This window comes from Pan paniscus, chromosome Y (genome assembly GCF_029289425.2).
Source record: "Pan paniscus chromosome Y, NHGRI_mPanPan1-v2.0_pri, whole genome shotgun sequence".
In the NCBI taxonomy this organism is placed as follows: Eukaryota; Metazoa; Chordata; class Mammalia; order Primates; family Hominidae; genus Pan; species Pan paniscus.
In genome coordinates, this window is record NC_073273.2 from 34464026 (window position 1) to 34536114 (window position 72089).

Sequence of the window (72089 nt, forward strand, 5' to 3'; positions counted from 1 at the left end):
TCCCAGAATTCTCTCGTGTTGCGGGTGGGACCCAGCGGGAGGTAATTGAATCACGGGGGTTGGTCTTTCTCATGCTATTCTTGTGACAGTGAAGAAGACTCACGAGATCTGATGGGTTTTTCAGGGGTTTCCGCTTTACGTTCTTCCTCATTCTCTCTTGGCAATGCCATGTAAGAAGTGCCTTTATTCGTATACCATGATTCTGAGGCCTCCACAGCCATGTGGAACTGTAAGTCCAATTAAACCTCCTTTTATTCCCAGTTTTAGGTACGTCTTCTTCAGCAGTGTGAAAATGAACTAAGACAGGAGGTTTGGTCCAAATAACCTTGGCTTCCATGATAGAAGATAGAAGTTGGTGAAATGTTTAATCTTTTCTGTGGCAAACTTTTGCAGTGGGTATTATTTTTCTAATTTTTTTCTTGTCCTCTTCACCTTTGTTTGTCACAGGGTACTCTCGCTCTGTAGACCAGGAGGGAGTGCAGTGGCAGGATCTCAGCTCAACACATCCTCTGCCTCCCAGGTTCAGCCTCTGCAGTAGCTGGGATGACAAGCATGCATCACCACGCTCAGCTAATGTTTTGTATTTTTAGTAGAAGCCAGGCTTCACCATGTTGGCCAGGCTGCTCTCCTACTACAGATCTCAGGTGACCCGCCCGACTCAGCTTCCCAAAATCCAAAGTGCTGGGAATACAGGTGTGAGCCACCGAGCCCAGCCAACTCCAGTATTTTTTACCTAAGCCAGTGGATGAGTGGAGTTGCCTTTATTTTTTTTCTTTTTTCAGTCATGATCTCGCTGTGACATCCAGGATGGAGTGCAGTAGTCTGATCTTGGCTTACTATACAATCTCTGCCACCCATGTTCAGGCGGTTCTCCTTCCTCAGCCTCCCAAGTAGCTGGGACCACAGGAAAGTGCCACTAAGTCTGGCTAATTTTTGTATTTTTGGTAGAGACAGGTTTTTGCCATGTTGCCCATGCTGGTCTCGAACTCCTGACCTCAAGTGACCCACCAACCTCAGCCTCCCAAAATGTAGAAATTACAACAAGAGCCACGAAGCCTGGCCTGGAGTTGTGGCTTTTTGACATAAGAAATCTGCGGAGGGAAAAGCTTGGTTTGTGGGAGCACCTGAGCTCAGTTTGGCTCAAAGGTCTGGGATACCTATTATTGAGTGGCAGTGATGGTATGTTGTTAATGTACAATATGTTCCTGTATATAGCATATGTCTATGCTCATCAGATATTTTCAGGTAAAAAAAGATAGTCATTCCAGTAGTTTGAGCCATTATAGCAATTTCCACCAGGGGATTTCACAGTCCAATTCCAGTTGTGGGCAACAGTGATTAACATAATGGTAATTAATGAGAAGAGATTTTGAGACATCCAGCCACGTTTTCATGTCATTGCCTTCTTTGCAGTATTATGAAGAAAGAGTGCATTGGACTAGATACTAAGAAAAACATTGAATTATTTTTCTTGCCTCTATAACATCAAAGGACAATTAGAGATATAGAAACTATGGAACATTTCACAGCATGGCTTGACATTTCACTGAACTTTTAGCCTTTTAACCATGTGCAAAGTTTGTTATCTATGCAAAGGTAGGACTGCAAAAGGAAGACAGAGGTGGAGTCAGAGCTCAGAATCCACAGCAAGGTGACACTCTTGTTGATCACACCTTGAAAGCCAAATTAGAGCGAGAATTAACTTTCCGGTTGCCGTAAGAGAACAAGGAGAATGACGCTACCAGCAGTTAATCGTATTGGATTAATTGAAATGAAGGTGGACAGATTTTTTTGGCTTTCCATCAAATTGAGTATAGGAAAGGTAACCACTTATCTAATTTCACACACATACAATTATGGATTAATTAAAAGATTACACAACCCATATATTTTGGGTTTCTCATATAAGTGTATATATACATGGGCAAACTCACAGTGTGCCAATATGTGTCTGTATCCAAATACATACAAATCCATGTCCAACAGTTAGCAAGTGAGAAATTCTCTTCCATTTCACCATTCCCTTTCCTAGAGTTTTTTCATAAATATAATTTCTCCATATATTTGAAGCCTACTCTCTGGAGGCATGTAATGCATGCATGCAGTAAACCTGTGCGATATCAAAATGTTAGTGTCGGAGAAAACTATAACACCGATGTTATAAAAGATTAATGGTGAGGAGAAAGTTATGCTTCCCATTACTACAAATACGCAAGTATGATTTCATCCAAAGCTGAAATCAGTCAATATAATTTGTTTTTAATGTTTTATTTAAAATCCTTAATTTCAACAGGATTACTCAAGAAAAATAACGTTATTCATATTAAATAATGTTGATGTATTCCCTTTAATTGTTGATTATTTAAAATGTAAGTAAAATAGTAAATGGCACTGTAAAATGTAGTTTCATGAAGCATTCTTTATAGTTTTCATAAAATTGATAGTCTCCATGGAATATTTTAAGACTGAGGAAGTTCCATATATCATTTTATTGTACTTTCACTTTATTACTTGCTTGCATGTCATAACTGATGGAAATAAAACTATGTATACTTACAAATATGAAAAACATGGATTTTTGTTTACGTTTTCTAGTGAGACAAAGTTACCAATACTTATATCTTTTAGGAAAATTTTTACAAACCCAAAGTTCTAATCTGTCTTTTCTTTGAAGTTTCATATTTCAGTCTAGGTATGTAGTGGAATTGGCTGGGATCATTCTTTGATTTCACTGTTATTTGTGAGTTTCTGATATGCTTTTAGGAATGTATAGAGTTTCAAGCTTGCTTTCTTCTTCTTCATCTACCTTTGGACCTGTATATGCGATGTCTGCAGTAATGTGCAGTGCTATCTGACATACAGTTGCTGAAAGATACAAGCATATATACAATTCTTTGTTTCAGTGAATCTTTAGGAACAGACAAGTAACCTGAGACATAATTATGGTATGAATGTAAGCAAGCAGTTTATCATAGAGGTACAATAAGGGTGAAAATAAATGTAAAAATACATGCCTCATCCAAAACATGAGGTAGTCAAAATGAAAAATTTAAGTTGGCGTAAAGAACACTTTAAAAGTTCTGATTCTTTCTGGTGAGAGCAAGGAGCTCAGAAACCATGAGAAAGTCCTTCAGAGCTGCATGTTGGATTTGCAGGTCAGGATGGAAAGCCTGGGTCTGGGGGAGGGTGCTAAGGTCCTGGTCAGGTTGAGGTCCTGGGGCTCAGGTGTGTCTCAGCGGGAAAGCTGGGAAGGGGAAACGCATGCTTCACCCTGGCTAGAATGCCACCTCAGCCCACCTAGATGAAATTGCCCCTTCACAGCCCTGTTTCTCCTTCTTGGACAGGCAGGTGGAGGACCTCAGCCACCCTGAATACAAGTGGTAGGAAGAAATTTGCCTTTCATCACAACATTTACTTCGGAAACAAAGTGATGACTAAGGAGTATTGCATTGGCATCCTCCATGAGGAGTAGAGGGGGTAGTACCTCGGAAGCTGGGCCTGGCGTGAGCCTTCCTGACTCGTCTCCCTCCAGGATACAGGGCGACTGGCTCCACTGCAGTCCAGTGGTTCCAGGGTCATGCAAGTGAAAGCCCGAGCTTCCCACAGGTCACTGCCTGAGCTTCTTCAGCTGGTTGTCTGACTGTGACGGCCCAGGTTACGGCACGATTGCTGAGGTGGGGCAGCTATGGGGCATCATTGCAAAGGACCTTCTTCAACATTCCTTCGCATCGGAGGAATTGGCTTTGAACCAGAACCTGACCTGTCACGGCCAATTTGCCCAGTCCACCAGATCATCAGCCAGGGCCTGTGGCTCTATATTCTGCAGCACTACCCAAGGGAGTTAGGCCTTCAGAGAGGGAACAGAGAAGAGGCTAGGGAAGCAGCGCAGGGCTGGGGGTTGAGAGGCCTGTGGGTCCTGGAGGTAGGACACACATAGAGAAGCCAAGGCTCAGGGAGGAGACTGCAGTAAGGAAACTCAGGCCATCATGGGCTGGTGGAGAAAGGCCCATCAGGGAACTGTGGTACCCACATTTCACGATGGGGGAACCGTAATCTGCTTAATAGGCATAAGTAGCTAAGGTCAATGGGTGGGAAGCCAGGATCAAGGGATAGCTGCCTCATCATCCCTTGCTAGCTACTTCCCTGTCCTGAGGCTTGCTTCTACCTGGGGTTCAGTTTGGGCTCAACCAGGGATCTCTCACCCTCCACACAGATGCCCACCTGAGGCCTGTCTAGGTCTGCGTCCTCCCAGAATGACTCTCCCAGGCCTGCTAAGTACCGTTTGGATGACACCATGCTCCACTGACGTGCTTGGTTCCTTCCGCCATCCTCATTCACCCACCAACTCCCCACCCCAAAAAAGGTAGGCCACCGCACAGGGAATCTGGAGGACCACACAGGGCTCACAGGAGAGGAAATGTGAAGAGACGGCAAAACAGAACAGGACATTCTGTGTGTTTCCAGAAGGCAATCTGCCTGGATATTAAGGCCCACCTCAGTATTGGTGAGGACACCCAGTGTCTCTTGGCCCTGAGCATGTGCACACAAACACGCACATTGTCTAAACAGCATTGACATCACTACTACCTGAGTCATCCTCAGATTCTATACAACCCCTGTAAAAATATCAATGACACAATCTTCTTAGAAAAACAATCTGGGAATCCCAAATTTGCTATGAAATGGCAGAAGATCCTGAAAACCCAGAGCAATCCAGTAAAAAGCACAAAGCTGGAGCCACCACACTACCTAACTTCATGATATACTACTACAAAACTTTTTGTACCAAAATACAATAGCACTGGCAGAAAAGCAGAGACTAGAGCTCAGGAAAAACAACAGGAGCCCAGAACTAAGTCACTGCATTTGCAGCTCACCGCCTTTTCCCAAAGAAGCAAGAACGCCCAATGCAAAATCAAGTATCTTCTATAAACTGGGTTGGGGAAATCTGAATAGCCACACAAAGGATTTTACAAGTGGATTATTTATCACCAAACTCCAGTGACAGATCTGAAAGGATAAAAATAGCAGAAGAGATCACAAGGAAGAAGCTCCATGGCATCCGTGTGTGCAATGATGGTCTCAAAGTGACTGCAAGAACACAGTAAACACCATCAAAAACAGAGAATGGAATCATATCAAACTAAAATGCTTCACCACACCATAGAAAACTCAACATACAGAAGGGGCATCCTAGAGGATGGGAGCAATGATTGGATCACCATACATCTGTTAATGGGTGAATAGTCACAGTACATAAGGAACTCCCAACAACTCAATAGCATGAAAACAAATGGGCGAAGGCTGCGAAGACTCATTTGTGAAACTGAGACATACAGTTGCCCAGAAGACACACTAAAAGGTCCTCAGTATCCCCAATCCGTCACGAAAATGCAAATCAAAAACACAATGAGATTTCTTCTCACTTCAGTCAGAATGCCTATTATCCAAAAGACAAACAAACAAACAAACAAAAGAAAACAGAAAACCCTAATTTCTGTGAAGGATAAAGAGAAGAGGAATTCCCTGCTCACTGTTGGTGAGAATGTAAACTAGTGCAGGCATTAAAGAAGCTTTATGGCTTTTATTAAAGTATAAACAGTCTTCAGAAATCTACAAGCAGAACCACCCACTATATGATCCAGCAAATCAGAATACCCGGGCATGCCCACAAGTACACAGATCAGTATGTTGAAGCAGTGCGTGCACCCACGCAATTATTGCTGCACTCATTACGTTTTTGCTGTAGCCAAAATACGGAAGCAACCTGAGTGTCCCTCCATTGATAAGTGGATTAAAAAAATGGGGCAAAAACACATATGCGGAAAGGAAATATGCACTGCAATAATAAATCAGGAAATCCTGCCAGTTGTGAGAATGTGTGGGAATCTGCTGAATGTGTGCATGCCATTCTGTTAAGTGACATAAGCCAGGTATCAGAAAGGAAATTAGCACATGACCTCATTCTTATATGAAATCAAAAAAGCGGACTTCACAGAAGTAATGACTCCAATGGCTGCGTGAAGAGGGTGCACTGAGGAGATGCTGGATCAAGAACCCATATTTCTAGTTAGCAAGGAGGAATAGGTTAAAAATATTTACTTCAGCATGCTGACTATAACTAGTGGTAACATATTCTTTCTCTAAAAAAATTCTAAAACAGTTCATGTCAAGTTTTTTCACAACAAAAATGACAACTATGTGAGGTCACACATATGTTGATTAGCTAGATCTATCCAATTCATAATGTATATGACCTGTTGAACATCACGCCTTAAGTTATAAATATGTAACATTTCATATGACATTTTTAAATTAAACATACAATTTTGAAAATGCCTTAACAAAATAAATGTCAATAAAGTATTCTATTATAAAGCAGTGTTTTTCTTTTCTAGCAAAGTCTTTTTCATGACACAGGAAAGAATGCAAGCTCGTATGGTAACTGGAGAAATAAATACATATGTGTACATGTATATATATACATATATACATGTATATATGTATATACATGTGTTTATATACATATATATACATATATGTATATTATGTGTGTGGGTATATCTATTTTTATATATGCATATATATATATATATAAATGAAAATCTCAATGAATGCTGATGATGATTTGATAGATAGAAATTCCAGGCGCAGAGACTATAGTCCATGAATTGAAACCTTCACTGCATGTTTCAAAAGAAGACGTGAGGAGGAGGAAGAAAAAAGCAAAAAACACAAAGCCATGGCAGGGCCATGGGTCACACCTGTCATCCCAGCACTTTGATAAGCTGAGGTGGGAGGATTGCCTGCACTCAGGAGTTCCAGATGAGCCTGGGGCAACATGGACCCACATTCAAAAAGTAAGTATTTAGTTAACTAATACATAGCTGGGAGGGGTGGCATGCACCTGTACTGCCAGGTGTGTGAGAGTCTGAGTTGAGAGGGTCACATGGGTGTGTGGTGTCTGGGCTGCAGTGGGCTGAGATCGTGGGGCTGCTGTCCAACCTAGAAGACAGAGTAAGACCCATTCTCAGAAAACAAACAAAAAAACAGTCACATTAGGTAAATTACAACTACCTAGTGTGAGGAGAATCAAAATGAACGAAACATCATTAGAGCCTACGCAATCCGATGAAGAAAACCAGCTTTCACATAATGACAGCCCTGGCTGGGGAGAACAATGAGAAAGGGCAGAGAGAACACTGTAAATAATAACACACCAAATTCCCCAAATGAGTTAAAAGACAAAAAGGTACAAAGAGTGCTTCTTTTCAATTCAATGCCCTTGAATTCAGAATTAGAAAGTAAACCCAGATAGGGAATAGAAAGATAGACGATACAGATGGAGAGAGTGTGGTGGGGAAGCAAGGGAAGGATGAAAGGAGGGGTGTAAAGGAAGGAAAGGAAAAAAGGAAGGGAGAGAGACTGATAGATGTTCAAAGACACAGATACAAAGTCTACAATGGTTGTAGAAATAGGCATGTGCAAACTGCCGCAGGGAGTGTGGAAAAATATCAGAACCACGGAGACATAGGTGGAGTCAGAGAAAACATACAAACCCGCACAGAAAAATAAACATACACAACCACAAACACACACGTGGTAGTTTAAACATGAAAAGACACCAAGACCCTGTCAGTACAAATCACAGACGTGCTTCCGAGTTACTGAGGCACAATGCAAATTTCTCAGTGCCCTTAGCATCTGTGGCCCAAGTGCACAGATATTCAGTGGAAGAAGCGTTACACAGCCTGTAAAATTCAGCACGATCTGTGATAATACCAGAGGAAGGGATCTCATGTGAAATCACTAGACTGAATTGCACGTAGGATTCAAGGAAGAAGCCCAGTCTGCTGCATTCACTCGGGGGTTGGTAATATGGCTGAGCTACCAACCCATGGCACACCCATCCATTGTAGACAGTTCCTGGTTTGCTGCGTGCCTTGGAAAAAGCTCCTCCCCTAAAACCACATTAAAAAAGGCTGGCTCCAAAACTAGCCCTGGCATCTATTTATGGTCTTTTTCTTATCAATTTACCTCCTGGAAAAATCATTGCGAGACCCTTTCCTCAACTTTTTCCTATGCATTAAATTTGGGGCAAGACCTTTTAAGACGACCTCATTATAGGCAAGCCCCAGGCATTTCCCAATCTGAGTTGCTCAGAATGCACACACCAATCTGTTGCCCCATTCCCACTATAAGGATACTGTACTGGACACAGTGTCTTTGACACGCACACAGTAAGATAGAGGGCAGCTTGACGGGGTCAAAAAGTTCCGACTGTTTTCAGAATAATTTGCGGAGAAAACCTGTTTCTCCTGTGTTTGTGGGTCACGGGGACGGTAGTCAGAGGAGGACAAGATTCCCGCTCCACAGCTTCAGCTGTCTGCATAGGAGCAGGGACAAAACTGGGCGATAGATTTTCAAAGCTCAACTGCTTTGATAGCGAGCAGGAGGGGTAGAATGCATATTGAAGGCACCACAACAGATTCAGGAACTTTGACTGTCAAACCCTCTTCCCTGAAACAACATAGCTCTTCTCACAGAAGTTGTGCTGACCAGAGTCTATACGGGACAGGAATGTTAGCACTCTATTAGCCTGTGGTCAACATGGATGCTCATGTTGGAACTGTTTCATCTGGGAACAGGAAAGAAAGTTCTGCCTCCGGCACTGAAATCCTCCTGTCCCATCCTTGACAGAGGCAACCCCTTGTCTTGTGCATAGACACAGGGGTTCCTGGGAAGCAGCCTCCCACTCGCGAATGAAAGCTGTATGTTCTGTCCTCCTGTGTGAGGCTTGCAACACATACTCCGCAACTATATTCGCTTTACATTCTAAACCTTAGGCAAAGTATGCTGAAGAGGCCACAGAAAATTAAAGTGCCCTGGGCTGCAGATACAATCTGCAGTGCCAATCACGACGGAGAATAGAGCCTCACTAGACTTTGCAAGAGCACAAAATGCACTTGTAGTGTTGTTAGCTACATACGTTATTGGCTCCTCACCTAACATAGAAACTTGGAGAAAAGCTTAACCCAACTAAAGATGTAAACATCCACAAGAGTGTCCATATCCTGGGTCATCAAGTGACAAGAGAGTCCATGGATGGATTCTCCAACAATCTTATATTCCACTAATCCACCCCCTTTCCCCACACTTCTGTAAGTTTGTGTTTTCCCTTAGTCATCTATGCCAAAAGCGTATCCTGAATGCCTTCCCACATGCCTCTGTTACCTTTCCCACAGTCCCTCCATACACCTTACATGCCCATTTCTTCTCACGTTGATGTTTCAGAAGTCCTGAGAGGCTGATTGTCCTAGAAAAGGATTATGCATGCACCTTTAAAAGAACATGTGAATTCAACATGAAAGCGAACTTTAAGATTTCCATCATCCTGTGCTTATCTACTGTGTATGATGATACCCAAAATGAAGGATTTTGGAGGTCCCAGCAAACTGGGACCTGGAAACCCAGTAACCCCATTCCTTGAACTATCTCTCTTCCACAGTACGAAGTAAGCCTCCACCTAAGCTGTCTTTTGCTTTTACCTCCCCCACTCTGTCCTGTAGGAAGAATCCCAACACATCCCACACCCATTCACTCTACAACTTTAGAGGCCCAGCTCCAACGCAGACTGGTTATTTCCATGAAGAAAATAAACCACATGGATTGATCAATTCATTATGACACTCGAATAAAGTGGATAAACAACACACACACACAGACACAAACACAGAGGAAGACACACTCACACACACACAGACACAGAGTCACACATCCTTGAGAATGTTTATTTTTCATTCCATACAATCCAAATTTACACGCTCTTCCTGATTTTTTTGTGACTTGATCTCTTTTTCCTTTAGTTCCTGTGCATAAGACCATGCTGAGTACTGCCGTCCTGCATACTGTTGTACATTTTAGGAGTTCTGCTGTATTAGGTAAAATCTGATGCTCCATCATATTCAACTCAACAACTGGGAGTCCCCTAGAGAAACACAAACTCACGTTAAAACGTATTTTCTCTGAGCCATACTTTGAAATGTTTCAATTGTGGGGCCCGCTGAGAAAAGGATATCCCTTCCCCATTTGTGATCCCTTAAACTTCCTCCTACCACGTGTTACAAACTGTTCTGTGCAATCCCTGCCCCATTCCCAGTATTGTCTGTGAGGGGAGTCAGCTAACAAGATGCACTGTACCCTAAAAGCACACAGAAATCTGACAGGGCAATAGCTTAAGGAAATCCATCAATCTAAACAGTGCTTTGTGATTTGGGGCAAGGATGACCAGGACGCACATTCAGGGAGCCCAATCTTATGGGGTTGGTAGGATGACTGCCGGTGGGGTTGACAGTCATGGAATCAAGTGCCACAGACTGAACTGAATGATTTTCAGATTTACTTCTCATTGATTCTGGAAATGGACGATTCTTCACTGGGCTTAAGACTCCACAGCTATAACCCGCTTTGCAGTGCAGTCTCTAATGTGCCTTTTCAGCCCAATGCCATGAACGTCCTGGATTCTGTCACTCTCTGTCTTCCTCTCAAGGAATTTCTACATGTACCAAAGGAGCCTCAATTTCTACATTTCTGAAATGAGCACCCAGGCTCCCTGAATAGGCAGGTGCGTCAACCCCCTTATACTGGGCATCAAACAGCTCCAGTTCCAACTAGTGGCTCACCTGACGTCTCTGTTCCCTCTTCACGTGGCTTCATCCTCTTGTAGTATCGCAGGGGATTGCGCCACAGGTCCTTACATAGGATCTGTCAGGGGACTCAATCGGGAAAGGCCTCATCAGGGCTCAGAAAGGTGACCCAAGCAGCTGGGAACACACGGGGTCATTTCTCATGTTTCCCAGTGAGGACTCACCTCAGCAATCTTGCTAGATCCTGCGAAGTTGTGGTCAGAGATCCAGTTGAAGAAGTAAAGGCTGCTGTTGTGGTGTCTGCGGCGATAGGCCTCCACTTCATAATCGGATACCACTCAACTGGAGTGGAATGAGAGGCCCTGTATTCTACAGAGACAGGAGTTTATGTGGAAAGGGGGCTGGATCACGTTGGCAATGATCCACCCACCGTCTTCCTTCCACTACCCATCCTGGGAGCCACCTGTCACCTGTGATGTTCACCAGCTATTCCTGGGTAATCACTTTATTCCGGAAGTAGGGGTTACTCCAAAAGAACAACATGATCTTGCAGAGATGAACAGGATGCTTCTCTTCTTCCACCTGTCAGGACAAGGTGGAGAAAGCTTAAATACGTTTTCGGGTGAGGTGCTCACTCTTGCTTACAGGAATGAATTATTTCCCTTACCCTCCCCTGTTAAACCCTCTAGCCTCAGTCTTCCTGGCCTCACCTCCAGGCTGACCACATAGATCAGCATGTCTTCATTTTCGTCAGTGATCAGGGCTGACATCTTGGGGTGGTTTGCAATCTGATTTAGGTCCAAGAGACTTTATACACGATGGAAGGGAAAGCGACGAGCAACATGGAAAAAGGCCTAAGAGCACCCAGAGGCTGGGGTAGGGGATTTCTCAGATCTGCTTCCATGTATGATCTCCTTTCGCCTCCCCCTCCCCGTAAACTAAGGCCTCCTGTGTTCACAGAGGGTGTATGATTCTGAGGCTGACTGCACTGACATGAGGAGGCGCGATTTGCAGAGACTTGCTGGTGTCTGAGGAGTGGCAGAATCTGCTTATAGCCGAAGACGCCCAGTCCCAGATCGGACTAGCAAGGGGCAGCAATCACACTCCCTTAAAAATAGCTTGATTCACCGAAAAACCTCTTCTGGTCTGAACTCGCTTCTGCTCTTCAAAAAGATGCCCCAAAGGTCTGCTGCTCGGCATCACCAAGGGTTTCTCTGCCGCTTGCAGGATAATAGTACCCACGCCTGCTCTGGCTTTCCACAGCCACATTTGTCCGTGGCAACTCCCCTTTGTTCCCCAAAGAGTCACATCGACGCCGAGCTGCCCAAAGGTCACTTACACTTCCCCGAGAGCACCTCTCCACTAGAAAGGCCGAAGAAACACTGAGAAGGATACAACACTGGCGCAGAAGACAGGCACGCTCTGGATGACGGCGCCTCTGCGGTCTAGGTTGGGCTTGCGCCTCCGATCCATCTTTTCCCGCTGCCGAGAAAAGGCCTTCCTGGCTTGGGCATTAACCGGCTCCAGCTCCACCTGAACGGCCAGCAGCTCCTCCAGTGCAGACTCTGGGGTCATGGGCCCAGGGCCAGGCTGTGCCCGCTGGGCCTCCTCCTGCCGCTCCACGAGGCCCTCCTCCTCCGCCACCACCTCCACCTCCGCCATTATGTCATCCAACAGCAGCACCGCCTCCTCCCCCAAAGCCGCCTGCTCACTCTCCACCCCGGCCGCCCCCTCCTGTACAGCCTCCATCCTGAAGGCGGTGCCCTCCTCGGCACTCGCACGCACCAAGGCCTGTGCTGCCCGACCCACGCCACAGGAACCCTGCCGCAGCCTCTATGGCACCCGGTAGCTCAGCGAGCCCTCAGGGCGCATGCGCCGGGCTTCCAGGCGCCCCCTAAGGGACTGAGCGCGAAGGGCCAAGGGGCCGCACCCAGGCCGACTTCCTCCAGTCGTGGCCAATCAATGGGAGGGCGATGGGAGTCTCCCTGGGCGGCACAGCCACTGGCGGGCCTGCATCTCCAGCCCCCCTACCCCCCGCATTCCCTGCCCAAGCCTCCTCCGAGAAGCCCTTGGAGCTTGGGCGGGGTATCTAGGCATCCAGGCACACGCGGGCTGCGTGGCCTTTGGAATTGTGGGCATGGCAGCCCTGTGCCCTGACATCCTCAGTGTGGCAAGCCATGAACATCTCTATGTGTCACGAACACAGGAAACATCTCTCTTCGTTAGGCAGGCCAGGTAGATGGTACGGAAGTAATACCGCAGATCCAGAGAACTCTCTCTGGTTGCTGGGGCTAGGGCGGCAGGGGTGTCCTGGGGGAAGTGATCGGGGCGGGCACGTGGGAGGAAAGTCGCCTGCCTGTGCTGAGGTGGAATTGATCTGCTGTAGAGGCCAGAGCCCCGGCACACACTCTCACAGGTCGAGGCAAATAGAGGCTCCGAGTACCATGCTTCCTCCCTGAGGATGCTGTACTCCAAGGAGCATTCCAAAGGGCATCTTGTCCTATGCCCTGGGCACACCAGAGGCCAGCCGCCAAGGTTGGCCATTGTCGGCCTGCGCGCACGCTGTTGTGCACTGCCTTGACGACCCAGAGGCTCCCGCACCCGCAGCAGCGGCTGCGGTGCCTGTTGGTGGGGCTCTGGAAGCCCAGGGCCGGGGCCTCTGGCTCCCGAGCTCCTGTGGGCAGTTGAGCCTGCTGGGGACCGGAGCCCTTTGGCCGGTGCGGGATCTGCGGGTCCAGCGGAGCTCCTCAGGAAACCTGGGTCCACATAGGTGTGGGACTAGGTTCTCAGCAGGGCGACGCCCGTGGGTCTTTCAGGGAGCGGGTCTGCTGGGGAGCGGGCCCCCAGCGCCTACGGGTGGGGGGCATGGGCTGGGCTGGGCTGCGCAGGCCCGGGGTCTGTGGGAGCACCCAGGAGAAAACCGTGTTCAGGCTGGAGGCAATGCTGGAGAGGACGGCCGGGGTACAGAGCAAGGAGGCGGCCTTGGAAGAGGAGGCGGTGCTGAAGGGGGAAGACATCATGGCTGAGGTGGAGGTGGTGGTTGAGGTGGAGCCCGACGTGGGGTGGCAGAAGGAGGGCCAGCGGGCACAGCCTGGCCCTGGACCGAGCACACCAGGGCCGTCAATGGACTCGCTGGAGGTCCTTCACTTGGAGCTGGGCTCCGTGAATGCCCCAGGCCACAGAGCATCTCCGCCTTGTGGGCCAGAGCCATATCCTTGCGGCTGCCGATTGGGGATGGCTGGCAGCAGGGGATAGTCATCGGGCTTCGGGGGGTATGGGGGCTCTTTGGGGGGAGGAGCCAGGTGTGAGGCACGTGAGGTCAGCCAGGAGGCAGAGGATGGGGGACAGCGTGGGAGCCGAGGCCACGTTCCTGCAGCTGTGAGGGCAGCTCGCTTGTAGCAGCCCTGGGAGCACGTGGTAGAGAAGGGGAGCCAAGGCCAGCACTGACAAGGGAGAATCGCGGCGCCAAGCTTCCTTTGCGCACAGCCCAAATTCGAAGGACACGTTTCCCTGGGAACGTCCCTGGAGGACCGGGAATCTGTATGCCATTACCAGCCATTGAACCTCCCCTGCTCTCGGTGCCTGTTTCCAGCAGGCTCACCTCAGAAACACAAGGTGCTTAAGACGGGTTCGCGGTGCATGGGGCTGCCGACCACCTCACGGCGGGCACCAGCTCCGCAGATACGCATTCTTCCAACTGCAGGCGCTGCACTCAAAGGGGTGTAGGCCCTGAGCCTATATAACTTCCTTTGGACCCACGCAATTCCCTTGGAGAGCGCCAGGCACGACCCTGCTGTCGCTTCTAACTACAAGGCTTCCCTCAAGTGGACAGGACCACCCCTCAGGGAGACTAGGATAAGAGGACACCGCACACCCGGACATCAGCGGAGCATGTCCAGCACCCAGCACACAAAGTCCTCCTGCATCTCAGAAACCCAGAGAAGCAGCTGCCTCACACCACCCTCTGACCCTTGCGTGCCTCAGCTGCAACCACCTGCCCACTTTTTCTGCCTCCCGTCTCTGGTCAGCCCAGGCTTTCTTGGCCGGGGTCCACCCACTCCTAAAACCACCACAGTTGTGGCGTTGCCTCCTCTCCAGACAGAGATAGAGGGCCAACAATGAAGGGTGACTGGCCAAATATTTGGGAGATGGCCCTTTTCCACATTTTCTGTGTTCTTGGGAAATTGCAAGGCGTCACGAGGCTTGCCCACCCAACCCTCTGGAGAGTTCTTGCGCAGAGGTAGATTGTTTGGCACACGAGATGTTGGTGTGGGTCAGAAAGCATGCGGAAGTCCTGCTTTGCTACATGATGGATTTGCAGGTCAGGCTGGGGAGCCTGGGTCTGTGGGAGGAGTCCAGTGTCTGAGTCAGTTTGAGGTCCCCCTGGGACCAGGGTTGTCTCAGTGGGAGAGGTGGGATGGGGAAACTCATCGTTCACTACAGCTAGTAGGCCACCTCAGCCCAGCTAGTTGACATGGTCCCATTGAATCCATCCTCTTTCTCCTTGGTCCGGCTGGTGGAGGAACTCAACCATCCCGGTTACTGGTGGCAGGATGATTTCCTTTCATCCCAACCTTTATTTCCACGGTGGAATCATCATGAAGGAGCACTTTGTTGGCATCCTCGGTAAGGAATGTCTCCCAGCATGGTAGGGGAGCTGGTGTGTGGGAGGGTGGGACTGGCATGAACCTTCCTGACTCCTCTCCCTGCAGGCTACAGGGTGTCTCATTCCACTGCAGTCCAGCGGTTCTGGGATCACAAAGGTCAAGCCTCCAGCTGCAGGCAGTACACCTCCTACCTGAGCTTATTCAGCTGTTTGGCTGAACATGACTGCCCGGGTTTTGGCAGGATTGCTGAGGTGGGGTTCGCCGTGGGGCATCATGGGAAAGGACCTAGCTGGTCATTCCTTGGTCTCTGGGGAATTGGCTTTAAACTGTCACCTGAACTGTCCTGGACCCACTTCTACAGTCCCCTAGATCATCAGCCAGGGCCTATGGCTCAGTCCATTGCAGTTCTATCCCATGGAGAGAGGGTCAGCCTTAGAGGTGGAATAGAGAGGAGGCCAGGCGAGCAGGCCAGGGCTGGGAAGGGCTGGGAACTAAGAGGCCTTTTGATCTGGATCTGGGCCCCACATCGAGAACCCAAGGATCCTGGCGGAGACTGCAGTGAGCAATCCCAGACAATCCATGGGTTGGGGGAGATAGACCCATCAGGGACATGTAACACCCACATTTCAGGGTTGGGGCCCCTTAAGTCACTATGATGCATATATGGCTAAAGTCAGTGGGTGACAAGCAGGGCTAAAGGGATAGCTGTCTCATCATCACTCGCCAGCTCCCTTCCCTGCGGTAAGACCTGCTACCACCTGGGGCTTATTTTGAGGTCAACCAGGGCCCCCTCCCTCTCCACGAGGATGTCCACCTGAGGCCCACTTCGGTCTATGTCCTTTCACAGTGTTTCTCCCTGGCCAGTCATGTTTTTTTTACATGACCCTGGCTGCCTTGACATGTGTTATCCTCTCTGCCTTCCTCACTCCCGGTGCCCTGCCTTCCCATATAAGTTAGTCCACCTCACACAGAATGTGGAGGACCACACTGGGCTCCAGTGTGAGGCAATGTTTTATTTTCTTCAGGTACATGTGTTTTAGGGCTACCTCCCGGGCTGGGAATGTGAAGAGATTGCCAAATGGCTGGGGACCTTCAGTGTGTGTCCAGGGAGGGAACCTGGCTGGTAATTAAGGCCCACCTGAGTAATGGTATGGACATCCAGTGTCAGTTATCTTGATAAAGACCTGCTTTCTTACATCACCTACTATTAGTATAAAAGTTAATTTCGTTATTGAAAAAACAAATCTGTGTATGAAGAAATATAATTTGTTCATAATTGTATGGAAAAAACTGCTGACTAATCCATTTTCCATTACAATTCTTATGGGAGACTTGAAGTATTTAGCAAGTTTTAAGATGCATTTTTATTCTTCTACTCCTGCAGTTTTTATGATCATTTTTGTAATATAAGGACATGGCCTCTAGAAAGTTTTGGAGGGACTTTCAGATTCTTTTATGCTAGATAGTTGTAAATTTTGAATTGTTTTCCCCTGTGGTTCTTTTCAGATTACTGTTTTTACTTTATATGGGGGGTGTTAAATTCATTTTCTTATTTGCCCCTTGTGGAAATTGTAGGTCTGGGGAAAAGGAAGGAAATAATAGGCTAAATATATGTAAATTATGTGCTGTAAACAGAAGCTTAGCTCACAGACAGTAGTTGATTTGTCTGGCCGCAGTTGTTTTGTCATCTCTTATATACTTACAACTACCTATTTATGGGCTATCTGCTAATGACTATTTAAAAAAATCTGTTTCAGCAGCAATGGCCTAAAAATGCAAGTAGGCATTTAATTGAAAACTACTCAGTTTCCCATTCAATCAAATTATGGGTTAAAGAGTGCCAGTAAACACATGGGGTAATCATGAAACCTGGTAGTCCATGTTGGGACCACAGGCTAAAAGTGATATCCTGAAATCCAGAATACAGATGGCTGAGGGGGAAAAGCAGCTGCTATTTCATAACATAATACTTAGTTACATTAAGAAAAGTATGGCTGAAGATGACATTTTCACAGGTTTAGTGTGTCAATTCAGAAAAATTAAGCATATAATTCTGAGATGCCTGGCTTTTTATTTATACTATATTACTATTTTTAAAAATCGTGTACATTTTAATTCTAATTTTTCTGCACTTAAGAAATATGCATCAGTAATTGTTAGTATGTTAGCTCCATTAGCTACAGAAGAAATTCCAAAAGAATTGAATAATGCCATTTAGATGTTTCAAATAGAAAATTAAATTTAAAAACAGTTTGGATTTTTAATCAATCATTGCAAACAAAATAAAGCTGTTGAAATTCTCTTGTGCCAGAAATAAAACATTGAACAATGTGTGATAAATGATTTTTAATGTTCAGTTAAAAAGCTAAACATTGGTGATAACTTTTATTGGTGACAACAAGAAGCAACTTTGGAAAAGCTTGCAAGTAACTTTATTTAAAAATCAATATAAAATTAAAAGAAATGCATTTTCTAGAAAAGAACTATGTATAATTATTGTTAAGAAACACATTAATTCATATAAGTATGTTCCAGAATCGTTATTCTGCCTACTATTTCTAATATTTAAATAATAAATTTAAAGAAGTTGTTTTTCTCTGTTGCTTCAAGATATACAATTGTGGTTTTAAATTTTTCAAGGGATTTCATTTTCAAAAATATTTGGAAGGTAACTATTTTATAGATCCAACCATACAGTAAAAACAATTTGCCTGTAAGGAAATAATATATTAAATAATAAATGGTTTTGTATATGTTAGTACTCTTTTATCCTAAAAAAGTTTCCATTGGAACAATAAAGGTTTTAGTCACCCTAATTTTACTAAATATCATTAGATAGTCCTGTGGATTGATGGGAAAAAATTATCATTCCTTACATTCTTGAGTACACTCAGTAATTATTATTTTAATAGTTGACAAGCTAATGAACAAAAGTTGGATCCTAATGTGGTTTTGATTTATATCCCCGGATTACTAATGAGTTCAAGCATCTAGCCATTTTTCATTGGTCAGTTGACTTTCCTCTTTTCTAAAAAGGATCTAATTATGTACCTGTACTGCTTTCTTCTACTGGGCTAGATTGTATATATTTTTTCCTGTACATTTGTATGAGTTATTTTGATTATTTTGGATAGTGGTAATTTTATTTATATTTTTCTTAGTGATGATCTGGAGTTTTACAAACACCCAAGATAGTTTTTAGAATTTATCATCTGAAGATTTTCCAAAAGCTAACTCAGAAGTCATTTGAGGCCATAATGCTAACTTCAAATGAAAAAATTATTTTGCCATTTTAGCAAAACATACTTTAAAGACACTAATTAGAAAGCACTGAAGTGCTCACTTCTATCTTTTTAATAAAACTTGCATTTAAATAGTCATTTCAACAAAATCCTTTACCCTTACAGTAAGAACCAATTATTAAATGTTGATTACCTAGCTCCTGGATGATTGTCTAAATATTTCACAATTGTCATTTTGGTAATAATCACTTAGCATACTTGCGAGAATTACTGGTTCTCCAGGTCTCATTCCAGGTGATTGAAGCAGGATTTTGAAGGAAAATAGCTATAAGTTTCTGGGTATATGTTTTATTTATGACCCATGTAATTATTTGAGGATGTTTGTGAAACTCTGATCTGACACATAAGAGAAAGTAAAACAACAACAAAAAAACCAAAAACAGAACAACAACCATAAAAAAAATAAGCCCCACACAAAGAATATCAAGCCAGGAGTCAGGAATAAATATGATATCTTTTCATAACTGCAGCCTTCTCAATTCATATGGCCCTATCTTCTTTTTCATTCTTGGTAAATACTACTCCAACTGTCTAGCACTTCATGGTAGTAATTAACCTGTTAGTTTGCAATTTAGCAAAATATGTGAAACCTATTTCTGAACATTTTCTTTAGGATCATTTTTCTAGCTATACAACATGGGTCAGTTAATGCTATGTATGGCTATAAAATAGCAGTATTTAACAAAAATATTTGACCACTGTGGCCAAATTATCTTCTGTAATGATCCACTGCTACTAAGATTACATTGACATTTTGGAGACTGTACTGACATTTTGAATATTATATACTCAAGGAAGATTGGAAAGCGTCTTCAGATGTCATTGTCTATAATGATAAGAGTTAATACTCGTATTAACTTTCAAATTTTTCTATGTTAAAGCATGCGTGCAGGTATTGGATGAACAGGTAGGCCACAGAAGCATGGCTGTGGTTAAAGTTGTAAAAGTTTTGGCAAAATTGTGCACACCAACATCTCCACAGAAAATTTAGATTTTGGCTCAGCTAGGAGATGTTGAAGAAAATTATATTTTTTATTCTTAATGATTCCCCAGCTGGTTCTTAAAGGCAGATAGCACAATATTTTGGAAAGAGGTAGTTTTGCAATCTGAAATTAGACTTTAAGAGGAGTTAATGATTTTGAGAGTCAAATTTCAGATGTATGAAGTGGGGTCTGAAATATCTAGTACCTGTGTGTGTAGTTATAAAGATCATATAATAACAATTGATTCTATTTGCCTTGTACTTTTCTGTAAAACAAAGACATAATTTAATTGTGTTACTTAGTATAGATTTGTGTGGGCATTTTAAAGGATAATTTATCTCATCATAAATAAAATGGTAATACTGGCAGAGAATGGTACTTACTCCAACATTGACATTGCAGAGCTCCAGCTGTTCTGTAGAGAAACTGGCATGAATTGAAAAAAAAAAAAAACTGGACGACTGAAGGTTACTTAGGGGCCACTCTTCATTTACTAAGACTATGTAATTCTCAGAGAGGACACACAACCTGTGAAGAGTTGGATGTAAATGATGAAGAGTCATTGAGAAAAGGCTGCCTCAAGGATCATCCTCTACATTTCTAGCTTGAAATACATGGTATTTGGTGCTGTGAATCTGAAATAGTGGAATACTGTAGGAGGAAACATGTTTTGGGGATGATAAGGAAGGTCTGGTTTTGGTATGTGGAGATGTAAGGCATGCAGTTGGATATGCCAAGTCTGAAGGTAGAACAAAGATCTGGCCTGAAGTTGAGAATTTCCTAATGGTCAGCATAGAAAGGGTGTTGTAGCCTTGAGAAAACCCAAGAGGATCCATGACTGAGATCTGAACAACTCCAACACCTGTAGATTTAGTAAAGATGCCAACAAACTACACGCCAAGTTCATATTGAATGTAATAGGAATAGACAAACAACTTAGTGAGAGGCATTCAGGCAACTAGCATTTAGCTAGCTATTAGGTAGCAAATTTTGGAAAAACATAAAATGTATAAAGAATCTTTGATCAGGTTTCCAAATATACAAAATAAAAACCACTTACATGTTAGAAGACAATATACAAAATGATATTATGTTAATGGTACTATTTAATGCTAATAGACAAAAATGAAAATTATTCTGAATTAAATCAATAGACAATATATTTTCTATCACTGTCTTTTCTTCTCAATTTGTGTGTTGTTTTAATTCACTAAGCAATGACTCCTCTTAATTCCACTACTTTTTATTTAACACTGCATTTTTTTTTCATATGTGCAATATTACGCTGCCCAATAGAGAGGAAATGCAGAATTTGGTCTATTATATCAGAAACAGCTTAGTTTTTCAGCTTTGGGCTTGTGCGGTGTGGTTAATTTAAAGGTTCTCATCAGGCTTTGATTTTTGTAGTTTCTGTAATCACTTCTCCAAAATAAACAATGTCTGAAACTAATGACTACAATAAAATTAAAATTATGCTGGCTTTTAAGATAATTATGTTTATGTAAATTTGATGCTTTTTTTGGGGGGTGTGGGGTGGTGGAGACAAAGCTTTTGTCTTGTGACCCAGGCTGTAATGCAGTGACGTGATCTTGGCTCACTGCAACCTCCGCCTCTCGGGTTCAACCGATTCTCCTGCCTCAGCCCACCAAATAGCTAAGATTACAGGAACCTGCCACCACGCCCAGCTAATTTTTGAATATTTAGTAGAGATGGGGTTTCACCATGTTGACCAGGCTGGTCTTGAACTTCTGACATCTGGTAATCCACCAGCCTTGGCCCCCCAAAGTGTGGGGATTACAGGCGTGAGCCACCCCACCTGGCCTTCAAATTATGTTTTCATACCCACTTACTTCCACAATTGTTTGGAACTATCTGCATGTTCTCCTCGGGGGTGGGGGGATGGAAACAGTATCAGAGTTCTTGAAAAATTTATGAAAGAGAGAATGACAATACTATACAAGGTTTAACCTATTCACAATACTGTATTTACTGAATAAAAACATTACTTTTAAAATTCTACTATTGACTAAATAAATAAAATACATTCTTTCAATCACCCTAAAATGTGTGTACATGAATAGAATAGAAGAAGGGTTCTAATACATAAACAAATAAATGAGGCTGGGCATGGTGGCTCATGCTGTAAGCCCAGCAGTTTGGCAGGCAAAAGTGGGTGGATCACATGAGGTCAGGAGTTGGAGACCAGCCTGGCAAATATGGTGAAACCCAGTCTTGACTAAAGATACAAAAATTAGCTGCACATGGTGGCATGCACCTGTAATCCCAACTCCTCAGAAGGCTGAGGCAGGGGAATTGCTTGAAGCTGGGAGGCAGAGGTTGAGGTTGAGCCAAGATCCTGCCACTTCACTCCAGCCTGGGTGACAGAGCAATACTCCTCAAAACACACACAGACACCCCAAAAAAACTAAAAAATGAAAATAAAAATTTTGTACTCACAGTTCAACTCACATATCTAACAGAAAACAAAAAGTACTTTAAAACAAAGTTTCCACAAAAGGCAAATAAAACAAATTTAACACCTTGCATATAAAATTAAAATAATAAACTGAAGAGAACTATACGGAAAAAAAAAACAAAATTTCAAGTAAGTACTCTAAAAGAAGCTGAAAGTCACTCAAAACTTTTCTGGCTCCCATGTCTCTACAGTGCAAACATGATCATAAAATTTCCCAGGGGCAGAAAAATCAAAATGTATCTTAAAACTCAATAAACACTTCAAGTCTCACATAAGAATTGTAACGGAAAATGGACGGGTCTGCAGTATTTCTATACAAATCTGAACAAACACTATTTCTTTGTACTCATCGTTTCACTATTCCAAGAAAATAACTTCCATATTAATATGAGGGGATGTGACAAAGCAGGTCTTCATCATGATAAGTAACACTGGGTGTCCACACCACTACTCAGGTGGGCCTTAATTCCCAGCCAGGTTCCCTCCCTGGACACACAATGAAGGGCTCATCCATTTTGCAATCTCTTCACATTTCCTCCCCTGTGAGCCCAGTGTGGTTCTCCAGATTCCCTGTGTAGCGGCCTCTCTTGTCTGGTGGGGCAGGGTGGGGCAGAGAAGTGTGAGTGATGATGGCAGAGAGCAGAAAGCATCTCAGGGAAGCCTGGGATCATTGTAACAAAAAATGATGGGCGTGGGACAGCCCATCAAGGAAAACATAGGGGCCTTGGGAGGATATCTGCGTGGAGGGTGAGAGGGCCCTGGTTGAGCCCAAACTGAGCCCCAAGTGGTAGCCGGCCTCAGGCCTCAGCCGGTGAGGGATGATGAGACAGCTACCACTTGAGTCTTGCTTCTCACCCACTGATCTTAGACACTTACTCCTCTTAGGCGGCTTAAGGTGCCCCAATCCTAAAATGTGGGTGTTCCAGTTCTTTGATGGCCATTTCTCCGCCAGCCCATGGATGGCGTGGGATTGCTCACTGCAGTCACCTCCCTGAGGCTTGAATTCTCCATGTGGGGCACAACTCCAGGAATAAACAGCCTCTCAGTCCCCAGCCCTAGACTGCTCACCTGGCCTCCTCTCTGTTCACTCTCTAATGGCCTCCCTCCCTGGAGAAGTACTGCAGGGGATTGAGCTACAGGCTCTGCCTGATGATCTAGGGGACTGAAGAAGTGGGTACTGGTTAGTTCAGGTCATGGCTGAAAGCCAATTCCCCAGAGGCCAAGGAATGACCAGCAAGATCCTTTCCCATGATGCCCTACCTGGCGCTCACCTCAGCAATCCTGCCAGAACCTGGGCAGTCATGCTCAGCCAACCAGCTGAAGAAGGTCAGGTAGGAGCTGTACGGCCTGCAGCTGGAGGCTTGACCTTCCTGATCCCACAACCACTAGACTGCAGTGGAATGAGACATCCCGTATCCTGCAGAGAGAGGAGTCAGGAAGGTTCATGCCAGACCTACCCTCCCACACACCAGCTCCCCTACTATGCAGGGAGGTGCTCCTTACCGAGGATGCCAAAGCAATACTCTTGAATGATCACTTCACTGTGGAAGTAAAGATTGTGATAAAAGGAAAACTTCATCCTGCCACCGGTACCCGGGATAGTTGCTTTCCTCCCCTTCCCTGGCCAAGAAGGAGAAAGGGAATGTACTCAAAGGACCATTTCATGTAGCTGGGGTGAGGTGACCTGTTAGCTGGGGTGAAGCATGTGTTTCTCCTTCCCAACTCTCTCATTGAGACACCCCCGGGTCCCAGGGGTACCTCAACCTGACCCAGACACCAGACCCCTCCCGAAGACTCAGGCTCCTTAGCCTGACCTGCAAATCCATCACGTACGTAGCTTAGCAGGACTTCATCATCATTTGTGATCCCGGCCAACATCTGGGTGTGCCGCACAATCTGCCTCTGGTCAAGGAGCCGCCAGATGATTGGGTGGGCGTGCAAGGAAACACCCTGCAACTTTGCAAGAGCACGGAGAGTGTGGGGCAGGGCACCTTCCCTTCCAGGCCCTCTGTCTCTGTCTGGCGTGGAGGGCACCATCAGAGCTGTGGTGGTCTTGGTGGTGGGTGGAGGCAGGCCCAGACAACCTGCTCTGACCAGGGGCTGGCACTGAAGAAGTGGGCAGGGATTGGGGGCGGGGTGTTGTTGTGTGAGGCGACTACTTGCTCGGCGTTTCCGAGCTGCAGGAGTCCCTCCTGTGCTGGGTGCTGGACAGGCTCTGCTGCTGTCTGCGTGTGTGGTCTCTCCTTCTCCTGGTCTCCCTGAGGGGTGCACGTGTCCACCCCAGGCAACCGCTGTGGGTAGAAGTAGCTACGGGGCTGTGCCTGGCTCTCCCCATGGAGCTCGAGTGGTTTCAAGGGAGCTTATATATACTCAGGGCCTAAACATCTTTGGGTGCAGTGCTGGCACAGGGAAGAAATTGTGTCTGGGGAGATAGTGCCTGCCTTGCGTAGGACAGCAGCCCCGTGCACAGTGATACCGAGTCTTGAGCACCTTGTGTTTCTGGGGTGAGCTTGCTGGACACAGGCAAGGGGAGCAGGGAAGTTCCATGGCTGGCATGGGCATGCAGACTCCCCTTCCTCCAGGGACTTTCCCAGTGAATCGTATCCTTCAACTTTCTGCTGTTATGAAGGGTCCTTGGCGCTGCTATTCTCCCTTGTGAGTGCTGTGCTTGGCTTCCTGTCCCTACCCCATGCCCTCAGGGCACATGCAATTAAGCTGCGCTACTATCTGCATGAGTCTGTTCTCGGCTCCCCTTGTTGTCCCCCATGCCCTGAATCCTGGCTGACCGCCAGTGCCTACCACCTTGTTTCCCCCCACCTCCGCTCCCGGGAGCTCGGCACCCATCCCCTGCTGCCAACCATCCCGAATTGGAAGCTGCAAGGATATGGCTCTGGCCCAGAAGCCAGGGATGCCCTGCGGCCTGGGACATTCATGTAACAGAGCTCCAAGTGAAGGACGTCCAGCGAGTCTGTTGCTGGCAGGGGCGTATTGGGGCCAGGGCCAGGCTGTGCCTGCAGGTCCTCCTGCTGTGGCTCCACATTGGCCTCCTCCTTGGCCACCACCTCCATCTCTGCAATGATGTCATCCCCCACTAGCATGCCTCTTCCCCCAGGGTTGCCTTCCTGCTCTGTGCACAGGCCATCCTCTCCTGCACAGCCTGCAGCCTTAACATGGTGCCCTCCTTGAGGCTCCAACAGAGCAAAGCCTGTGCCTCCCATCCCACCCCCCCCCGGCACCCCTCGACTCTGGGGGCAACTCCAGGAGAGGCCTGCGGGCCTTGCCCTGCTGAGAACCACATCCTACACCTATGTGGAACAGGGTTCCTGGGGAGCCCCACAGAGCCCTTAGCCTGTCACACTCACAATGGGGCTCAGATACCCAGCAGGGTTAGCTGCGCACAGCAGCCGTGGAGTCGGATGCCAAGGCCCTGGCTTCCAGAGCCCCGCTAGCAGGCACCACGGCCACCCCTGCACTTGTGAGAGCCTCTGAACCAGCAAAGCAGTGCACATGGATCACTGCATTGGCGACCATGGCGGTAGGCCTCCCGTGTGCCCAGGGCACAGGATGAGAAGTCCTTTGGAATGCCCCTGTGAGTACAGCATCCTCAGGGAGGAACCATGGAACTCGGAGTATGTATTTGCCTAGACCTGACAGAATCCTTGCAGGGTTTCAGCTTCTGGTGCAGATGAATTCCACCTCAGCAACGTACCAGTCGACTTTAGTCCCACGCACCCGCCCTGCCCCAATCCCCCCGAGTCACCGCCGCTGCCCTCGCCCCAGCGGGCAGCTCTGGTCCCTCTCTCTCCCCTCTGGATCTGCAATATTCAGTACCATCAGCCTAGCCTGACTAATGAAGTGAGATGTTTCATGTGTTCCCTGTGGGTTAATTAATGTCTTGCCACACTCAGGATGCCAGTTAGGGTGCAGGTCTTCCATGCCCACAATTCCAAAGGGCTCACAGTTCGCCTGTGCCTTAATCCACCGCCGCCCGCCACATGGCACAAGCGGGGTCTCAGAAGAGTTACCACGAGATGATGGAGCTGCAGGCCAGCCGGGGCTGGGCGCCTCAGGACACGCCCACAGCCTTCGCAGTAACTGGCTGACGCCCACCGCCTTCGCAATGATTGGTCACTGGAGGTAGGCGGGATTTCCGGGCACGGCTTCTGGCATCCTTCCCTCTCAGGGTAGCTCCAGCTGTCCTTCCCGCAGTTGGCCTTGTGGTGTTCCGAAGCCGGTTCCGTACGGCCTGAGGGCCAGGCGAACCTCAGGCTCTTTGTCCTACTAAAAAGCGCAGGTATTTTGTGTTTCTCTGGACAGCTGGGTCTCTCGGCAAGAATAGAAAGCAAAGGTTTGGGATTTTGTCTATAAAAGGGGATGGGTTTTCTATGTATGGGTGTTGAATTACTGGAGGAGTCAGTGGGGGAAAGAACTCCTCAGTGCTATTAAGAGATTCACTTTAGTTAAACTCATTGATTTTTGCTGAGGATTCTACCTTTAAGTGCCTAATATGTCCGACTAGTTGTGGGAGATGGTGCTAAGCCGCCATTTGTTTTCATGTGCACTTTTTATTAAAGCGGGTTTTCTCTGTGAATGTGGTCATAATTCAGAATACAGGCAATACACTTAACCACTGCGATTAAAAAGTCACACTTTTAGTTAGCACATGTGGCGTGTCTGATTTGCTTGGATGAAATTTGACATAAATTGTGTTACTTTAGTGTATGTAGAAATATGGGGCCATAAATAATCTCAGTTTCAGTTTGCCTCTGTAAAGCCTGTAATTGTCTCCTTCGTTGTATGACAGTATTTGAAACATGTTTCATGTATCTTTGGCACCGTAAATAATTTAAACCGAATAATCGGTGGGTGTAATCGAGATAAATGGAGTTAGATAGCCTAAAACGGGAACAAAATACATGAGCTTAAGTTATTCTGTTAACCTGGCACACTGACTTACTCGTGTAATCCTAGCATTTTGGGAAGTGGAGGTCGGAGGATGGCTTGAGGTGAGGAGTTTGAGACCAGACTGGGTGACATAATGGACTCCTTTATTGGTATTTTCGCATCAGGGACTGGTTTAGTGGAAGACAATTTTTCCTCAGACAAGGGTTGCACAGGGGAAGAAGGCGGCGAGGTGGACACGTTTGGGAGTCGGGGCTGGCGGCAGGTACCCGAGGGGCACGTGGTAGGGCGGGTCTTCCAGTAGGAGCAATGTGACAGAGGACAGGTGGGGCAGTGGGGCTGCCACGGGGACAGGGAGGGCCAGCGAGGGAGTAGGGAGGATGGTTTCCGGATAGAACTATACCACCTCAGGTCATCCTCAGGCGTTACATTCTCCACAAACAGGTATTACATGTCATCCTGTGGCATAACATTCAGGCCACAGATAGGTACGGGTTGAAGGCTAGGGTTTTAGAATCTGTGACCTATTGTATATTTCAAATCACTAGAAGATTGTAAAATATTTAAAATATTCTCCCCCTAGAACATTTTAAGTAGCTTGATTTAATATTTTATCAAATATCATGCTGAGTGTGGTGATTCACCCTTGAAATCCCATCGCTTTGGTAGTCCCAAGCCGGCAGAACACTTGAGCCCAGGATTTGGAGACTACCTTGGGCAATATGGGGAAACCCTTGTTTATTTTTAAAAACACAAAAAATTGCCCGGCTGTGGTAGAAAGCCCCTGTAGTACTAGCAACTTCAGAAGCTGAGATGTGGGAAGATCAGCTGGGCTGGGTAGAGGAGGCTGCAGTGAACAGTGCACTTTGGCAACAGGAGACACACATCTCAAGAAAGAAAATATGCAAAACATCACACTGTACCTCATAAATAGACAGTTTTCAAATAAAATTATTTAAATGAAGGCATTCTTCATATTTCAACTTAGGAAAATTACAATAGCTTTTCTTATCTAATTTTTAGAAATGAGATTCTGTCAGTACATACTAAAATGCAGCATTTGTGTGTGAAGTTAGTGCCCCTTTGCTCTGAGTGTTACAAATTTTACATATTTAAAGTAAGAAGTACTAAAAAGATGTCAGCCTCAGGAAGGGAATTTTACTTGGGTTTTCAGCACAGTTTGTAATAAAATTTTATCTTTTTAGCTTATTTATATCTAAATATAGATAATTTTTACCATTTACAGCACAATGGTAGAGGCAGATCATCCTGGCAAGCTTTTCATTTGTGGCCTCAATAGAGAAACCAATGAGAAGATGCTTAAAGCAGTGTTTGGGAAATATGGTCCCATATCAGAAGGTAACTCTTAAAACCGTGTGTGTGTGTGTGTGTGTGTGTGTGTGTGTGTGTGTGTGTATGTGTATTTTCACATGTATATTTCAGTATGTATGTTTAAAATATGTATGTTATATATATATATGTTTTGAAAAAATATATTTTTTCAAAGTTCATTGTATACCTACATTAAAATGCCTTATGAGTTTTAAACTCTTATTTTGTAGTATCTGTTTGATATTTGGAAAATTCTCATAGTACTAGGTTAAGGTTCTATGGAAAGGATAACCTACTACTTAGAAAGGAAAATGAGGGAAAGTAAATGTGCTGTGGAGTTCAGAAAGAAACTGGAATAAACTAGACTGACTGTAGGGGTGACTGAGTATTAAGAACCATAATAATGATGTGAAATGCAATTATTTTTTGGTTTGATGTAACTTTTAGATGGTTAGTACCTTGATGAGTCCATTAGATGAATGTAAAATGTTTTCATATATTTTAGTTCTTTTGATAAAGGATCGAACCAGCAAATCCAGAGGCTTTGCCTTTATTACTTTTAAGAACCCTGCAGATGCTAAGAATGCTGCCAAAGATATGAATGGAAAGGTAAGAGTCCCTTGTTAATAATATTCTAACTGTGTTCTTCAATTAACAATATTTCTAGGTCTTTTTAATATTACTAAACTTTTGAAGATAGTAGAATGACATATGAAGCCATCCTCTTTTTTGTGCCTTATACGTGCAAGTGTAGTTGGAAGGGTATTGGAATTAACATTATATAAATTAATATTTGGTAACTTTTTCCTATGTTTGTATTTTGATATGAGTGCAAATAGATTTTAAAAGGTTTTGATGAGCTTTAAAACTTATAAGGAACCCTCATGTAAATGAAATTAATAAGTCAATATTTATTAAATGCTATTAATTGAAGTACTTCCAATTCATGGAAATTCTTTTAGAGCGTAGACAAACTGTGGATAGACATCTAGACAGACTCACAAGAAGGAAGGACTCCTTCCTTCTTGAAGAATATATTTTATGAAAATATATTCTTGCAAAAGTATATTTAAATAAGACCTTTACATTTACGGAAAGGTTAAGTAGTTGAAAATAGAAAATAATATGAGAACATTGAAGTCAGATAGCAGAAGAAGTAACTGGCATTTTTGCTCCATGCTTGCTTTTTCTCCTAAGGACATTTCTTTCCTGTCACCAGAGTGATTTATGTAACATGAATAGCTAATTACTCATTTCTCCAGTGTGTTTGAGGACTTGTTTTGATTCAACCAATGGTCTCCTGTCATGTTGAGTCTTAAATCTAGAGATTGTGTGTTTACTAAAGCTTTAAACTTTTATGTAATTATATTAATTATTGAATTCCTTTACATTGTAGTCAAGAGCATTCCATTCTGTGCTCTTTAGTGCTTTTTTGCTTTGTAACATTATCCCAATCATGCCGGGCATGGTGGCTCATGCATGTAATCCCAGCACTTTGGGTGGCCAAGGCAGGCAGATCACAAGGTCAGGAGAAAGAAACCATAATGGCCAACATGGTGAAACCCTGTCTCTACTAAAACACACACACACAAAAATTAGCTGTGTCTGGTTGTGTGTGCCTATAGTTCCAGCTACTCAGTAGGCTGAGGCAGGGGAATCAGTTAAACCCAAGGAGGCAGAGGTGGCAGTGAGCCGAGATCACGCTGATGCACTCCAGCCTGGCAACAGAGCAAGAATCCGTCTCAAAAAAATAAAAAATAAATAAAATAAATAAATAACATTATCCCAATCTGTTTTTAGCTCCTGTTAGTCTTCACGCTATCCCCAAAGTGCTGTTTTAGACTTGTTGAGAATTATTCTTCCCTGTGTATGTCTCATAAATAAAATTTATGCTTCAAAAACCACTTAGATTTCATATTTTCTTTCTCATTGGGTATTGTAGGTATTTTGTACTCACTGTACTGTGTATTAATCTATTGAATGTGAAATTGTATGTAGTGCATATTTAAGTCTTGCTAGTTGCTTTTCTTTCTGTTACATCTGGCACAGTTCCTGGCACATAGCAGAAAGTACATTTTTATTCACCCTCATAAATTAGTATTTCAAGCTGTGGTAGAAACTGAGAGTTGCTTTTGGTTCATGGCTTTGTGGTAGGTATGGAGATAATTTTGACTTCTGTATAGTAATCTATGATAATTTCTTTTTTCCCTCTAGTTTTCAAGCAAAAGAGCAGCTAATTTGTGTAAAGTTTTTGTTCGTTTGTTTGTTTTTTGAGATGGAGACTCGCTGTGTGCCCTAGGCTGGATTGCAGTGGGGCCATCTTGGCTTACTGCAACATCCGCCTCCCAGGTTCAAGTGATTCTCCTGCCTCAGCCTCCCAGTACCAGGGGCTACAGAGGTGCGCCACAATGCCCAGCTAATTTTGTACTTTGAGTAGGGATGGGGTTTCACCCTGTTGGCCAGGATGAGCTCTATCTCTTCACCTCATGATCCACCCGCCTCGGCCTCCCAAAGTGTTGGGATTACAGGTGTGAGCCACCGTGCCCAGCCAACATTATTTCTAAGTTACTTCATCTCACATATTTCAGTGTGTTAAAATAAATATGAATGTTGTATGCACATTAATGTTAAGATGGCCAATAAAGGAGGTTCTTCGAGTTTTCAGGGGGAATTAACAGTTAAGGAATTTTGGCTGACTTCAGAACACTGGGAAGGAAGCAGCCATGGGCAAATCTGGGGAAAATATTTTGATCCCAGAAATAACAAAAGAAGTTTCAAGGTAGGAACAACTGGCGATGTGGCTGCAAGGGGTCTTGTCAGGGATTTAAGTCCTTCCTCCAAATAACAAAAGCCATGTAATTTTTAAATCGCATTATTAGTTGAACTGTTTTCAAAAATTGCTGTGGCCTGTAGAAAAGATTACAGTGAAAAATGTTATTATGAAATTAATTAGGATATTTAAGCATTTCTGAGAAATTACCTGAAGTACTATATTAAGATTTGTTTTTTAGGGGCATGTGTAAGGCAATATAAGAAATGAGTAAAGCAAGAAAACTTAATGAGATCAAACAAGGATCACATTTACAGAAACATTTTTAGAGTCAATATAGAATTGTAAATCATATGGGGACATTTTATGTCAGTGTAAGCAAATCCAACAAGAAACAGCTCATAGTGACTAATGTGACTAATCACTCTGAAAAAGTAAGCTCACTTTTTAAAATGACACAAGTTTCGTTGGGACACTGCAACTTTCAAATCAGTGATGTGAATACAAAGATGAAGTGGATTATATATTGTAAAAAACAGATGTGCCACATTCGTCTATAGAATGTGTGATGGGTCAATCTTTTTTTTTTATGTTTGAGTTTTTTTTTTTAAATAATGGAGGAGTTTTCAAGGAATTTGAATAATAGAATTTGTGTTTGGTCCCTTAATGGAAGGCATGTGCTCAGTAACTATCTCAAATTTGGCATTGTGAAAGATGTGTTCATTTTAGGAGAAAAAAAGGTTTCCTTTTGGGAGAAAATACCTCGAATTGAACTACAGTTGATGTGAAAATGTTTGTAAAATGCGCTTACGTTAAATGTGCCATTGTTATTGATAGTACCCTTAATACTTCTAGTCTTTGGATGGAAAAGCAATAAAAGTAGAACAAGCCAAGAAACCATCTTTTCAAAGTGGTGGTAGGTGAAGACCACCAGCTTCTTCGAGAAACAGAAGCCCTTCAGGAAGTCTGAGATCTGCAAGAGGAAGCAGTGGAGGAACAGGAGGGTGGCTTCCCTCACATGAAGGACACCTGGGTAATGTTTTAAAATATAAAGATGGAACCATAGGACTGAAAGAAAATAAGTTTGAAGATATTGAAATTTCTCAATTTTTAAATTTCCTGTATGAAGAGAAAATTAGCTTATTGATAATAAGCAAAATTATTTCTAAGTACTAAAGGTGTATTATAAGAGTGATTGAATTAATACATAAATTTGTTTTAAAATTACAATAAGTTTGCATTGAAGTAACGCACATTTCAAACTGAGTTGTGTTTATGAATGCTGATTACCTGTACTCAACCAGTTTTCTGCAGAACTCATTTATATTCATTATACTTTAGAGTTTTCTACTTTAGGGCCCAGAATTTCATGTCAGTTGTATTATCAAAGTACAATGTCGTATTTAAAATTTTCCAACAGGAAAAAGTAACTCAATACTTAAGACTGATTTTGCAGTATTTGTTTTCTTGTGTATACATGTGCGAGCATCTATGCAAAGGTATTGCTTTGTAATTTTTACAGAGAGTTTGTACATTGGCCTGCCATAAAGCATTTTCAATTTAAGAAATGTAGAACTTTAATTTCTGAAAAGAGTCTGTGACTCTGGAAAGGTCTAAAAACCACTGCTTCACAGATATGTATGTATCTTTCTTTGCTGGAGGCTGAGTCACTGAAAATGATATTTATGAGTGATTTACTTAATAGAAATGAGGGGTCTATGTTTACATATAAAAGAAAAACAAACCATATATTTAAAAAAAAGAAAAAGAAAAGACTATTGGATGGGCTGTGTGAGGTGGCTCACGCCTGTCACCTCAGCACCTGGGGAGTACAGGGCAGGTGGACCACAAGGTCAGGAGTTCCAGACCAGCCTGGCCAACATGGTGAAACCCTGTCTCTCCTAAAGATACAAAAAAATTTGCCTGGGCGTGGTGGCGTGCACCTGTAATCCCAGCTACTCAGGAGGCTGAGGCAGGAGGATCACAGGAACCTGGGAGGCACAAGCTGCAGTGAGCCAAGGTTATGCCATGGCACTCCAGCCTGCGTGATAGGGCAAGAGTCCATCTGAATAAATAAATAAATAAACCTGTTGGTTAACTTGTATTATCTATTAACCAACCTTCAAAACTCTAACAATTAACTTGGAGTTTTAATAACCAGACGTGTAGTTAATTGGAGATTTTTTTCAAGTTGAAATTGCAGTGTTTGCTCCATTTTAAGATGCATAGCTTCGTGGCTATTTTGTCTCCACTGATCTCGAGGGTGAGGTTCAATTATACTCTTCCACAGACGAGAATGTATATATAAATTCTAACCTGTAACACCACCTGGCAGTTGGCATATATCTACATTTTTGTAGATGTATAAAAATATTTTTATATTACCGAATATGCAATTCCTAAAGACTGTTAAAATTCAGCATAGTCTAATCTGAAAATCAGTGTCTCATAAGGGAATTTTAAGAATTCTATATTGTGTTAACAAATTTTAGAGACAATGTATTTTCCTGATATGTCACTTTTTGGTGTTGGAAATATTTGAGTTTCTTTGAATGGAAATTAGTTTATGATGTGCTTTGAAAATTTTTCCTCATTACAGAAGGATATAAACAGTCATTTATCATTTTTCTTTTAATATTTTTATGCCTATTATATTTAGATATTTTAGCGATAGGTTTCTGCCCTGTTCACGCCCCATTTTCCCACATCTCTCCCTCATACCGATATATTATGATACTTGAGTTTCTTTCTAGATTTTCTAAATGAACTTTTATTGCTTGAAGTGTACTAATACCATGTAGGAATGCTAATTTTATTAGTTTAGACAAAATGTGAATTTGTTATAAAATGTAGAAAATATTTGTAAACAACTAAAACTTAGCCATTTAAGAAACAGTGATGTTAGTTAACTAAAAAGATTTTGTTTGAAATACAGATGATGGTGGATACACTCCTGATCTCAAGATGAGTTATTCTAGGGGACTCACTCCAGTTAAAAGAGGTCCATCTTCAAGAAGTGGAGGGCCTCCTCCGAAAAAATCTGCTCCTTCTGCTGTGGCAAGAAGCAGTAGTTGGATGGGAAGCCAAGGTAAATGCTACCTGACAGAAAGACCGTAGTTTTTGTATGACTGAAAATGAGCCGTTTTACCTGAATGCTTAGCTTTAAGTTCATTGAACAAAAGGGAAGTGACACATACGTGAGCATAATTGCTGATTGATAGCTTTTATTATAGTTTCTATCTCACTAGGTACATTTCAGATTTATGTTGAAGAAATACTTGAGCTTCTCATTGCAGATCAAAGAAGTGATTAGAGTGAGGCCAACATTCCTTTTAATCCTGTGTTGCCTAGAAAATTCCCCTTAATTTTTCTAAAAGTTCCTAGCAGTATTCTTTGATGGTAGGCTTCTTGATGTAATTAATTCTTCCATTTCCTAAGTCCCCTGGTGTCCCATTCTAAAAATTGCTTGTTCGGTGACTTTGCCGGGTTGGAGTCTTGCTCTTACTAGGTGAGAGAGCACTATGTGAGATGACGGCTTACCATAGCCTCAAATTTGTGAGATGACGGCTTACTATAGCCTCAAATTCCTGGGCTCAAGCAATTCTGCTGTTTCAGCCTCCCGAGTTTCTGCAACTACAGGCATGCAGCAGCACACCTAGCTACATTTTTTTCCTATGTTTTTGTAGAGAGAGGATCTGACTACATTGTCAAAACTGATGTTAAAGCCCGGGGCTCAAGCGGTCCAGCTGCCTCAGCCTTCCACACTCACTCACAGTGTGAGCCGCTAAGCCTGGCCATCCAGCTTCTGAGACCTCAGTAATGCGTATGTGCAAGGCATACTCACTGCTTGCATGAAGATTCAAAAGAACTACAAGAGCATTTAGCAGACAAGGAGTCATTGGGCTTAAATATGATTTAAAAATAAATTTAAGGCTCGAGAGGTAGACACGTAGGAGTCCAAAATTCTTAAATTAAGTGGATATCACAGAAATGCAGAGTTGTGAAATATAGGTGTATGTAAATCAGTAATTGAGATTGTACCGGGATGTTTAAACATTAACACAAGGTCCTTAGTGTAAGATTTGAAATTATTTGAGGAGAGAATTTAGAACTAAGCAACATGAGGTGAGCAGTAGGGTTGAATGCAAGTAATACTTTTGAGAATTGTAAGACTGCAGACTGAGCAGAAGAAAATAAGACAATAAATAAAAGTTCTTAGCAAGGAAGTTTAAGCAGAGCAAATTAAAATTCTTTCTTAGTCCTCCATCCACATATGGAGGAAGTTAAAAACTGCCATTTTCAATTTTACATTTCATACGTAGAGTATCGGTGAAAGGAGGTATTTATTGGCTTCAGGATACCCAAGCCAACACATTTCCATTGGAAAATTAGCCAGTGAAGGTATCATATGTGAAACACTGACCTCTAAGGAATAGCAAGTGAAGAATATATTAAAGGAGAAACTTTCTATTTTGAAATAGCAACAATGTTGTAATGACCCCTTGCATAGCATTGCTTTCTTTGCAGTAAAAGCAAATCCTGACCATCATTAGAAAATCTTCACTAATACATTTAAATTTGTCAACATTTAAGATAGAGCCAACCAGTTAGAGATAAAGAACTTTTATGTAAACATTTAGCATAGAGTCATTTAAAGGTAGCTGTATTTATGTGTGTGTGAGATGGACTGAATGATATTGGAAAATCTACCTTCTTTGGCTGAGAAAGGACAATGTATGTAAACTTTAAAATCAGTGAAGAGTTTGATGGTTTTACGTGTTTTCCCTGTGTCACTCACAGTCATCAGTAATTTACATGAAAAGGAAAATAAGAACTAAGTAGTTATTAACCATTACAAATGAACTTTTACCTAAGCATTAATGTTTGCCTTCAGCTTCATTAGAAGAACTGGCCTTGTGGAAGCCATGGGATTATCCAAAGCCATGAGAAATATTCACAGTGTCATGTCTGTCTAGTAATTTAGGAAACAAAGAATGGAGTCATAGAAGAAATAATTTAAAAAAGTTGTTTGAGAGAAGAGAAAATAGCGTTTCAGATTTGGTGTTCTTTACGTAATGTTCCATCATTTGAATGTTAAAGGTCCCATGTCACAAAGAAGAGAGAATTATGGAGTTCCTCCACGCAGAGGGACAATATCTTCCTGGAGAAATGATCGCATGTCACCAAGATATGATGGTTATGCAACTAACGATGGGTAAAGGAAAAATTAAAAAACACAGTTGATTTTTTTTTCTGTGGTGATGAAATTCACATAACAAAATTAAATATTATAAGGTGAACAGTTAAGTGGTGTTTAATACGTTCTGTGCCAGGCAACAACTACCTCCATCGACTTCCAGAACATTTTCATTACTCCAAATTAAAACTCCAACTACCAGTTAAGCAGTCCCTCCCAGTTTCTCCTTTTCCTCAGCTGCTAGATAACACCAGTCAGTGTTCTGCCTCTGAACTTAACCTGTTGTGGGTATTTAATGTTAATGTGCTCAAACACTACATGACTTTTTGTATTTGTCTCCTCTCCTTTTGCATGATGTCCTGAAGGTTCATTTACATCATAGCACTTCACTCCTTCCACAGGCTATTAACCCATTATTTTATCTGGGTTGTTTCCACCCGAGTATTTCTACGCTCCAATATTTGTTTGAGTATGCCTATTCGGTTCTGGGTGTATATGAGTGGAATTGCATGGTCCTATGATAATGATGTTTGTTTTCTTGAGGAACCACCACATTTCTCCATAGTAGCTGCATCATGTTCCGTTCCAACCTAGCATTGTATCAGCATTCCAATTGATCTACATCCTCTCAAACACTTGTTATTTCCTGCTGTTTGAAGTTTATTGCCATTCCAATGTGTGTTTGAAATATGATATCCCATTTTGGATTTGAAATGCATTTTCTGCACCCATTAACTCATCATGCACTTGTGTCCTAGAACTTAAAGTATAATAAAACAAAAAGAAATGCATTTTCTGCATCACTGAATATGAGTATCTGTCCCATGTGCTTTTTGGGCATTTGCCGATTTTATTTGGGGAAAAACTGTTTAGAAGTTTGGCCTTTTAATTTTGTTTAAGTTGTAAGTTAGTCATGTATTGGATACTAGAAGTTGAAAATTTAAAATTTGTTGCTTAAACTTATGCACACAGAAATCATCCAAGTTGCCAAGAAACGAGGGATTATGCTCCACCATCTAGAGGCTATGCATACCGTGATAATGGTCATTCTAATCGGGATGAACATTCCTCTAGAGGATATAGGTACTGTACCTTTTTCTGGATTTGTCAAATAGATTTCTTAAATTGTTCATTCCAACTAACGCTCTATCAGGGCTCCAATTTATCTACATCCTCTCAAACACTTGCTATTTCCTGCTTTTGAAAATTTATTGCCCTTCCAGTGTGTGTGTGTGAAATATGATATCCCATTCTGGATTTGAAATGCATTTTCTGCACCCATTAATTCATCATGCACATGTACCCTAGAACTTAAAGTATAATTAAAAAAAAGAAATGCATTTTCTGAATCACTGAATATGAGTATCTGTCCCATGTGCATCTTGGGCATTTGCCCATTTTATTTGGAGAAATATCTATTTAGATGTTTGGCCTTTTAATTTTGTTTAAGTTGTAAGTTAGTCATATATCGGATACTAGAAGTTGAAAATTTAAAATTTGTTGCTTAAACTTATGCATACAGAAATCATCGAAGTTCCCGAGAAACTAGGGATTATGCTCCACCATCTAGAGGCCATGCATACCGTGATTGTGGTCATTCTCGTCGGCATGAAACTTATTCCAGAGGATATAGGTACTGTACCTTTTTCTGGATTTGTCAAATAGATTTCTCAAATTGTTCGTTCCAACTAACATTGTATCAGGGCTCCAATTTACCTACATCCTCTCAAACACTTGTTATTTCCTGCTTTTGAAAATTTATTGCCATTCATCTGTGTGTGTGAAATATGATATCTCATTTTGGATTTGAAATGCATTTTCTGCACCCATTAACTCACCATGCACATGTACCCTAGAACTTAAAGTATAATAAAACAAAAAGAAATGCATTTTCTGAATCACCGAATATCAGTATCTGTCCCTTGTGCTTTTTGGGCATTTGCCTATTTTATTTGGAGAAATATCTATTTAGATGTTTGGCCTTTTAATTTAAAGTTGTAAGTTAGTCATGTATTCGATACTAGAAGATGAAAAGTTAAAATTTGTTGCTTAAACTTATGCACAGAGAAATCATCCAAGTTCCTGAGAAACTAGGGATTATGCTCCACCATCTAGAGGCTAGGCATACTGAGACTATGGTCATTCTAGGCAGGATGAACATTCCTCTAGAGGATATAGATACCGTAACATTTTCTGGATTTATCAAATAGATTTCTTATATTGTTCATTCCAAATAACATTGTGTCAGGGCTCCAATTAATCTACATCCTCTCAAACACTTGTTATTTCCTGCTTTTGAAAATTTATTGCCCTTCCAGTGTGTATGTCTGAAGTGTGGAAGCTCCTTTTTTATTTGAAATGCATTTCCTGCATCATTGATTATCAGTATCTGTTTCATGTGCTTTTTGGGCATTTGGGCATTTTGGGCATTTGGGATCTGTGGGTATTTTATTTAGATGGTTGGCAATTTAACTGTGTTTAAGTTGTAATGTAGTTCTATTTTGGATACTGCAAGTTGACAATTTAACATTCCTTGCTTAAACTTGTGCACGCAGAAATAGTCCAAGTTCCCGAGAAACCAGGGATTATACTTCACCACCTAGAGACTATGCATACCGTGATTATGGTCATTCTAGTTGGGATGAACATTCCTCTAGAGGATATAGGTACTGTCATGTTATCTGGATTTATCAAATGGATTTCTTAAATTGTTCATTCGGAAATTGAAAAGACTTTTTTTTTTTTCAATTTAGTTATCACGATGGCTATGGTGAGGCCCTTGGTAGAGATCATTCTGAACATCTAAGTGGAAGTTCTTATAGAGATGCATTTCAGGGATACGGGAAGGGTCGAGGATGGATTTGTAAATTACAGAATTTTATTTAATAGACCGGATTGTTATTTTAATGAAATTCTAAGGGAAATTGTAAAGGACATATGCAACATGTTTAAATATTGAGTATTCTTTTTTTTTTTGATCATCCCAGAAACATATTTATTCATTTTCATCATTGTGCACAAATAATAAAATAAACAGTGCTTATCTGGTACTCATTATCAGTATAAAGCCTAGGGAATGATATGAAGGTGAGAACTTCAGTTACCGTTAAGAAAATGTGACTGAGCATCTACTTTAGAATTAAGTTTGTTAAGCTGCAAAATACTACTCTTACACTTCTCTTAAATAAAACCTTCTGACTATTGAAGACTTGATTAGTATCCTGTCAACAAAGGCGGAGGAAAGCAGATATTTCCAAATAGTACTTTAACTAATTCATGCTTTAAAGATAGCAGTAAAAATGTTTAAATGTAGTCCCACATATTATTTTATCAACCCTGCAGGGACCTCTCATGATGCACCACCTGCACGAGGGCCTCGGATGTCTTATGGTGGAAGCAACTGCCATGCATATAGTAATACACGAGATAGATATGGCAGAAGTTGGGAGAGTTACTCAAGGAGCTGTGGTGATTTTCATTATTGTGATCGTGAGCATGTTTGCAGAAAAGACCAAAGGAATCCGCCTTCTCTGGGTAGGGTGCTCCCTGATCCTCGTGAAGCATATGGTAGCTCAAGTTATGTGGCATCTATAGTAGATGGTGGGGAGAGTCGATCTGAAAAAGGAGACTCGAGCAGATATTAAAGCAAGCATTCAAAATAATAGTTATTGCATACCAAACCTTGTTTGCAAATCAAAAATTGAAATGTTATTTCTGCATCGTTACCTGCATATTACTGACAGAAACATGTTGGTTTTGTGGAGAGAGGTAGACACTGACTTCCTCCATGAATTTTTTGAGGTATTCAAAGGAAAAGGAATTGTTTTCAAAGTAATTTCATACTTGTTGATGCTATTTGAAAAGTGTTTAGATGTAATATCTACCTTAAAATTTTCACAATAAAATTTTACATGTACTGCAAGATGCCTGGTGTTATTGGTTAGCCGCACATGCTTAAAGCAAATTCAATAGGAGAGTAAATTGTGTAGTTTGTTGTACGTTTTCCTTTGTTTCTTTGAACACAGATGCAGAATTAGGGATGTGTTGTGTCGCCCTTGCAAGCTGCTCAAGTTTTCTAATTAGGCTGTTTCTCTTTAAAAACTAACAAGGTTAAAATGTTGGAGAAGTCTTCAGAAAGACTACAAAACTGTCTGCCTCACCATAAAATGTTTATTTTTTAGAAGAATAGTACAGGTCAAAGGAAATAATTAGATGTATTGATACTAAAGTTTAAGACATCCAGAACATTCTATGTGAAGCATTCTGTGACTGAAGAGGATAACGGTAATGAAAACTTTTTTTTTCAGCTAAATCAGAAGTGAACCAGCTAAGTTTCTCAGGTGCATACCATAATGAATTTAAATGTTTGTAGTTTAAATAGTGGAAAGTAAGTGTTTTGTCTTGTGAGGTACCCACGTTAATTTTTTCTTGAATATTTTGCCAATGGATGTTGTAAATAATGGTGTAGTAATATGTTCTTACAGATAGGAATAATCTAGAGTGGTTGGGATAGTATCACATTTTTTTGAGATGAAGTGTAGCTTTGTCGCCGAAGCTGGGGTGCAGTGGCTCTGTCTTGGCTTATGGCAACCGCTGCCTTCTGGGTCCAAGCTATTCTCCTGCCTCAGCATCCTGAGTAACTGGTATTAGATATGTGTGCAGCACAGCTGGGCCAATTTTTGTATTTTTAGTGCAGACAGCGTTTCACCTTGTTTGCCAGGCTGTTCTTAAAATCCTGATCCACCCTCCTCAGACTCCCGAAGTGCTAAGATCATAGGCATGTGCCTCCACTGTCAGCCTATCGTATTTAATTGATAATACGAATGGAAACACTTTAAACCTCATACTTAGAGGAAAGTGACGTGTATAAAACATAAACAACAGCATAAAGTTTCCGACGGGATTGCTTAAAGTTTTAAGACATCATTGAATGATAAAAATATTTAGACCGAAATAACTAAATGAATTAATTTTCCTGATTATACAAACTAAAGAAATGAAATACATCAAGTTCCAGAAGTTTTGCAGTCCATAATTCTTACAATTGACAGACTAATCTGCAAGGAGGAAGTATGTTCTTGAAAAATTTTGACACAATCATCAATTTTTATAGGGTAAGTTTACAAATAATTTTAAAAGGAGAAGTTACCAACTTTGATTTTCAAGTGAGTTATTCGTGTTATGAAGTGTTTTCATTCACCTGTAGCATTGTGAGGATGAAGTGAAAAGATAAATCCCCCGAGTCTTGTGTATCTTACTGTCCATGTGTGATGGCTCAGGTCTCTAATTCTAACACTTGGGGAGGCCGAGGCTTGCAGAGCACTTTAGGACAGGAGTTGAAGACCAGGCTGGCCAACACCATGAAACCCCATCTCTACCAAAAATACAAAAATTAGCCGGGCATGGTGGTGCCTGCCTGTAGTACGTTGCAGTTAATTGGGAGGCTCAGGCAGGACAATGGTTTGAACTTGGGAGCCTGATGCTGCGGTGAGCCGATATTGCACCATGCACTCTAGCCTGGGTGACAGAGTGCGACTCCAACACAAAAATAATTATATCAATCAACAAATATATCAATAATAAATAGGGTATCCTTCAGTTCAAGCAGTTATCGATTCTGTTTTCTTTTTTAGAGACAAGGTCTCACACTGTTGTCCAGCCTAGACTGCAGTGGCACCATCATAGCTCACTGCAGCCTTGAACACGGGGTTCAAATGTGCAAGCCTTCCATTTCAGCCTCCCAAGTAGCTGGAATTACAGACACACACCAACCACCATGCCCAGCTTTTGTGTTTGTGTGTGTGTGGTAGGGACAATGCTTTGGATATATTGTTCAAGCCGGTCTGAAATTCCCAGACCGAAATGATCCTCCTTCCCTAGCTTCCCAAAGTGTTGTGATTATAGCAGTGAGCCACTGAGTCTGGCATATCTTTTCTTATTATGAGCGACATTCCACCTCACTGAGTCTGGCGTATCTTTTCTTGGCATCAGCGACATTTCACCTTTGCTCTTTTAATTATTTTGAGATGTACAATAAATCATTATTAAGTGTAGTCATCCTGTGCCACTGAACACTAGATATGATTCCTTCTAAGCAAGTATAATTTAACCCACCCCCATCCCCTCTTTGATCCCTCCCTTACCAGTTCACATTACTTGTATCAAAATATCACATGTATGCCAAAAGTATTTACAACTGTTAGGTACAAATTTTCATTGCCTTCCTCCTTCCCTCCCTTCCTTTCTTCCTTCCTGTCTTTCTTTCTTTTTGTCTCTGTATCTTTCTCTCTCACTGATTTTTTTTTTTTTTCAGACAGAATCCTGCCCTGTCACCTAGGCTGGAGTGCAGTGGCGTGATCTCAGCTCACTGCTCCCTCCTTATCACGGGTTCAAGCAATTGTCCAGTCACACCCTCCTAAGCAGCTGCGACTGCAATCATATGACACCAATCCTGGCAAATTCTTTGTATTTTCAGTAGAGACCAGGTTTCACAATATTTGCTCAGGCTGGTCTTGAATTCCTTTCCTTTAGTGATCCACCCACATCAGCCTCTCAAAATGCTGGGATCCAGGCATGAGCCACAGTGCCCACCCAGCTGTATGCATTTCTCTCTCCCGTGATCTCTCCTATTTTATTATTTTATTCTCTTTTTATTTCTGAGACAGCGTCTCGCTCTGCTGCCCAGGCTGGAGCACAGTGGTGTGATCTCACTTTACTGCAAACTCCATCACCAGGGTTCAATGGATTCTCCTGCATCAGCCTTCCAAGTAGCTGGGATAACATCCATGGGCCACCAAGCTTGGCTAGCTTTGGTATGATACTAGACGTGGCATCTTGTCATGTCTAATTGCGTATCTGTTTTAAAGCTGGATTGATCAGCAATATTGACTTCCTGGAATGTTTTATGTTTACAAAACAATTATAGTACTACTATTTAGCCTCCTCAGATAAAATATGGTAACACACAAAACATACACACACAGACAAAGACACAGTCAGTGATCAAAAAAATCAGGGTAGGCCACGACCTAAATGAAAGGTGAGCTGCTGCAGTTGCCTAGAATTAAACCAGACCAGAGTTGACCCATACCAGTCTGAGAGATGTGAACAGAGGCTTTCAAACAACTCTATCAGATACATGTTAGATTATTCTCCAGCCATAGCGAAGGGGCATTAAAGATCTGTTGTGCTTAGAAGAGTCTGGATGATTTGACTTTTCCAGGGTATTAGCATTCATGATGTTGGCCTTTACAGCTCTCTGCAATGAAGTCAGTAGACAACTCAGTTTTTCTAGGAGTCTAAAGTGCTTTTCAGAATTATCTAAAACTTAGTGGCTTAAAACCATAATTATAATTTCCTAACGGTCAGTCTCTGCAATCGCCCTCAGTCTCTCAGCCAAATGAATGTGGTTCAGGGGCACTCAGGAGGATGCAATCTAGTGATGGCCAAAGATGGGGACATTGGCGGGTGTCTTCTCATCTCCCTGGTGCCATGGCTAGCGTGACTCAAATAGCAGGGGCTGGACTGCTGAGATGCTCAGACACCTTGTTCTGTTTCTTTGAGTCTCTCCATTGGATGTCCCTTCTGCATAGTGTTATCAGGGTGTTAGACTGCGTGATGTACTGGTCGGGGGCTCCTAAGGGGTTTGTCCCCATGAGAGCAGGAGACTAAGGCAGAGCCGTGTCACCGTCTCTAAACTAGACCAGAGGTGGTCCAGTATCCAGAAACTGCGTGCAGTATTTTCTATACATTAGAAGCAAGTACTGTGTTCAGCTCCATCAGGAATATTTTCAAATGGGTTTGAGAAGAATTTCAAAGTGTGTTTTAGACCACTACAGTGACCATGCCTAATAATTACTTATTTTTACAAGTGATGGTTAGGTTTTTTCCCAAAATAATAGCAGATACAGACTTTTAAACTTGAAATCTATGTAGCATAGCTCTGAACATTTGGCTATAAGTTGAAATAACTCTTGAGCAAAACTTGATTTTGAAATGAGAGTTGTAAATAAAATACATGAGATAAAGTTGCTTATAAAGAAATCAGCCTTAAAAATGTCAATAGGTCTAATGTGCCACTATTTTACTATTTCTATGGATATTACTTGGATAAGAGGACAAGGACTCAGGGGTGTGCCACTCTATCTCTTTACCTTGAAACTGCAGCTGGGGCACCAGGAGTAGCAGTTCCAGCTAACACCATGTGGTGAGGACAAGGAGTCCATTCAGGTAAAGGAGGGTGTGAGCATATTGTGATCTGGAAGAGAGGTACACCTGGTATGGTAATGAGGATCAAGTTCCCCGGCACACAATGAAATCCCCCATGCCCAGCTGTGGCAGAGTGAATCCCTCAGCTGGTGCTGGGCTTCCAGGTATGTTCTGAAAGCAGCTGCCTGCGCTTAGAAGGATCCACTCATTCCCTTGTCATGTGGGAGGGTGAGGCTTGTGGCCCCCGCTCTGTCTGTTCCCGCTCTTTGCCTTGCCGTTATTCCACTGCTGGGTAAGGTGGCAGGACCGCGGAATGTAGAAGGGCCCTGGGTTGTTGACAGTGCCTGTGGGTGGCCATGTACTAGGAGGAGAGTCCCCACTGAGCCTCCCGCAAGCTTGGAGGCGGGGAAGGAACAGTCCTGGGGCACTGGCTGTTCCAGAGTCCAGGTGTCTGTCCCAGAGAATGCCAGGGGGAGGTTGTAAGCCTGTGGATCTGCAATCTAGGTGGAAGACCTGTATCTGCCATGGCTGACATCATCAGGGCAAGACACCCACTGGGTGGAGAGCTGGGCTTATGCATTTTACCCTTGTCCTGAAGAGACCCTGCATGCCTGGTTCTCCTGGGAACAGTGATCCTAGGGACCCCCCAGTCTGGGTCCACTCATGACCATAAGCTTAGGATCTTGTGTGCCTTGCTTCCTGTCTGCCCAGGTGAGGCATCCTGGAGAGGGTGCATGGGGCAAAGCTGGTGTGCACACACCCGGCACTGGAACGGGGTGTCACCGGCCAGTTAGGTCGCTGCTCAGCAGGCCCTCTCCTGAGCTCCCACCTGGCTAAGTGGTAAGTGTCCCATCTACCTGAACCCACAGCCCAGGTTTCTCTTCCACCTACCGACCCATGACCTCTTGGGGAGAATGCCAGCCTCCCTGGAGACTCAGGTCCTGCCGGACCCACATGCTGTCCTCTCTCATGGGCCGGAGACTCTGGTGCACAGGGATTCCCGAATAGCGAATCCCAAAGCCCTGCAGGTTTCACTGATTCTTACCTGAATGACCCAGCCGAACACACAGGTAAACACAGGCAGCTACTAGGTTTTATATCCCTCTGGGTGTCATTTCAGGTTTATGACATCTCCTCTAGGTAGCTCGTGCCAGCCACCCTTTTCCTCTTCCCTCTGCCATTTGTGAGAACCATGAGGACTCTTTGCTTCTCCCTAGCATGCAGACTTCACGGGTCCTGAAGTTGGATTGCCAAACCCAGCGGCACCCTGCTTGCCAGCTTAAGAGCTGAGTTTGAGGCACACCTGTGGGCAGGAGTGTCGGCCCTCCCAAAACGAAGGTACACAAAGGCACACAGGCACAGGTGTGCACATGCGTGCATCAGCTTAGACACACAGGCTGGACACGCAAACTGGAACGTGCCCATACCCACACTGGTACGAGGGAAACTGGGTGTCTACACCAATACTCAGGTGAGGCTTACTGCTCAGCCACGTACCCTCCCTGGACACACACAGAAGATCCCCTGCCATTTAATTGATCATCTGCAGTAGGATTTATTTTTACTTTTATACTTTTTTAACTTACCAAAGTATGTTGCATTCTTTTCCCCATCATGAAAAAGACTTTGATACAAGTAAAGAGGAAAAGCACTTTTTATAATGAAATCTTTTATCTGCATCTATATTATTAAGGCATTTAAAAAACTTTATGTCTATTTTTTAATGTCATAGGAAATGTCTTGAGAGCCGGGGAAGCATGAATGAGGATGGCAGCGGGCATAAAGCATGTCAGGGGAGCCTGGGGTCATTGAAACAAAATATGACACGGCTGGGATAGCCATTCTAGAAGTACGTAGACCTAGGCATGCCCTGCGTGCACTCTAGTGGAGCCCAAACTGAGCCCCAGGTAGTAGCAGGCCTCAAGGCATAGAAGGGAGCCAGAGAAGGATGATGAGACAGCTATCCCTTGAGCCTTGCTTCTCACCCATTGACCTTTGCCACTTCTGCCTCTTAGGCACTTCAGGTTCCCCAATTCTGAAATATGAGTGTTACAGTTCCCTGATGGGCCTTTCTGCCCCAGTCCAGGGATGGCCTGGGATTTCTCACTGCAGGCTCCTCCCTGAGCCTTGAGTTCTCCATGTGTGTCACAGCTGCAGGACCCACAGGCCTTTGAGCGCCCAGCTGTGGGCTGCTTACCTGGCCTCCTCTCTGTTCCCTCTCTGAGGACCTAATCCTTAGGTAGTGCTGCAGGGGATTGAGTCGGAAGCCCTGACTGATGATCTGGAGGAGTGGGGAAAGTGGTCTGTGAAAGGTCAGGTCATAGTTCAAAGCCAGTTCCCAAGATGCCAAGGAAAGACCAGCAAGGTCCTTTCCCATGACGCCCCACAGCGGCCCCTGCCTCAGCAGTCCTGGCTGACCCTGAGTGGTCACAGCCAACTAGCTGAGGAAGCTCAGGTAGGCTGTGTCCTTACTGAAGGTGGGGCTTCTTCTGATGACTCTAGAACCACTGGACTACACTAGAGCCAGAAGCCCTGCATCCAGGAACAAGAGTCAGAAAGGCTCATGCCAGGCCTAGCGTCCCACACTCCACCCTCTCTACCACACCAGGAGGCACTCCTTACCAAGGATGCGAACACGATATTCCTTAATGATCACTTTATTGTGGAAATAAAGGTAGTGACGAAAGGAAGACTTCATCCTGCTGCCGGTACCCCGGATGGCTGAGTTCCTCCACCTGCCATGCCAAGAAGAAGAGGACAGACTCAAAGGATCCATTTCATCTATCTGGGCTGAGGGCCTGCTGGCTGGGGTGCAGCATGTGTTGCCCCTTCCCAGCTCTACCACTCAGAACCCCTGTGCCCCAGGAAGACCTCAACCTGAACAGGACCCTGGACCCGTCCCGCAGACCCCGGCTCCGCAGCCTGAGCTTCAAATCCATCCTGTAGCTTACTTAGCAGGACTTCCTCATGGTTTCTGAACTCTGCCGACATGTAGGTGTGCTGCACAATCTGCCTCTGGTCAAGGAACCTCCAGATGACTGGGTGGGCATGCCAGGAAACACCCCACAACTTTGCAAGAGCTGGGAGAGTGTTTGGCAGGGCTATCCCAAAACCTTTGACCTGGTACCCTGCATTGGTGGTCCTGTCTCTGTCCAGTGTTGGGGGCATGGTAGTGGTTGTGGTGGTCTTGTGGGAGGGTGGAGGGAGGCCCAGAAAGCTCCTGCCAACAAGGAGCGGGCGGCACAAGTAGGCAGGGGATTGGGTGTGGGGTGCTGTTGTGTGAGGCGGCTGTATCTTCAGAGTTGCTGAGCTGCACGTGGTCATTGTGTGCTGGATGCTGGACAGGCTCTGCTGAGGGTGTCCAGGTGTGCAGTCCCCTCTTCTCCTGCTCTTCCTGAGGGGTGGGCGTGTTCACTTGAGGGAGCTGCTGTGGACAGAGGGGACTGCAGGGCTGTGCCTGTCGCTCCCCATGGGGCTCCCATGTGTGTAATGGAAGTGTTTGTGCAACGGAGGTTGTATATGCTCAGGGCCTACAGCTCTTTGGGTGCAGTGCAGGCAGAAGGAAGAACGCCTATCTGGGGAGTTTGTGCCTGCCTTGCAGAGGACAGCAGCCCAGTGCACCGTGAACCCGAGTCTTAAGCACCTTGTGTTTCTAGGGTAAGGCTGCTGGCCACAGACATGGGCAGCCAGGGTGGTTTCTATGGCTGGCGTGGGCTTGCAGACTCCCCTTCCTCCAAGGACTTTCTCATGGAAACATGCCCTTCAAGTTTCTGCTGTGAGTGAAGGGTCCATGGGACTGCTATTCTCCCTTGTGAGTGCTGAGCTTGGCTCCCAGTCCCTACCATGTGCTCTCAGGGCACCCCCAAGCAAGCTGCCCTCCTATCTGCAGGACCCTGGCCTCAGCTCCCTTCGCTATCCCCCATCCCCTGCCTCCTGGTTGTCCCTGTGTGCCCCTTGCTTGGCTCCCCTGCTCCCCACCCCAAGAAGCCAGATGCCCACCCCCTGCTGCCAGTCATTCCGAATGGGCAGCTGCAAAGATGTGCCTCTGGCCCAGAAGCTGGAGATGCCCTGGCTGATGGCCCCTGTGCTATCCAGGCCGGGAAGGCACCTCTGCCAAAGCTTACATCTCAGCTGTGGGCAGGCCATGTGGACTGGTTATTCATGGAACTCTGCTTCAAGTGAAGGGCCTCCAGCGAGTCTGTGGCTGGCTGGGGTGTGCTGGAGCCAGGGCCAGGCTGTCTGCTGGTCCTCCACCAGGCTCCATGTCAGGCTTCTCCTCAACCACCACCTGGACCATGCCATGATGTTGTCCACCACCAGCACCTTCTCCTCCCCCAAGAGTGCCTTCGAACTCTGCGCCCTGGCTGCCCTCTCCTGCAGAGCCTCCAATTTGAATGGGGTACCTCCTTTGGAGGTCCCACTGACCATGACCTGCACTGTCCACTCACTGTCCACTCCAGGTCCAGATAAGTATATCCTTATAGTATACTTGAAAAAACCCTTAAAAGCATTCCCATTTCTCCACATCCTCTCCAACATCTGTTGTTTTCTGACTTTTTAATGATTGCCATTCTAACTGACATGAGATGGTATCTCTTTGTGGTTGCAAGGTCACGGATAAAGCTGAAAACCATCATACTAAGCACACTATCACAAGGACAGAAAACCAAGCACCGCATGTTCTCACTCATAAGTAGGAGTTGAACAATAAGAACACAGGGACACAGGGTGGGGAACACCACACATGGGGCGGTCGGTGGGATGCGGGGCTGGGGAGGGATAGCATCGGGAGAAATGCCTAATGTAAATGATAAGTTGATGTGTGCAGCAAACCAACATGGCACATGTACCCCTATGTAACAAACCTGTACATTGTGAATATGTACCCTAGAACTTAAAGTATAATTTAAAAAAAAAGAAAAAAAAAACTGAAAAGGAAAAATAGCTCTACAAACCAAAATACCAAATAGAAAATTAGTTGTGGCCTAGAATCTAACTTGCATTAAGATATCACAAACATTCAGCAGATAGTTTCTAAATGCCACAGTAAGCCTGGCAGTCTGCAAGAAGCTCAGAAAAACATGGTCCTTCTGAGAGTGCAGTTGTTACAGGCACAGAGATAAATGAGGAATAATAAGTGTGATAACTGCTGTAATAGGCAAATACAGGAAATAGAAACCACATTTTCCTCATTTATGAAACACAAGTTTAAAAACCCTTCTGAAGTTCAAATGAGAATATTTGCTGTTACTGTATAAACTGTTAAGTAGCTATACAAATGTTTTTTTTTTTTTTTCTCACAGTGATTTATATCGTGTGTATTACATGGTTAGTGTAGCATTCTCATAAAGGAAACCTTGAAATGTGTCCGCTGCTCAGTTTTTGTTTTTCAACTGTTTCAGTCATTGTTATTTATCATATTTTCCCAGGGGATTTTGAATTTTAAAGAAAATATGTAAAAACTGAAAAGAGAAGGACAATGAAATTGCAAGACTACAGTCATAATAATTTCCTTGATTAATTCAATTGTTTATAGAGCAAGATTAGATTATATTTCTCCCAAAAGATTCTTGGAGAAATTCTAAGATGATGCACTCATTGTTAGAAATTGCCAAATTGTTGCTTAAGTTAGACTTAACACTTTTTAAGCCTGAAGATACAGTAATAGTTATGTATTTAAACAGGGAAAATAGGATTTTTAGTGCTACTTTCTCTCACCTGGAATAATTATAACTTTTAAATTGGTCTTTATGTCAATTTAAATTTTTCATTATTCTACCTCTTGTTTTGGATAAGCCATGTATTTTTAAATTTATTTTCATCCTTTTTGTACTTCTCTGAGAAACTGTAGACTTAAATTCATATCACAAGTATGTTTCAGTTTTACTTGTCTCTTCCTAAGGGTTCCCAAAAATAAAGAATTCCACTTACGCTTGTATCTTTCAGCAACCTTATTTCAGAAAACGGTGCATATTACTGCAGAAATCACATGGACAGGTCCAAAGCGGGGAGGAGGAGGATGAGGAGGAAGAGGAGGAGGAGGAGGTGAAGAAGAAGAAGAGGAAGAAGTAGAAGAAGAAGGAGGAGGAGGAGGAAGAGGAGAAGGAGGAAGTGGCAAGCTTTTAAGTCTATACATTAGTATCACTGTGTCAGAAACTCAGTAGTCACAGTGAAATAAAAACAATGATCACAGTCAATTCCATCTCATACCTAGACTGAAATATGAAACTTCTAAAGAAAAGAAAGTTAAGAACTTTGGGCATGTCAAAATGTTCCTATACAGATAAAATTATTGGTGACTTTTTCTCACTAGAAAACAAAATTCCATGCTTTGTATATGTGTAAATAAAAATATTTTTATTTCCATCAGTTATGATGTGCAAGCAAGTAACAAAGTGAAAGTACACTAATAAAATGACATAAGGAAATTTCTCTGTGCCAAAAAAAATCCATTGAGGCCATTAATTTTACAAAAACCATAGAGAATGCATTGTGAAACTACACTATACAATACTTTCTAGTATTTTACTTACATTTTAAATAATCAACAAAGGAAAGGAAATTCTTAATCATTATTTATTACCAATAACATTATTCTACTTGAATAATCCTTTTGAGATTAAGTATTTTAAATAAAACTTTAAAAACAAATTGTATTGACTGATACCAGCTTTCAATGAAATAGCACTTCTGTATTTGTAGTCATGTGAAGTATAAATTTCTCCTCACAGTGGATCTTTTATAACACCAGTTTTATCGATTTCTCTGATACAAACCCTGTGATAGCTCATGGCTTTACTGTAACCATACATTACATGACTCCAGAGAGTAGCCTTCAAATAGATGGAAAAATTATATTTGTGACAAAATTCTAAGAAAGGGAATGGTAAAATGGGAGAATAATTTCTAAATTTCTAACTGTTCATCAGTGGATTTGGATATATTTAGATACAGACAAATATTAGCACACTGCAAGTTTGCACATGTGTATATAAATTTATATGAGATACCCATAATGTGTGGGTTGTGTAATCTTTTAATCCTCAATTTTACATGTGGGAAATTTGGTAAGAGTTTATCTTTATCAAATAATCAATTTGAAGTACTATACTCAATTTGATGTAAAACCAACAAAATCTCTGTCAACATTCACTTTAATTGATCCAATAATGTTAACTGATGATAACTTCATTCTCTTTGTCCCCTGTTGGCAGCCTGAAAGTTGATTCTCACTCTAATTCATCACTCAAGGTGCCATCCACAAGACACTTACTTTGCTGTGGATTGTGACTTCTCACGCCAACACTTTTTTCCTGTAACAGTCCTACCTTTGTATATTTAAAGAATTTGTACATGGCTAAAAAAAAAAAATAAAAGTGCTGTGAAATGTCAGGCCATGCTGTGAAATTTTCCATTGTTTCTATATCTCTGGTTGAGCTTTCATGTTATAGAGAACAAGAAAAACAATTCAGTATGTTTCTTAGTATCCAGTCCAATGCACCCTTTCTTATTAATACCAAACCATCTATTCAAGGCACTGACATCTAAAGACAGCTAGATATATCAAAATCTCTTCTCATAAAAAACCTTTATATTAATCACTGTTGCCCAGATCTGGACTCTGACTGTGAAATCCTCCGGTGGAAATTGCTGTAATGGCTCACACTATGGGAATGACTATTTTTCCGCATAATTATTGTTGTCAACTTAGTGAAGAATATCACATTAGATGGTAGCTCTTAGATACATAAACCCTAGTGATTAATTTTTAATGTCCAGCATTTATGATATTGCACAAGTAAAAATCTTTGATAAATGATTAGCTGAGCAATGACTTAAATAACAGCAGTTCAAACATTAATTTACTTACTAGAAGTGCCATACATCATTAACTCCTGGTGAAAACAAAGTTGGGAAATTTCAAGTGCTGAATTGTTTACTAAATTATGTATTTCACGGTATTTTATAAAAACTATCCTTGCCGTGTATGATGCCTCACCTGCAAGGATGAAACTTTAGCATATATATATATATACACATATATATATATATATACACATATGTATATACACATATATATACACATATATATATACACATATATATATACACATATATATATACACACATCTATATATATACACATATATATATATATATAATGTCTTTGGTTCTTAATATCTCTCTACATTTGCCTTCAAAACCTCAACACAAAAACACCCATGTACTTGACATGTACTTGACTTTCAGCTGACTTGACTACCAGTTATTAGGGTTTAAGTAAACAAAGATTTCAAAATTTGTTGACCAAATATGAGAAATCACACTCTCACCATAAGAAATAATTCTTCTTAAGTGCCACTGCAAATGCAAAATTGAAAGAAGAAATGAAGTCTAACATATTGCAATATTCTAAAATCTAAAATTTCCTCTTTGAGATCTGGTGGTTCATGCCTGGAATCACAGCTCTTTGGGAGGCTGAGAAGGGAGAATTGCTTCAAACCCAGAGTTGGAGACTAGCACAGGCCACATAGCAAGACCAATCTCTACAAATGTAACTAATTAATTAATTAAATTGGGCATGATGGCACACACCTGTTTTTCTATTTACTCAGGAGTTCAAAGTTCCAGTGAGCTGTGATTGCACACTGCATTTCAGCCTGGGTCATGGGGCAAGACTTTGTTTCTACAAAATAATTCAATATAACAAAACAAAGTCAAACAAAATAAAAACAGTTTCAGGTGTTCTTTGGAAGTTTGTATAATTGCTCCAAAGCATAGACATTGTTTAAAGTTGAGCAGTTCATGAGGAATGGGCAGTGAACATTGTTGGTATTGTTTTCCAAAAATTAGGATAATTATATTCGAATATTATATGTTAATATCTAATAACCTTTGGTACAATAAGTATTGACAAATGACAAGCTATTGTGTTTATAGATATTTCCTTCAAAATAGTCATAGTTTAATTGGAGAATAAAGAGAACAGAGATAATTGCAATGTACTCTGACAAGTGTTAAAATAGACACAATTTAGTAACTTGGAGAGGAATGAAGTTCTTAACGGGGTTTGCAGCGGTTTGGGGAACATTCTTAGGGCAGGAACAATTGACTGGATCAGTAAGGATTCGAATTTGTATGAAGAATGTTTGGGAGAAAAACATTGTAGAAAAAAAGAAACATTCTTTTTGTCAATGAAAGAAGTACTAACAATGCATATGATGCCATCTGACCAATTCTTAGACCATGCTAGCTCACTAAATATTTCTTGAATGAATCCATGAAAGGAAGCTGTTGGGAAAACAATTCTGGAAGGGATTTTCAAAATCCTATAAAGGAAAGTTAAATACCCTGGACTTTACAATTTTGCCTGCTTTTCTTTATGTTCTTATTATGTCTACTACCTCATAAGCTCTGTTTTATTTTTTGGTCTTTTCACAAATATCATGCATGAATTGTTCCTGATATTACTTCTCTCTCAATCTCTTCATACTATATTTGTCTCTGATACTCCTTTGTTTGAGGTCCTGGGTTTGTATGCCCACAGATAACATCACTCACCTCTCCCTGGCACTATTCTGTTATAGAGAGGCCTGGCCCCTGAGAAGCACGGTTCCTAGGCTCACATAAAATTGACTTTCTATTTTAGTTCAGTTAATGGGTGACACTGCAGAGATTAGAGAACAAGATGAGAGAAGCCAGTTTGTTTCCCTTTCCTTCTCAGTAAGAGATATGTTTCCACAGTGATTCCACGGCCTACAGGACATGCTCTCTGTGTTTCCATCTTCTATGCAGTGATCCTAATCCTAGACTGGTTCTTCTAATGCCATCTTCTCCAATTGTCTTCCCTAAAGGATTTGGGTACTACTTTTGGAGTTTTAAATTTAAAAACTATTGATATGGAAGGGGGGCAGGGAAGTGTCTGGTAGAGGAGGGTGTGGTTCTTGGCTAGGGATCCACCCTCAGGACTATGCTCACTGACCTAGGATAAACTAAATTAACACCATGTAACATATGCCCAATGGGGATTCAGGAGCTGTAAAAATTCACCCCTGGATGCTGCCTGGGGTCGGAGACCCAAAACCTGTCCTCATTTCTTGCCCAGTAATGGGGGATAAGGAACATTTTCCTGTTTCAATATGAATCTGTTTCCAGTGCAGTATGTTTTCTGCAATACTGCAGTGTTACTTCATTGTATATATTTAACTAAATAAGTTACAAACGGTAACTAATATGAGAAGAAAATAAATGGTGGAGAATAAGGAAGAAAAATGAAACATTGTGTTTAACAATGAATGTAAACAATTATAAGTATGATTAATCAATATGTCAGACCAGCCAGGCAGGTGCTTAACGTCATGAGGGGGCACTACTTCATCATCTTGGGATTTCATTCTGGGACAGAGAGTGTGAGCAGCAATAAGGTCCGATAGGGAAAAGGATACAATCTGGTGAGGTGTGGATTGTGTCCCACACCTGCACCTGAAAAAAAGGTGAAGACAGATGACACAGAAGTTGCTTCCACCTGCATCCCCACATTCCGTTGATTGCACAAGCAGCCCACACCATGGCCCCGTGTTCAAGTGGGAATTCTCCAACCTGCCATTAACATATGGAGTGCAAACTGGGGCTTTGCACTTTGAGGGTTTTCATACCCAGGGCCAAATGGGAGTGGGATGGATTGATGTGGGTGGGATGTGGCCTCCACACTTGCCTCTTCATTTTCTGACTTTGTGTTCCTCATCGAATTAGGGTTTCCTTGGTCTGGTTCACCATCTTCCACACAAAACATTTCCCAGTTCAAGAAGGATGACCCTCGTGGGAATTCATTGCATGAGTGTTTCCTTCTTAACACTCATGTTTTAGATGGCTGGACAGCTTCGATAGTTTTAAAATGTAAATTCCCACACAGCACCAACAGGGAAACTACTGATCTCCCACTTCTACTGTAGGGTGGCATGATTCCTTTAGGATGAGAAGTAGGCAACAGTGTCTAACTGTTGCTTGGTTATCTAGGCTCTGTTTCATTTCATGTGCACATCCTTTCTCATTGTTGCAGGGCTCCTTTGTTGGGCTGTTGCTGGATAGGACTGCCTCTTGCCACAGATCTTTTGGCTTCCAGTGATTTCAGAGAGGAAACGAGACTTCAGATAGACTGGCTGAACTCCAGGTTGTGGGTCCTGGTTGCGTTTTGGGGGCTGAGGATGTTTGCACTTTGCAGAAGGATTTTTGGTGCTCTGACAAGAATCATTGAACATTGCTTGGACTCCAGCACAAGGCAGCCCATTCTCATAGGTGAGCATTGATTTTTCTTTGCTTTCCTGGGGTGTCCACATTGCCCATCAATAGCATTACTGGACACCTTTTTCAGGCTTGCCATCACCACAGACGGCCTCTTAGACACTGTCACAAGCTCATCTGCCCACAAGCGAGGCCAGATCAAGGTGAGAGAACACTGCTCAACCTTGCATTTGCCTATGTCGTGGTTCCTGCCTTTCCCAGATAGGCCCTGTGAGGCCAAGGATGAAGGGAGGCAGTGAGGTAAAGTGACGAGCCATTTTTATTCTCTGAGGTCTCAGGTGTGATTCCATCACGTAAAGAACCCTCAACTACTCACCAGACTCTATTCCAATCCCCGTCGGACCTGATTCTTGCACACAGACTCTTTCAGGAATGGAGACAGAAGAGCCATCTCCAGCCACCACCTCACAGTCTTGAAATACCTCCTTCTCCACGGAGACCTGACCAGTGAGATGACCCAGAGGGTCAATAAGGTCAAGACTTTTAGGGTCCCACAGTAGGTTATTGCAGACAGCCTTTTTCTCAATACCAGTCTAGCTCTGCCTGTACCACTTTTGTCTGCTTAGGCAGGCTGACAGTTTTGACAGACAGGCACCCAAGCCTGCCTCATGAATGCGCCTGTGATAGCCTCAAAGCACCAGACCTGAGCAGGGAGCTATTGCTAGCTTCACAGTGAATGCCACCATTGCCTAGTGACAAGTCCCTGTGGCTTGACGGAGAAGGAGAACTCCCTGGAGGTGTGTTGGTGGTGGAATCTTGCCTGTCTTGTCTCAGAGATCCACAGGACAGTCCCATGAATCTAGGAGTGGGTAGATGTGAGTCAGCCTGAAGAAACATCAAGCAGAGCCCCAGGAATGAACTTCAAAATCCCTAAGGATCCATAAGGATCTACAGGATGCCTCAGGCCTAATTAGACATTGTAAGGGTAAGTATTTTTGAAACTTATCCCACAGTGATTACTAGATACAGCCTGCCTGTGTACCCTGGGGTTGCTCTCTCCTAGGTGTGGCTTCCTGAAGAACCACTCAGCCTCAGAAGCTGCTGGGCTGTGTTTCTGTTGGAGTGTTGCTAGTGTTGGATGTCTGCTTGCATGTGTGGCTTTGTGTATTTGTGGGTGTATGTGTGGGTGTGCATGTCTGTAAGTGGAGTCTGCTTATAGTAGTGTGGCTAACACATTGCAGAGCTTCTTTTTTTTTTTTTAGTAACTCAACATTCTGGTCACCTGTGTGTCTGTGGCTCTGCTTGGACTGTGGGTCTCTGTGTTCTTTATTTTTCCGTGGATCATGAATCCGCAGTGAATTGGGAGTCTGGCTGAGACCCACCAGAGTCCAAATTACCTCCCCCTGCAAAAAAGAAAAAAAAAGAAAAAAAAAAGTTACTCTTCTGGAAAGAAGAGGGGCACGTCATACCCAGGAAGTGTGACATCTCCCAGTGTTTCACTGTCCCGTGGCCAACCCAGGGAGGGACACTAGCAGTCTTGTCCACAGGACCCCTTGAATTTACCTCCAATTCGGTTCCCAGCCAAGCACGTGCTTAATGTCGTTAGGGGACACTCCTCCATTGTCTTGGGATTTCATTCTGAAACAGAGAGTGTGAGCAGCCATAAGTTCACATAGGGGTGAGCATACAATCTGGTGAGGGGTGGATGGGGTCCTGCAAATTCACCTGCAAAAAAGGTGAAGACAGAGAGTGCTTCCAAATGCATCCCTGCATTCCCTTAATTGCGCCAGCAGTCTGCACCATGGCCCTGTGTTCACCTGGGACTACTCCAACGTGCAGGGAACATTTGGTGTGCAAACTGGGGCCATCCTGGCAAACTCCTGATTTGAGGGCTTTGATTCCCGTAGCCAAATGGGAGTGGGATGTATTGATGCTGGGTGGGATGTGGCCTCCATACTGGCCTCTTCCTTTCCTGTCTTCCATGTTCCCTGTTGGCCTAGGGTTTCCTTGGTCTGGCTAAGTTCTTACACACTAAATGTTTCCCCATTCATGGAGAATGACCCTCATTGGAATTCTTTGCATGTTTCCTTCTAAACACTGTCACATTTTAATGACTGGGCTCCTTTGATACATTTAAAACCATATATCAGCATTACAGATACCATAAAGGAAACTCTTTTTCTCCCACTTCTGTTGGAGGGCTGCATGATTCCTGTAGGATGAGAAGCAGGCAGGCATGCCTGGCTTTTGTTTGGTAATCTAAGCTGTGTTTCATTGTGTCTGCATGTCCTTTCTCATTGTGGAGGAAGTATTTCATTGGACTGTGGCTGGATGCAACTGCCTCTCTCCACAGATCTCTTGGCTGCCAGGGATTTCAGGGAGCAAAAGGGAAGTCGGTTAGGCTGGCTGCACTCCAGGGTGTGGGTCCTGGTCTCTTTGTGGGGACTGAATTTGTTTGCACTTTGCAAGAGGCTTTGGGTCCTCTGACAGGAATCTTTGATCACTGCTTGGACTCCAGCACAAGTCAGCTCCTTCTGTCAGGTGAGTTTTGATTTCTTTGCTGTCATGGTGGGTCCACACTGACTTTCAACAACACTACTGGACACCATTTTCAGGCTTGCAACGGCAAGAAATGGTCTCTGAGACACTGTCTCAACCTCATCTGCACCTGTGAGTGCCCACTTTGAGGTGTGAGAACACTGCTCCACCTTGGACTTTCCTTTGCCATGGTCCCTGCCTTTCCCAGAGAGCCCTTGCAAGGTTCAGAGTGAAGGGAGGATATGAGGTAAAGGGCGTGGCCAACTTTCGCTGACAATGCCTCTGTGGTCTCGGGTATGATTCTGTCAGCCAAAGACCCCTGAACAACTCACCAGACTGTATTCCAAACCCCATAGGAACCAATCCTTGCACACAGCCTCTTTTGGGAATGGAGTCAGAAGAGCAGCATCCAGCGATCACCTCACAGTCTTGAAACTCCTCCAGCTGGACCAGGCCACAAAAATGGCCCGACGGAGCCCTGAGGTTGAGACTTACAGGGTCCCTCAGTGCGTTATCGCAGAAAGCCTTTCTCCAGATACCAGGCTGGCTCTGCCTGTAGCATTTTCCTCTGCTTAGGAAGGCTCACAGATCTGATATTTTGGCTCCTGTGCCTGCCTTGCGAATACACATGCGCTCTTCTCAGGCTACCAGGCCTAAGCTGTCAGCTCTGTCTGGCATCACAATGAATGCCACCATTGCATAGCAGCAAGTCCCTGTGGCTTGGTGGAGAAGGAGACCTCCATGGAGGTGCATAGGTGGTGGATTCTGGCTGTTTTCTCTGTGGGATCACGGGATAGTCCCATGATCCTAGGAGAGGGCAGACGTGAGCCAACCTGAAGAAAAGTCAAGCAAAGCCCCAGGAATAAACAGTGAAATTTCTAAGGATCCAAGTGTATCTGCAGGATGCGTCAGGCCTGCCTAGACGTTGTAGGAGTGAGTCCTTTAGAAACTTGCTCCAATGTGATTTCGAGGAACAGACCACCTGTATACCCCGTGGTTGCTGTCTCTGTGGTGGGGCTTTCTGCAGAACCATGCAGCCTCAGAAGCTGTCTGGCTGTGTGATTCTGTGGGATTGTTGTGAGTGTCGGATGTCTGCTTGGTCCACCAAAATGCTTCAGCACCTGTATATTACGTGAACTACTATAGATCTGTCTTGCAGGAAGACCTAGGAAGGGAGGATGAGAGTGAGAACTCCCACTAATAAGTGAGATTCTCAAAGCGGGGAATAAGGAGGGAGATCACCTCTCTTATTGTCCATACCTTAAAAAAAGAAAAAGGAATCAAAAACTAAAGAAAGGCAGAGATGAATTCAATTGCCAGGCAGAACACGCACGGCACTCCAGGACTGGCAGTTAAAAATCAACCCCTCACCTAACCGCTTGTGTTATCTATAGATTCCAGACACTGTATGAGGAAACATCATGAAACCATCTGTTTTGTTCTCTTCTATCCTGATTACCCATACATGCAGCCCCAGCCACATACCCCATGCTTGCTCAATCAATGACGACCCCTTCCCAGGGACCCTCTTAGAGTTGTAAGCCTTTAAAAATGGCAGAAATCTCTCTCTGGGGAAATTGGTTTTTGAGACAGTCAGCTGATGCTCCCAGCCGAATAAAGTCACTTCTTTCTTTAAGCCAGTGTCTGAAGGGTTTTGTCCATGGCTTATGCTGCTACAATGGGAGTACTCCAATGTACAAGGAACATTTGGAGACTTGGATTGCCAATTGGGGCCATCCTGGCAAACCCCCATATGAGAGCTTTCATACCAGAAGCCAAATGGGAGTGAGAGAGATTGATACGATATAGGATGTAACCTCCACACTTGCCTCTTCCTATTCTGACTTACCTGTTCCTCATCAGCCTAGGGTTTCCTGGGTCTGGCTCAATGTCTTCCTCACTAAACACTTCCCTCTTCATGGAAGGTGACTCTCAAAGAATCCATTGCATGAGTGTTTCCTTCTAAACAGTGTCATGTTTTAATGACTGGGCATCTGTGATAATTTTAAAACCATAAGTTCCTGCTACAGCCACCAACAAGGAGACCCTTGCTCTCCAGCTTTTACAAGAGGGCTGCATGATTCCTGTAGGTGGAGAAGTAGGCAGCCATTTCTGGCTTTTGCCTGGTAATCTAGACTCTGTTTCATTCCATCTCCATGTCCTTCCTCATTGTGGAAAGCGTCTTTCACTGGGCTTTTGCTGAGTTGGGCTGCCTCTCACCACAGATTTATTGGTCTCCAGGGATTTCAGGAAGGACAAGGGACTTTGGGTAGGCTGGCTGCAACCCAGGTTGTGGGTATTGGTCTCCTTATGGGGGCTGAGGTTGTTTGCACTTTGCAGGAGGCTTTTGGGTTCTCTGACAGAAATCATTGAACATTGCTAGGACTCCAGAACAAGGCAGCTTGTTTCACTCCTTTCTCTGTGGGAAAGAGAGTTTCTGGGATGCCAGATGAGTTCTTCTCCCCTGTGTGAGACACCCATGGGAGCCATGGGTAGCCTCTGAGGAGAAAAGTCTCCTTATTGCCTTCATGTCTTTATGCTCAAGAGCATAACAGCTCAGCGGCATGCTACAGGTTGCTCAGGGAAATAACACTCCCTTGAAGCAGTGGTGTATAATCAAACGTCTTGTCTTCTACTGAAACCCACTCCCACCCATTTCAGTCCTGAAAAGTTATTTTTATTATTTCTATTATAATTTTTTGAGATGGAGTCTCCCTGTCACCCAGGCTGGAGTGCAGTGGTGTGATCTTGGCTCACCACAAGCTCCACTTCCCATGTTCACACCATTCTCCTGCCTCAGCATTCCGAGTAGCTGGGACTACAGGCACCCACCGCTGCACCTGGCTAATTGTTTGTATTTTTAGCAGAGACAGGTTTTCACCGTGGTCTTGATCTCCTGATCTCATGATCTGCCCGCCTCTGCTTCCCAAAGTGCTGGGATTACAGGCATGAGCCACTGCTCCTGGCTGTTAAAAATCTTACATAGTTTAGACACATGCCTTTGCAAGAGGAAATTCACAGAAACCACCACTGCTATACATCTTATTGAACGACTCACGAGTTCTGCTTCACTGATTAATCATTTTCCTCATCCCTTCCTACCCCTCCCATCTGACCTAAGAACAAAGAGCTTGTAAACCAATAAATTGGGTGGAGGTTGAGAGCTCGGGTCCGTGAGCAAGCCTCCAATTCTCTGGTCCCCTGGACCTGCTTTTCAAACTCTCAATCTTCCTCTTTCTAATTCCATGGTCTCCGCTGGACACGGGGTACCTGCCCAGTGGTGTGGGGCTTGTTTCCTCAACATCTGGTGCCCAACACAGTGCTCCCTATATCTCTACAAATCATCCAGTGAGGGAACACCAGAGCGTAGAAAGTGCAGGATGACTGACAAAGGATGTCCGAGTACCTTTTCCCTTCACACTCTGCAGGCAAGTGGGGCACTCAGAGAATTCCAGGGCAACCTCAGGAAAATATGGGTCAGGCTGGAAACAAGTTTGTTAATTACTTAAGCCTGGTGCAGCAGTTATTGAGCCATAGAGGAGTAATTATGAGTACCAAAAATCTCATATCTTTTTTCCATCTCATAGAAAAGTATTCTCCTTGGTTCCTGGAATACAGAACCATGAATGTAAACGACTGGGACAAGATCGGACCAGACTCAAAAGGAGCACAACAAGAGGGCCACGATACTCCCTTCTCCACTTGGTCTGTGTGGTCAGCAATTAAAACAGCACTGGAGCCCTTCCACACTGAGAAGGAGGAGGAGAAGTTTCAGGGTGACATAAAAAAGTTTAATAATCAGGAGTCTGATAATCAGCACAGTCAACCATCACAGTCTAGTTTAAAAAAGGGGGATAAATGGGAAGGTGTATAGGCTAACCTCCAAAAACGTATGAAAGAAACAGTTCCCCCTACTGCCCCTTTAGAAGAAGGTGCAGAACAGCCACCTCCACCTCAGCCTTATGAATTTTTGGAAAGGGAGACTGAGACACGGCTTGCCACTCCCATTGTTTCACGGCCTACCATTGACTATGGTAAAGGGAAGCTTCAACAGCCCAACAGCCAATTACGGTGAGGGAATGATCTAGGCTTGTCCACCTGTTAATTATGGGAGAGAAATGCTGTGAGCCAGTCCAAATACAAATTATGGTGCAGGGGCAATTCAGGCATCCATTTGACAGGCACAAGAAATGGGGGATTTGGATGCTTGGCAGTTTCTGGTAATTATTTCTCCAGCTGAGGAGCCCAGAGAACATGCTCGGGCCTGCTGGGAGCCATTTCCTTTTAAAATATTAAAAAGACTTTAAGCAAGCAATTGGACAATATGGGCGAAATTTTTCTTAGGTTCATTCTTCATTATAATTTGTGGCTTATAACAGGCCCTTAATACCTATGGATTGGGAGTCATTAGCTCCATCCACCCTGTCTCCCTCTCAATTTCTCCAATTTAAAACCTGGTGGACAGATGAAGCAACAAGTCAGGCAGGGAGAAATGCTCAGGCCCAACCTCCTATTAATATCACATCTGATCAATTGCTTGGAATTGGACAGGCATGGGGTACTGTAAATCAACAGATGGTAATGGGTGATGAGTCTGTTGATCAGCTCAGAACTATACGCTGAAGATACCAGGAAAAAAATTCATGACCCTGTTACTATTTATCCTTCTTTTAACTCAGTTTGACAGGGTCCAAGGGAGATTTATCCAGATTTTATCACCCCATTTGCAAGAAGCTGCTCAAAAGGCTATTTCAAATTCTTGTGCCAGGAAAGTGATCATTCAGCTGCTTGCTTATGAAACTGTGAATAGAGAATGTCAGGCAGAAATTAGATCTATTAAGGTAAAGGCAGATCTAAATGAGGAAAAAACTGTAAGTGAATATATTACAGCCTGTGATGGCAGTGAGGAGCCCTCATATGAGGCCAGCCTCCTTTCTCAGGCAATGGCTGGACTAAGGGTAACAAAAAACACATGAGTGTTCCCTGGATCTTGATATAATTGGGGACAGATAGGACATGCAAAAAGAGAGTGTACAAAGAGCCAAAAAAGGCAAAACTCAGGACCAGGCCCTGATTCAAAACAGGGCATTCCCAATTCAGGGTGGGTCATCCCTGACCCCAAACAGAGGATTCCCAGCCCAGTCTATCCCTGCACAAATGCAGAGCAATTGTCCCCCTCCACAGATAAAAGTGGGGCAGTAAATACATGCTGTACAAAAGCTGTATTCCTCCTTTCTGGTGAGACTCCCAGGAAGATCCCAACGGGAGTTTACGGCCCATTGCCAAAGGACATGGTGGGACTTATACTTGGAAGGTCCAGCTTAAAATTAAAGGGAATTCAAGTACATACTGGGGTAGTGGGCTCTGACTGCCAGGGAGAAATTCAAATTGTTATCTCCTCCACTGTTCCCTGGAGTGCTAATCCAGGTGACAGAATAGCTCAGCTGTTGTTTTTACCATATGTTAAGATAGGAGAAAGCTCAGAAAAAAAGGAGGATGTAGAAGCACAAATTCAGCAGGCAAGGCTGCCTATTGGGTAAATCAAGTCTCTGACAATAGTCCTATTTGTAGGTCACTATTAAAGGAAAACAATTTGAGGCTCTGGTCGATACAGGAGCAGATGTGTCAATCATAGCGTTTATCAATGGCCCCAAAACTGGCCCAAACAAAAGGCCCCAGTGGGTCTTGTTGGGATTGAGGATTTGGTTGTATCTCACCAGAAGAGAATCAACTTCTTGTCTGGGTACCCACAAGACATCTTAAGCTGTGCCAGGAGCCAGAATTCGAGGAAGAGGAAAAGACCTCAGAAAGTCCCTACACCCCCAGTTCATCAGATGGCTCAGATGAGCATCTCTGTTGAGCAGATGGAAACCAGTAAAACTTACCAAGCAACTCCACCGACCTGGGGGCAGATGAAGAGACTAGCTCACACTGAAGAAGAGAACCTGCGGTCTCAGCACAAGCTGCTGACCACCAGTAATCTAATGGTAGCTATGATGGTGGTAATCTCCTTGGTGGTGAGTCTCCCTGCAGTGGGGCAGATCAAAATTACACTTATTGGACCTACATTCCATTCCCACCACTGATTAGGCCTGTTACAAGTTTAGATGCCCCAGTGGAGGTTATGTTAATGATAGTGTCTGGATGCCTGGACCAATAGATAACCAAGGTCCTACTCATCCAGAGGAGGAAGGAATGTTAATGAATGTTTCCATTGGTTATCACTTTCCTCCCATCTGCCTGGGGCCAGCAGCAGGATGTTTAAATTATGATAAACAACATTGGATGGTTTATGTCCCTGAACATAATGGATGAAAGACCTCTATTCATGTAATCAGTGGAAGAACATTTCAGTCTTTGGACACTATTAAATACCTTGAGCATGGCTATGTTATGACACATCATCAGATTAATAAACTTAAACCTAATAAGAAGTCCTGCACCAGGCAGGCCACTAAATGGTCTGAAAATCTAGAGGTGCTAACCTGGGAAGATTGTATTGCAAACAGCGCTGCAGCATTGCAAAATAATTCCACTGGAATCATCACTGATTGGGCCCCTAGGGGTCACTTTGCCGTAAATTGTACCGGACACAGCAAAGATTTTGGAGAGGCTCCTTTGCAAACGACTTCCCAGATAATGCACTAAAATTATATAGAAGAATTGAAACAAATTGCCCTATTAAGTGGGAGGAGAATGGTATGGCTCCTCCAAAGCCAAAAATGATTGATCCAATTATAAGTCCAGAACATCCAGAATTGTGGAAATTAATGTTGGCTCAAACCCCAGTTGGGATTTGGAAAGGAGAATATAAAACAGAGACTCATAGTGAAAAACTTTGATTTGTTGTAGCCATGATCTCTAATCAGACAGTCCCATTGCAGAGTTGTGTTAAACCTCCTTTTATGTTAGCAGCAGGAAAAGTTAATATCCTACTTGACTCTCAAACCATATCATGCCTCAGCTGTCATATTTTTACCTGCATTAATTCTACCTTTAATAAAGATAACAGCACTTTACTGGTTAGGGCCTGAGAAGGAGTTTGGATACCTGTTTCCCTCAATAGACCTTGGGACGCCTCTTCCTCCATATATATTATCACTGCAGTACTAAAAGAAATACTTACTAGACCAAAGAGATTCATATTTACCTTAATAGCTGTCATCACGGGCCTTATAGCGGTCACAGCTATAGCTGCTGCTGCTGGTGTAGCTTTGCATTCTTCTATTCAAACTGTGAGCTCTGTGGATAGTTGACAGAAAAATTTTTCCAAGCTTTGGAATTCCCAAAGCCAAATAGATCAAAAATTGGCAAATCAAATTAATGATCTTCATCAAACAGTAATTTGAATGGGTGGTCAGATTATGAGCTTGGAGCAGAGAATTCAAATGCAAAGTGATTGGAATACTTCTGATTTTTGTTTCCTCCTAGCTCTTATAATACCACTGAACACCACTGGGAGTTGATTAGACATCGCCTACCAGGAGAAGATAATTTAACATTAGATACTGCTAAACTGAAAAAACAACTTTTTGCAGCATCTCAGGCTCATCTCAGCTTGTTGCCTGGAGCTGATATTCTTGCTAGAGCCACTGATGGCCTTTTTAACAATTATCCTTTAAAGTGAATTAAAACCATAGGTGGATCATCAACTGCAAATGTTATTTTGGTTTGTGTCTGTTTATGCTTTTTTTTTTTTTTTTTTTTTTTAGTCTACAGTTGCGGACAGCACCTTGGGAGAGAAGACAGACACCGTGAATGAGCTATGATAGCAATGGTGGTTATTAATTTAAAAAAAAAATGGGGACAAAAAAGTGGGACATATGGAAAAGAGAGTTTCTGGGATGCCAGATGAGTTGGTCTCCCCTGTGTGAGACTCCCATGGGGAGCCATGGATGGTGTCTGAGGAGAAAAGTCTCCTTATTGCCTTCATGCCCTTATGCCTGGAGAGCATAACAGCTCAGCGGTATGCCACAGCTTGCTCAGGGAAATAACACTCCCTTGAAGCAGTGGAGTCTAATCAAATGTCTTGGCTTCTCCTGAAACCTACTCCCACCCATTTCAGTCCCGATAAGTTAAATACATTAAGTAGTTTAGACACACACCTTTGCTCAAGGAAATTCACAGAAACCGCCACTGCTATACATCCTATTGAATGACTCACGAGTTCTCCTTCACTGATTAATCCTTCCCCTCATCCCTTTCTACTCCTCCTATCTGCCCTATGAACAAAAAGCTTGTAAACCAATAAATTGGGTGGAGGCTGAGAGCTCCAGGCCATGAACAAGACTCCAATTCTCTGGTCCCCTGGACCTGCCTTTTAAACTCTCATTCTGTCTCTTTCTAATTCCTTTGTCTTCGGTGGACTCGGGGTACCTGCTGGGCAGTGTGGGGCTGGTTTCCCAACAATGCTGTCAAGTGATTTTTTTCTCTCTGGGTATAAGGAATTGCACAGACAGCCTCTGAGACACTGTCTCAACCTCATCGGCACCCATGAGAGGCCAGTTCAAAGTGTGAGAACGTGTCTCCAAGGTGGACTTGCCTTTCTTGTGGTTCTTGCTTGTCTGAGAGAGCCCCTGTGAGGCCCAGGATGAAGGGAGGCCGTGAGATTAAGGGCCTGGCCATCTTTTGCTGACACTTGCCTCTGCGGTCTTAGATATGATTCTATCATCCAAAGAACACTGAACAACACAACAGACTATATCCTGATCCCCGTGGGATCTGGTCCTTGCACACACATTCTCTTTCAGGAATAGAGTCAGAAGAGCAGTTTCCAGCCACTACCTAACAGTATTGAAATGTGTACTCCTCCAGTGGGACGAGACCATGGAGGCTGCCCATGGGGCCCTAAGGTCGAGATGTTTAGGGTCTCACAGTGGGTTTTCACAGGTAGCCATTTTCCCGATATGACGCCAGCTTTGCCTGTGCATTTTCTTCTGCCTAGGCAGGCTGACATCTCTGACAGCTGGGTGCTTGAACCTGCCCCAAGAATGTGCATGTGCTAGTTTCAGGGCACCAGGCCTGACGGTGAGTTCTGGCTAGCCTTATAATGTCACTGTTGCCTAGCAACAAGTTCCTGCGGCTTGGCAGAGAAAGAGACCTGCTCGGAGGTGCATTGGCGGTGGACTCTCCCCTGTCTTTTCTGTGGGATCCACAGGATAGTCCCATGATCCTATGAGAGGGCAGATGTGAGCCAGCCTTGAAGAAATGTCAACCACGATCAGAGGGCTTATGGGAGTCAGCCTGAAGAAACATCAACCACAGCCCCACAAATAAACTGCAAAATCTCTAAGGATCCAAAAGGATCTGCAGAATTCCTCAGGCCAGCCTAGAGGTTGTATGGGTTTTGAAACTTACGCCAATGTGATTTCTAGGTACAGCCTGCCTGTGTTCCCTGGGGTTGCTGTCTCTCAGGTGGGGCCTCCTGCAGAACCATGCAACCTCGGGATCTGCCATGCTGTGTGTTTCCGTGGGTGTGTTGCGAGTGTTTGACGTCGAGTGTGTGTGGCATTGTGTGTGTGTGTGTGCCTGTAAGTGGGGTCTGCTTAAAGGAATGGGGCTAACACACTTCAGTGCTTCTTGTTTTTAGCCTCACTAACTTTTGGTGGCCTGTCTCTGCGGCTATGCTTGGGCTGCATGGCTCCGTGTTATTTTTCTGTAGATCCTGAATCCCCAGTGAATTTGGAGGTGGGCCAAGACCTGCCAGCATCCAAAATCACCTCCCCCTGCAGAAAAAAACCACTCTTCTAGAAGACGAGCACACCACACCAAAAACCAGGTATCTCTCAGTGTTTCCTTCATCTTGAGGACAACGCAGGGAGAGACACTAGCAGATCTGTCTGCAAGGCCACTTGGATTAACCTCGAATTTGGTTCCCAGCTGCGCACATGCTTCACATCATGAGGGGGGCACTTCTCCATCTTCTTGGGATTTTATCCTGGAACATAGAGTGTGAGCAGCAATAAGGTCACATGGGGTGAGGATACAATCTGCTGAATGGAGAATGGGTTCCAGCAACTTCACCTGCAAAAATAAATAAATAAATAAATAAAGACAGATGACACAAAAGGTGCTTCTAACTCCATCCCAACATTCCCTTAATTTCAAAAGCAGTCCACACTATGGCCCAGAATTCATGTGGGAGTATTTCAACGTGCAAAGAATATTTGGAGGGCAAATTGGGGCCATTCTGGCAAACTCCCAATGTGAGAACTTTCATACCCAGAGCCAAATGGGAGTGGGATGGATTGGTGCTGGGTAGGATGTGGCCTCTACACTTGCCTCTTCTTTTTCTGACTTCCATGTTTCTCTCCAGCCTAGGGTTTCCTGTGTCTGGCTCAATGACTTCCACACTAAATGTTTCTCAGTTCATGAGAATGACCCTCATGGGAATCCATAGCATGAACGTTTTCTTCTAAAAATTCTCAATTGTTATTGACTGGGCAGCTCTGGTACTTTAACAACCATTAATTCCTGTTACAGCAGACAAGGAAACACCTATTCTCCCCCTTCTGTCGGAATGCTGCATGATTCCTGTAGGATGAGAAGCTGGCAGCTGTGTCTGGCTTTTGCCTGGTAAACTAGCCTCTGTTTCATTTCATCTGCATAGCCTTCTCATAGTGGAGGGGCTCTTGCATTGTTCTGTTGCTGGATAGGAATGCCTCTTCCCACCAATTATTTAGCTGCCAGAGATATCAGAGAGCAGAAGGGACTTTGCGTCATCTGGCTGCACGCCAGATTGTGGATTGTTGTATTGTTGTGGGAGCTGAAGTTGTTTGCACTTTGCAGGAGTCTTTGGGGTCCTCTGACAGGAATCATTGAACATTGCTTGGACTCTGGCAAAAGGCATCTCGTTGTTTCAGGTGAGCTTTGATTTTTCTTTGCTTTCATGGAGAATTCACAGTGCTCCTCAACAGCACTACTGTACACTGTTTTTAGGCTTGCCGTCACCACAGACAGCCTCTGAGATGGTGTCACATCCTCATATGCACCCATGAGGGGCAAGTTCGAGGTATGAGAACAGTGTTGATCTTATACTTGCCTTGTCTTGCTTCCTGCCTTTCCCAGAGAGCCTATGCAAGGCCCTAGATGAAGGGAGGCAGAGAGGTCAAGAGCCTTGTCATCTTTTGCTGACACCCACCTCTGGGATCTCAGGTCTGCTGCTATCACCCAAAAAACCCCTCCAGAACACACCAGACTATATATCAATCCCTATGGGACCCAATTCTTTCACACAGCCTCCTTTGGGAACGGAATCAGAAGAGCAGTTTCCATGACCACTTCATGGTCTCGAAATGCCTCCTCCTCCAGTGGAACACAACCATGGAGATGGCTTGAATAACCCCCAAAGTTGAGACTTTTAGGGTCCTGCAATGGGTTTCACAGGCAGCTTATTTCCTGATACCAGACCGACTCTGCCTCTGCCATTTTCCTCTGCTTAGGCAGGCTGACGGGTCTGAGAGCCAACGCCCAAGCCTGCCTCATTAATGTGCATGCACTAGTCTCAGGGCGCCAGGCCTGATTGTGAGCTCTGGCTAGCTTCACAATGAATGCCACCTTTGCCTAGCGACAAGTCCCTGCAGCTTGGCAGATAAAGAGACTTCCGTGGAGGTGTGTCAGCAGTGGACTCTCACCTGTCTTCTCTGTTGGATCCATGGGATAGTCCCATGATCCCAGGAGAGGGCAGACATGAGCCAGCCGGAAGTAACATCAAACAGAGCCCCAGGAATAAACTGTGAAATCCATGAGAATACAAAACAATCTGCAGAATTCCTCAAACCTGTTTAGACTTCGTAGGGTTGAGTCTTTTTGAAATTGCTCTACTGTGATATCCAGGTATACTGGCTGTGTTCCCCGAGGTTGCTCTTTCCCAAATGGGGCTTCCTGCAGAACCACACAGCCTCAGGAGCTGCCAGCCTGTGTGTTTCTGTGAAAGTATTGAGAGTGTTGGATGTCTGCGTGTGTGTGTGTGTCTGTGTGTGTGCATGTTAGAATATAAGTGGAGTATTCTTAAAGGAATGTGGCTAACACATTTTAGCACTTCTTTTTTTTGAGTCTCCCAACTTTTTGGTGGCCTGTCTGTACAGCACTGCTTGGGCTGTGAGGCTCCATGTTCTTTAGTTTTCTGTGGATCATAAATCCCCAGTGAATTGGGAGGCAGGCTGAGACCCACCAGTGTCAAACTCACCTCCCACTCCAAAAGAAAGCCACTCTTAGAAAAAAGGGGAGCACACCACATGAAAAAACAGTCATCTCTGAGTGTTTCATTGTCCTGCAGCCAATGCAGGGAGATACACTAGCAGTCCTGTCCATAGGGCCCTTGAATTTACCTCAAATTCAGGTCCCAGCCAAGCAGTTACTTCACATCATAAGGGGGCAATACTCCATCGTCTTGGGTTTTCATTTTGGGACATAGAGTGTGAGCAACAATAAGGTCAGACAGGGGTGAGGATACAATCTGGTGGGAACTGGATGAGATCCCACAACTTCAACTGCAAAAAAATAAAGACAGATGACACAGAAGGTACTTCCAACTCCATCCCAACATTCCCTTAATTGCACAAGCAGTCCACACCATGGCCCAGTGTTCAGATGAAAGTATTCCAATGTGCAAGAAATATTTGGGGTGCAAACCGGGGTCATCCTGGCAAACTCTCAATTTGCAGGCTTTCATACTGGGAGCAAAATGGGAATGAAATGGTTTGATAGTAGATGGGAAGTGGCCTCCACACTTGCCCCTTCTTTCTCTGACTTCCATGTTTCTTGTCAGTGTAGGGTTTCCTATGTCTGGCTCAATGACTTCCACAATACATGTTTCTCAGTTCACAGAGAATGACCCTAATGGGAACCCATTGCATGAGTGTTTCCTTCTAAACACTTTCACAATTTAATGACTGGGCAGCTTTGATACTTTTAAAACCATAAATTCCATCATAGCCACCAACAAGGAAACTCTTGTTTTTTTTTCACTTCTATTGGCATTCTGCATGATTCCTGTAGGGTGAGAAGCAGTCAGCCCTGTCTGGCTTTTGCCTGGTAGTCTAGCCTCTGATTTTTTTCATCTGCACAGTCATCTTATTGAGCAGGTATTCTTTCATTGGGCTGTGGCTGGATGGGACTGCCTCTCACCAAAGATTATTTTGCTTCCCAGGATTTCAAAGAGCAAAAGGGACTTTGAGGAGTCTGGCTGCACTCCAAGTTTCGACCTGTTGTCTCATGGTGGGGGCTGAAGTTGTTTGCAATTTGCAGGAGGCTTTTGGGTTCTCTGACAGGAAGCATTGAACATTGCTTAAACTCCAGCTCAGTGCAGCTCATTCTGTCAGGTGAGCATTGATTTTTCTTTGCTTTTATGGGCAATCCACAGTGTCCTTCAACAGCTCTACTGGACGTCATTTTCAGGCTTGCCATCATCAAAGATGACCTCTGAGACGTGGTCTCTACCTCATCTTCACCCATAAGAGGTCAGTCCAAGGTGTGAGAATATGGTTCAAACTTTGACTTGCCTTTTTCATGGTTCCTGCCTTTCTCAGAGAGCCCCTGCTAGGCATAGGATGATGGAGGTAGTGAGGTCAAGAGCCCAGACATCTTTGCTAAAAAATGCCTCTGGGGTCTCAGGTATGATGCTGTGACCCAAAGAACCATCAACAACACACCAGACAGACTATATGCCAATCACCATGGGACCCGATTCTTGCAGACACACATTCTCTTTTGGGAATGGATTTCAAAGGGCAGTTTTCAGTGACCACCTCAGAGTCTTGAAACACCTCATCCTCCATCAGGACACGACCACAGAGATGGTCCAAATGAGCCCTGAGGTCGAGGCTTTTATTGTCCTGCCATGGGTCTTCACAGGCAGCCTTTTTCTTGATACCAGGCCAGCTCCGA

At 43.7% G+C, this 72089-nt stretch overlaps 2 pseudogenes; one reads left to right on the plus strand and one right to left on the minus strand.

The window, feature by feature from the left end:
- Window positions 1-11744: 11744 nt before the first annotated feature.
- LOC129395516 (testis-specific Y-encoded protein 2-like) lies at window positions 11745-12518 on the minus strand (annotated as a pseudogene).
- A 15648-nt stretch (window positions 12519-28166) lies between these two features.
- Window positions 28167-39859, plus strand: LOC129395714 (RNA-binding motif protein, Y chromosome, family 1 member F/J-like; annotated as a pseudogene).
- Window positions 39860-72089: the final 32230 nt, after the last annotated feature.